The sequence below is a fragment of the Myxocyprinus asiaticus genome, chromosome 30 (genome assembly GCF_019703515.2).
Source record: "Myxocyprinus asiaticus isolate MX2 ecotype Aquarium Trade chromosome 30, UBuf_Myxa_2, whole genome shotgun sequence".
Lineage (NCBI taxonomy): Eukaryota > Metazoa > Chordata > Actinopteri > Cypriniformes > Catostomidae > Myxocyprinus > Myxocyprinus asiaticus.
In genome coordinates this window covers 44,914,806-44,986,894 of record NC_059373.1, presented here as the reverse complement: position 1 = coordinate 44,986,894, position 72,089 = coordinate 44,914,806, and the positions used below count along the sequence as shown (strand labels likewise).

Below are 72,089 nucleotides of genomic sequence, written 5' to 3'. Positions count from 1 at the left end.
CACCCCTGGTGAGACAAAACCACGACTCGTCAGTGAAGAGCACTTTTTTGCCAGTCCTAACGAAGGTGGGTTTGTGCCCATAGGCGACGTTGTTGCCGGTGATGTCTGGTAAGGACCTGCCTTACAACAGGCCTACAAGCCCTCAGTCCAGCCTCTCTCAGCCTATTGCGGACAGTCTGAGCACTGATGGAGGGATTGTGCATTCCTGGTGTAACTCGGGCAGTTGTTGTTGCCATCCTGTACTTGTCCAGCAGGTGTGATACTCGGATGTACCGATCCTGTGCAGGTGTTGTTACACATGGTCTGCCACTGCGAGGAGGACCAGCTGTCCTTCCTGTCTCCCTGTAGTGCTGTCTTAGGCGTCTCACAGTACGGACATTGCAATTTATTGCCCTGGCCACATCTGCAGTCCTCATGCCTCCATGCAGCATGCCTAAGGCACATTCACACAGATGAGCAGAGACCCTGGGCATCTTTCTTTTGGTGTTTTTCAGAGTCAGTAGAAAGGTCTCTTTAGTGTCCTAAGTTTTTATAACTGTGACCTTAATTGCCTACTGTCTGTAAGCTGTTAGTGTCTTAACGACCGTTCCACAGGTGCATGTTCATTAATTGTTTACGGTTCATTGAACAAGCATGGAAAACATTGTTTAAACCCTTTACAATAAAGATCTGTAAAGTTATTTGGATTTTTACAAAATTATCTTTAAAATACAGTGTCCCGAAAAAGGACATTTTGCGCCGTTGCTTCGGCAAAGCATTTCTCACTCCCAGTCAGTCAGCCCCTCCTCCAGAATTTTACTTGCCCGACCGGACAAGTAGCCTGGTTAAAATCTCAATAACGAATGTTAGCTAAATAGTGGATTGCGGGGATTGCGCACAATTTTAATCATTCACGCATGTTTCACTTTCAAAATGCGGGGAATTCCCTCTATCACGTCGCCCTCTCGCCTTCTCTCGTGGTGCAGCATTCAGCAGCTTGTGAGTGCGAGCAGTGGGGAAGCGCATATTTACTGAACTTTTTACATATATAAATGGGTATAAACCTGTTAATTGGACATGCGAATGGTGTTGTACCACGTCTCTATAAGCGAGCAATGCGATAAAACTATTGCTCCTGTTTATAATCAACGAAGTGGTCTTCAACATTGGAGAAATTAATTTTGTTTTGTCAGATCGTGGCGCTCCCTCATAATACAGCAAGAAAGGCAGAAATTGCAAAAATGCTTTGTGTAATAAAAACATCTGTAGAGTGAAGAGAAACGCTTAAAACAGAAGACCCGTTACATCTCTCATCTTTCTAGAGCTCCATCTGATGTATGTATCTGAGGTATTTTCCCTGCAATGTGAATCAGTCAATAAGTATTTAACAATATACATAATAGTAATATTAATAATATAACATTAATAAATGACACACAATTAAAACATTATCTATCTTTAATATGCATATCTGTTTTGAGTATACAAAACTGATTTAGCAGCAAGGTTCTCTCATTATTTTATGTTAACATTTTCAATCAGAGCATGTGAGCGAAGCAGAGCGGTGTGACACTCCGCTCAATAACCCACTCCATGCGTGTGCACTCCACTCAAGCCCAAGCGGACGCTCTGCTCAAGTACTGCTCACACTCACCGATAAAAAAAAAAAGTTTGGTCAAATCTCGCTCCGATATTAAATTTCTCTGTGGTATACTTGGTTCCAAGCACGTACACAGGGGGTAGCTAAAGTGGCCCGAGCAACTTCCCCTTTGCCCACATAGGCTGAGGCGCCCCTCTGGGTGAAATGTAGACTATAGGCCGACATTTATCAAATTATCAAATGATTAGTAATGTACACATCTGAAATTATGTGATTGCACTGTTGTGTTTTTGTATATAAAATCTCGCTGTTTATTTTGGACTGGTTTACAACGGCTGTTAGATAATCGGATCAACCAGACCTTCATTATCATTTGTAATCAGTCAAATATTTCTCTGTTAGCACATATGTCACTGAACATCTTCAAATAATGCCTTAACATTTTTTTTTTTCAAGTCATCAAACATGCTTCTACAAGTGATAAAACGTGTGTATGTTGGCGCGGAACCTCGCATACGCGCAAATTTATGCTTTTCGGTTTAAACTGAACCCAAGTGATACAACTGACCCAGAAAACCACAATCTTTTTAACTTTAAAGTTTGTTTGAGTCGTTTATGGCAATAATGAAAACATGGACTGCTACCAGGAAAATTATTGCAGGCAAAAGTGAAATTCATAATAGATTTGATACATTAATAGGTTTCTGATTTAATGCTATCAGATATTGGGTCTGTAAATTAAAATGAGCAATTTCTCATACTAATTTTGTGTTCAGTTTTAAAGGGTGTATTAATTTATCCAGAAAAGAACAGTGAATGTTTTTGTCTTTTTCAGTGTTGTTGCTTTATTAAAAGTCCCTACAATTTCATATGTATGAATCATATGCAATCTAAAGGACTGTGGTTATTTATATAATAATTATTATATTAGTAGATACCATGTACCCCTTTTGTTTTTCCTTGATATTTTTAAAACAGCATAAATTGAATCTGGACTTTATATGCGTCAAACGATCATGTCTTGTGCATGTGCTCTTTATAAGTACAGCAAGGTTTAACCATGGATTTAACAAATAAAAAATATTTGTCCTGCATAAAGTGAGATTTTGTCCAATATACATTAGATGAAATCATGTTTAATGATTGCAAAACAAATAAAAATTAATTCACAAATTACACTGCCTTCGTTTAAGAAAGGTTTTTTGGGGGGCCTGGGTAGCTCAGTGGTAAAGACGCTGGCTACCACCCTGGAGTTCGCTAGTTCAAATCCCAGGGCATGCTGAGTGACTCCAGCCAGGTCTCCTAAGCAACCAAATTGGCCCGGTTTCTAGGGAGGGCAGAGTCACATGGGGTAACCTCCTCGTGATCGCTATAACGTGGTTCGTTCTCAGTGGGGCGCGTGGTGAGTTGAGCGTGGTGGATGGCGTGAAGCCTCCACACCCACTATGTTTCCGTGGCAACACGCTCAACAAGCTATGTGATAAGATGCACGGGTTGACGATCTCAGATGCGGAAGCAACTGGGATTAGTCCTCCTCCACCCGGACTGAGGCGAATCAGTACGCGACCACAAGGACTTAAAAGCACATTGGAAATTGGGCATTCCAAATTGGGAGAAAAAGGGGAAAAATAAAAAAAGAGAGTTTCTTTTCCTAATGTACAATCATTTATAACTTTTTTCCCTGCACATGAATGCAGCAAGCGATGTCGAAGATGTTATCTGCAACCACTAAACTAGAGTCCATTTTTTTATGTTTCACTTATCGTTAAGGTGTGAATTTGGCTTTGGGAAACTGACCAGCAGTTATGTGCCACTTTATCCCGAAGCAGAAATTCCGCTATGAAATTCTCTATGTGAGAACAGAAATCTTTAATAATCAAATGCTCAAATGTACAATGGTGCCATGAAAGCAGAATGCTCTGCCTGCAAATTAGGACACACTGATCTGCAAGATCATACGTTTATTGGTTTTGATGCAGGGATTTTTTGTGTGTCTTCGCTGGGATTCAAGGAAAAATGCTTTGCCAATATAAAGTATTATTAAGCTTACGTATTCAATAGAGGGTGCTCTAACGTTCACAACCCTACAGAACCGGGCCTGCATCTAGCTGGCAGCTGCACTGACATGATGGCAAAACAACAAAATACCTTACTTATCTATTAATTTATTATCAAATAGTAGTGTAGCCTACTAGCTCACCTTTTGCTGCACTGCCATGTTCGCACAGCATATCCTCGTGCTCTCTGGCAATGTTACACGTACGATTCCAAAAGGAATATTTGCTGAGTTTTGTATGTTTTGTATGTCATATGTTGTACTACGATCAAGAAACCAGCATATTTGCTTAAATGTATCCTGTATACCTGACTTTTAGTATAAAGAGAAGATCGTTGAAATTATTTGAAAGTTACGAAGCAAGGTAGCTTGCAATTCGTCAGCGTTAGCAGGCAAGATAAAGTTAGCTAAAATTACATAGATCAATCCTTATGGCACTATATTTCACATGCTTTGCAGTTATGTAAGTTTACCTGTCCAATAAGAAGAATGCCAATTCAGGGTCGGTTTTGATCCCCAAAACTGAACGAAGGTCCCTCCAGGAATCAAATGCCATGCCGATGTTCACTCTAGTTTTTCGTTCTACCACGTTCCTGCTTAGCCAGATGGGATTCAGTAGATAAATGTTTTTGTTTTTTGGGCTTACTCTGAGTTTGTGTAGGAGTCGGTGTTGTGCTGGGAGCCGGACGTTTGCTGGATTCCATCTCTAAGATAACGTTACCTAGTGTTGCAGTTTGTTGTCGCTGTTGAATAGCGGAAGAGAAGCTATTACTGAGGCAAGGCTCTCGGGAGCGCGTATAAACGTCACATCCTTTGGATTTTCCCAGCAAAACCGACCCGCTCCCTTTGCATGAAAATCAGTCTACAGGCTTTAATAGGCAACCTAGGAAGTCCGGGAAGGGCTCATTTTTTTAAGTTGTGTTACAAGCCGTTCACACTTTGGCAAAAAAGGCGAATATTACACGAAAATTGTTACATACTGCACCTTTAAGGGTCTGAATACTTATATAAATGAGATGTTTCAGTGTTTTCTTTTTCAGATTAACATTTTTATTGCTTGACTCTCAAACATAATACAGAACAAAGAAACACACACATGCAGAGTCAACCATTATCCCCCTTTAACCCTCATTAATTCCCTATCCCCCTCCCAGTCCCCAACCCCCAACAAACATTCCCGTGGTCCATGCCTGTGTATACAAATATAAACACGAAGGGAAAAAAAGAGTTTCTCTCCACATGGCCCTCACCGAGAGCCTTCCAGAAAGGTCATGTATTTGTCCCATTTCTTACCATATGCATCTCATCTGCCAAGCTGTTTATATGACATCCTTTCAAATGCCCCAACCTTCCCAATTCGGTGAACCATACTTGAAATGAATGAGTGCCAATTGACTTCCATCCTCTAGGAATTATTTGTCTGCCAATCATTGCACTAGTTTGGACCCAGCTTTTTGTATATTTGTCACCTACTTTAATAACCGCCCCATCACCCAATATGCATAGTCAAGGGCAGAATGAAATTTGAGTATCTAAAAACTCACAGATAAAATTCTGGACTCTTAACCTGAATTCTTGAATCTTAGTGCAGAACCACAGAGCATGGGCTATGTCTCCATCCTCCAACAGACATCGCCAGCAGGTAAGTGTGTCTTTTAAACCAAGCCTAAACAATCTAGAGGGAGTCCAGTAGAAATGATGCAAAATCATAAACTGAATAAGGTGTACCCTTGCATCCCTAGACATAGTTTTATCTTTTTTTTATTATTATTATTATTCTTTCCCACTCCCTATCCTCCAATACCAAGTTCAAATCTCTTTCCCATAACCTCTTAAGAGCTGTTAAGGCCCTGTCACCAAGACTCTGAATCAACGAGGAATACACTGACGCTTCATGCCCCTTTCCAAAGGCTGTGAGCACCATATAAAGAGTGTCTGCAGCATTAGGGGGCTTTGTACTACCACCAAACATTAGGGGTGTGACGAGATCTCATGGCACGAGATCTCGCAATATTAAAACGTGACGATTTTTCTCGTCGAGGTGAAAAGCTGTCTCATGATAACAGCATGATGGAGTGTGAGGGTGAATTTAGCATAGAAGATGCCCTCGCCACTTTTAAATCATTTGTGTGGCAGCATTTTGGGTACCCGGTGGAAACAATAAATGGTGACAGAGTGACAGACAAGACGCGAACAATATGTTAGCACTGTAAGAAAATAGTGCCGTACACCGCGGCTAACACGAGCACTATGCAAAGACACCTACAGAACCACCACAGCTCTCAACTAAAATCAACCATGCCTGTGAAGAAAACACTGAAAGGCCAGACAATGCTGATAAATGCCTTTGCATCTCAACTTCCACAGTCAAGTGCTAGAGCCACGGCAATACCGAGACACATCAGCGTTTTCATTGCAGCTGATATAAAGCCATTTTCTGTGGTGGAAAATCGGGGATTTCAGAGACGACTCCACACATTGGAACCAAAGTACACCATCCATCCCATTACGCACGCATTTTACTCGCACGGTGGTCCCAAACCTCTACAGAGAGTCCAAGTCCAAGGTTGTACAGACCCCGAAAGAGGCAGAAAGCATCGCCATAACAACCTACGGTTGGACTTCTAGGGGTACACAGAGCTATATCACAATTACAGCCCACACAATCAAGTCTCTGTTTGCACTTTTAGTATTGAGAGAGTACTACTATAAAATAGTATAAAGTAGATGGCGCAACTGTAAATACCAGAAAAATTGAGACCTAAAAATCCCAAAATGCTGTGTTATATTTTCAAATGATCTCAAAGCTCCATTTTCATAAAGGTCACCAAGTGTAGTAACACCCCTCTCCATCCATTCTTTCCAACAAAAGGGGGACTTGTTAATACATAATTTGGGGTTTAGCCATATACTTGAGGAAACATTTAGGTACCAAAATTGAACAGATGGGAAACCTTTGTCCATACTGAATGCAAGTGTGAAATAATGGGATGCATTTTTACTTCTCTAGGCAATTTAAAAGAGAGACTTAGCAATGGTGAAATTGGGGCAAGGACCGCTTGTTCAAGGTTGTACTAGGGAGTGGCTCTCTCAGGTGGAAAAGACCAATGGGCCAAGTGTCTAAGATTAAAAGCATAGTAATAAAACAAAATTTTGGGGGAGGCCTAAACCTCCTTTGTCAATTGGTCTATGTAACTTACTGAAATGTAACCGAGGTTGTTTACCAGTCCAAATAAAAAACATCAAATGTTTTAAAATAAGAAAGAGGAATTTCTAGCGGGAGAGACTGCGTTAAATAATTGAATTTGGGAATACAATTCATTTTTAAAACATTGACCTTTCCCAGTCATAGACAAATGTTGTGAAACCCACTTATCAACATCACATGAGAACTTTTTCATTAATGGGTCAAAATTGGCTGTAACTAAATCTCTCAAATATGCTGGAAATAAAATGCCTAAATACCTAATGCCTTGCTTGGGCCATTGAAAGGTGCATGAAAAACAAAAACATGAAACTTGGAAAGCTGTAGTAGGGCAATATGCTGTCAGAGCAAGAGCTTCTTATTTAGAACAATTCACACTGTATTCCAAAAATTTGGAGAAAGAATTAATAATTCTATGGAGGCTAGACATAGATCTAGGATCGGAGACAAATAATATATCATCTGCGTAGAGTAAAATTTATGCACCACACCTCCTGCTACAAAACCAGGAAAATCATCCTCTTATTGCGGCTTCTAATGGTTCCAGGGCAAGACAGAACAATAAAGGGGAGAGAGGACAGCCTTGCCGGGTTCCCCTACCAAGAGAAAAATAATCTGAAATTAATCCATTAGTTTGCACTGCCACTGATGGATATTTATAGAGTTAACTTAATCCACCCTATAAAAGTGTTCCCAAACCCGTACATTTCCAAAATCTTAAAAAGACAGTCCCATTCCACTCTGTCAAACGCCTTCTCTGCATCAAGTGAGATGGCAGCAATCGGGGTCTGATCATTCGCTACTGACCACATAACATTTGTAAAACATCTAATTTTATCAGAAGAACTACGACCACGAATAAACCCCACTTGATCTATAAGGGATGTAATTACGCTGCTTAATCGATTAACCAGAATTTTAGACAATATTTTTACATCTAAATGGATCAGCGAAATTAGACAATAACTTCTACATTTATTTGGGTTTTCACACCAAAAGCCATGCACTTGGTAAACCCTATTTAAGTACTATGTTTTACAAATAAAACAAACTATTAGTAGTATCAAACACATTGTTGGCCTACTGTTGTGCTGCACTTAGGCAAATGAACAAACAGTTCAAAACATCATAATGTTGAACAAGTGCTGCCACACAATTGGCTGATTAGATAATCGCATGGATGATTGTTGGTGCCAGATGGGCTGGTTTGAGTATTTCTGTAACTGCTGATCTCCTGGGATTTTCACGCACAACAGTCTCTAGAATTTACTCAGAATGGTGCCAAAAACAAAAAACATCCAGTGAGGGGCAGTTCTGTGGACGGAAATGCCTTGTTGATTAGAGGTCAACAGAGAATGGCCAGACTGGTTCGAACTGACAAAGTCTACTGTAACTCAGATCACAGCTCTGCACAATTGTGGTGAGAAGAATAGCATCTCAGAATGGTGCTGTTTTGGCGGCACTAGGGGGAACTACACAATATTATGCAGGTAGTTTTAATGTTGTGGCTGATTAGTGTATATTTTAGCTGAGTCAACTCTCTAAGACCACTGGATGACATTCAGCACTTTTAATACTCTTTTCCAATTCCATGAACTCATGTGCTTTGATCTTTTTAATGAATGAGGCATATTGTATGATCCGCCCCCTAAGAACTGCCTTAAGCGCCTCCCATGCCATGCCCACAGAGGACACGGAGGACCAACTGGCCACCACATAAACATTAACTTCTGTCTTTAACATTTGTTGAAATGCTGGGTCCTTAGGAAAGGATGTATTAAAGCACCATCTATATGATTTTCTTTTCTCTGTGTGCAGCAACATCTCTAAACACACCAAAGCATGATCTGAATCTAAAATGTTCCCAATTGAGCAATCAGTGGCAAATGGAATAAGTGACATATATATATTTAAAAAAAATCGATTCTAGAATAAATCTTATGAACTGATGAAAAAAAAAGGTGTGGTCCCTCCCAGATGGATTCAGAAGTCTCCAAATGTTTGTAAGACCAAGATTTTTACTACCTCTGTAGTGTCAACACTGCTCTAAAGGGTCTACACACTAGTGCCCAACCGATATATCGGTCGGCCGATATTATTATGGTTTAGGGTCTGTTACCTGCTCTGGGAAGCTGACCGAGAGCTCTGTGTGCACGCTTTCCAGATGACAGGCCGCTGTGTCAAACAAATTTGGAATAAGCCCGTCCAGGAACTTGACCATATCTTGACCTTCCTTTCCCTCTGGGATTCCAATGAAACTAACATTATTACGTCTGCTTCGATTTTCCATATCCTCTAATTTATCACACACCTTATCCATATCAATTTTGGTGGCCGGCAGGTTAATCTACAGCACTTTTGCGGCTGCTTCAGTGTCTCTTTTCGCTTTTCAGCCTCATCCATTCTTGTGATCGGGGTGGAAAGTTTCGCCTCCACAGATGTGATAGCTCGACGGATTTCTGCAAGGCCCTCCATGTGGTCGAGATTTCAGTTAGCACTGCATAAATGTTCAAAATATCTTGACCTACATCCTGAGGCGTGATCGTAAATGATTTTTAATGTCCCCGCAGGCTGAAGATTTCTAATTCTTCAACATCCTACACTCCCAGCACAGTTTAACAATCAAAACCAAATCAGTTCTCACGGAGTAATATTGATTGAAAGGATAATTGTAGCAAAGTGTAGCGGAGAACACCACTAGGCTGCTTCCACTCGCATAGTGTCTCATGACTACCCAGTTTTTTCTTTTTATTAAATTTGCAAAGTTATCAAAAGTCTGGTTTTTGCTTTGTCATTATGGGGTATGGACTGTAGACTGATGTGAAAATAAAAATAATTTAAAGCATTTTAGCATAAGGCTGTAACACAACAAAATGTGAAAAAAATGAAGGGGTATGAATGCGTTATGAATGCACTGTATATACACCGATCAGCCACAACATTAAAACCACCTGCCTAATATTGTGTAAGTCTCCCTCGTGCTGCCAAAACAGCACCACCCATATCTCAGAATAGCATTCTGATATGATATTCTTCTCACCACAATTGTAAAGAGCAGTTATCAGAGTTACCATAGACTCTGTCAGTTCTAGAGACTGTTGTGTGTGAAAATCCCAGGAGATCAGCCATTACAGAAATACTCAAACCAGCCCATCTGGCACCAACAATCATCCATGCAATTATCTAATCAGCCAATCATGTGGCAGCAGTGCAGCGCATAAAATCATGCAGATATGGGTCAGGAGGTTCAATTAATGTTCACATCAACCATCAGAATGGGGAAAAAATTTTATCTCAGTGATTTGGACCGTGGCATGATTGTTGGTGCCATATGGGCTGGTTTGAGTATTTCTGTAACTGCTGATCTCCTGGGATTTTTACGCACAACTCTAATTTACTCCGAATGGTGCCAAAAACAAAACATCCTGTGAGCAGCAGTTCTGCGGATGGAAACACCTTGTTGATGTGAGAGGTCAATAGAGAATGGCCAGACTGGTTCGTACTGACAAAATCTACAGTAATTCAGATAACCGCTCTGTACAATTGTGATGAGAAGATCAGCATCTCAGAATGCTATTCTGAGATGCAGGTTGGCGCTGTTTTGGCGGGAGGAGGGGGACCTACACAATATTAGGCAGGTGGTTTAATTTTGTGGCTGATCGGTGTATATACAGTATGTCTATACAGGGCTCGACAATAAGGACTGCCCGATGGCCCGGGGCCAGTGTGAGAGAGATTCTTGCCAGTTGCTAGAACTGTCACTTGCCTGATCGGGCTAGTGCTGCATTTAAAACATTAATGCAAGAAAACAGCAAGTGAGAGAGCACAACAATTACACTGAGAGAACCAAGTATTCTAACTGTCGAGCGAGCGCGATTCTATTTAGCTCACAAAGATGCATGAGCGCATAATATACTGGACGCGCCAAGGCACAGTCACGTGCAGACACCAAGCGCACTTTCCTAGCACTGTCCTCGCTCTTTTCCAATTGTATTAGCAGCAGTTATTACCAATGTGTAGAAAACAGAAGAAAAAAAATCCCACTTAATGAATTTTGTGCAACATTTTAAGTATCCCGCACATTCCGTGTTCACAGTGCGCGAAATCCCCACATTTTTCGTTTTTACATGTTGGTGAAAAGCAGTAATCCACACACTGGAACATAAGAAATCAACAGTTTCATTCTATAGGACTGAAAGTCCATGTCTCTCCGTGCATATGTCTCATCATCATCTCTTTCCATGCAGCGAAGACTGTTTAACATGCATGTGTTCTCGTAAAGGGACAGAGTGCTAGTTTTATTCCCACTGTAAAAAAAAAAAGCACATTTTCTCCCATTAATTTGCCTTTAGAGATGAAGTGCCGAACGAAACGTAATAAACTTTGTTAAACCCCAGTTATACACATGCCTGGAAATCACGAGCTGCTCAGTATCCAAAATGTAAGTATAGATTTAATTAGGCTAGTTTCAAAACGTAAATATTAATTCGACATTATAATGCCGTTTGATATGAAAAGAAGCAAGATCACTATGGCTATAAGGCTATTATTATTATTAGAGCTGTTTAACTGCAGAGTGAAGATGAATATTCAAAACAGTCTACTTCATATCATCCTCATGAATCCCCTGTTATATTTCTCATTTCTGGACCGTACAGGTATTTTTGTTTTTGTGCTTTGTGCATCAGTCTGTGTTGGTCTTTAGGTTGTCTGATTTTATGTTATATACACATTCTTAATTCACAGATTTGGCCTAATATCTCCCTAATGTATATTACATGTCACAACCGTTTTGGTAGCAAGTCTCTTCTCAGGGATTCATATGTTTATTACAATCAGCCAATAATCAAATCTTTAACTCAGTGATTAAATCTTTGATCCTCTGTGTGAATACACTACACGTGGCCAAAAGTTGCATGACAGCATGACTAAACGGGTGACTGAAAACACATCATCTGCACAAAAGAACTCTTCACTTAAAAACTCATGTGTAAATGGCAGGACGGCTGAGGTTAATATGATGTATTTATGAATTTATATCTGTTAAGTGCTTATATGGGGTTACATAAGGCATAAATCATATCTTGCAAATTATAAATGTGATTCAGTTTGGGGGGACATTGTCTTAAAAACATAATACATGTAAAAAATAATTATCTTTGGACACATTTTTAAAGCCATGATGGTAAAACAGCTATTTATCATTTTTGAGTTGGGGTCAGTGAAAATTTTGGCAGGGCCAGTAAAAATCTGAAGCACTGGCCCAACCAGGCCAGTAGAAAAATTCCTTAGTGTTGAGCCCTGGTATATATATGCATACATATACATTTTGCTATATGGAACTGACAAAAAGGTCACTAACACTTCTGTTAGGCTAATTGACCAAGATATCATCAGATGAAGATAATCTCAAAATAGCCAAATATCAGCTGATTAATGGGCCTTTCTGATATTGATATAGATCTAACTAATGCCTAGAATAAGCTGGTATTTTCATTTTTTGCCACATGTCAGACTAGTCCACTGGACGGACAAATTATATATATAAAAAAGTTATGTTTGAGTTATTTCTGACAGTAGCACCCTTAATAATAACTGTCTACTGCACTCCTCAAGTTCAGTTTCATTTTTTCATGCTCAATCCTTTGGCCTAATTTCTATTACAAACCTTCACTCAGGTGCCCAGTGACATCATCAGACAAACAACTGCCAGCATTTATCCCACTATTGTCAAACAAATGTATTACAATGCAAACTGTTACACTACACATACTTTACACTCACAGCAGCCCAAAATAAGCAGCTGGACCGATTACCCTAGAGCATCATAACAGCTCTATTGTTGCTGTCTGGACTATGGCTGATTCAGTATCAATATACGCTTACAAACGAATATTTTTACTACTTGTATATACAGATTATAACAAGATGTCATTCATCTTAACTCGACTGTAAAGTGAATACATCAACAACTCTCACAGTTGAATTTAGTGTGTTTGTAGGCCTCAGTGTACAGGCTGTGATGAAAAGTACTAACTCACATTAGCCTCCCAGTGCAGAAAATTAGTGTTTCTCCTTCAAATTTCTCATGGCTTCAGGTTCACGACTTAACAACCAAGTTACTCGTTGTGGCCTGCCTGAAGTATCCAAACATTTCAACACAGAGTTGTTAAAATGACTAAATAGTGATACAAATTTTAGCGCGGTGGCTAATGCTGCTTCAGCTTTCTTCCTTCACTTCACACTGTTATGATAATACAGATTCAACTATACTGAATGAAAACACTGCTCGGGCTGTCCTGAATGTGTCTGTGTGTAATAAATGAATGTTATGGTGTTGTTTGTATTTTGCGAGTTGTTTTACTCTCGTACCCTTCTGTATCCGCAGTTGGGCCGCGCTCGCTTTCTTTCCGCCGACTCCCGCTCGCGTTCCTCCGGCAGACTCCTCGTCCTTCTTCTGCTGTTTCAGCGAGAAAAGCTTGATCATCTTCACCAAGTTTAGTGACAAAAAATCTAATAAAATCTACCCAGATCCTACGATAAAGTGTGTTTGTACAGGTGAACGAGCGGAGTGCGTGATGTGTTTTACATCAACTGTAAAGGGAGCGCGTGTGTGTGTGTGTGTGTTAGCTGCTAATGTTAGACTCTCATCATAGTGAAACTCCATTCCCAATCTATTCTGGTTCCATTCCACCTCTATTTTTACTTAATTCCAATTTCATTCTGCGATATTCTGCCCGGAGGGCTAGAAACCCTATTGTTTTTCTAAGGATTTTTATTATTATTAGGGGTTTAAGCCAGAAGGGCTAGAAACCCCATTGTTTTTGTATGGATTTGTATTATTCTTGTAAGGAAATTTTTTTAGGGGTTTAAGCCTGAAGGGCTAGAAACCTATACACAACGATAATATGTGCGGATTGACTGTCTCAGAAGCGGAGGCAACTAAGACTTGTCCTCCGCTACCCGGATTGAGGTGAGTAACCGCGCCACCACGAGGACCTACTAAGTAGTGGGAATTGGGCATTCCAAATTGGGAGAAAAGGGGACACATTTTTATTTAATTTTTAATTGAAGAAACCCTATTGTTTTTGTAAGGATTTTTAGGGGTTCAAGCCCTGGGGCGCCTGCAGGATTTAATCTGAGGGTATGCACAGATATTTGTCTAATAAACCGTAAACTATCTAGGGGGGGTCCGGGGGCATGCTCCTCCGGGAGATTATGTGTGTGTGTGTGTGTGTGTGTGTGTGTGTGTGTGTGTGTGTGTGTGTGTGTGTGTGTGTGTGCAAAGAACAACACTAAAGCGTTCAGTTCTTGTGACTTTGAAATAAGCATTTATTAATTTTCTCGAGTATGAGTAGCATTCATGTAACTATTGGCTAAAGCATTTCTTCCAGTAACCGTTCAGACAGACGCGTTTTCGCGCTAAAAAAGCAAAACGCACCACAATGAATAGAGCAGAACACAGGTGTCTCGAGACGCCTTTTTATCAGTTGAAGTTCTTTTTAACTTGACACAGCATCGAAAAATGCAGCGCTCCGTGAGAAATGCTAAAAACACAGTGAAACGTGATGCAGTTTTCAAAAGACATCCATCTAGCGAATGTGTATATGGAAAACGATATAGCGCGAGTGGATGCAAAAACACGTTCAGTTTGAACAGCCCCTTGTTCACATGGCACAGCACTAGCTCAAGTTTCTCAGAGTTACCTCTCAAAAAGACAGACTTTTGTTTCAGTTGATTGTTGGTACATTTCCACTGTATCCAGCGCTGTTTGTTCTCTGTATTCATAAATATCCAGAAACTGTTTTACTGTGAGAGAACCCGCATCAAATGAGTCAGTGAGAAAACGGACCGAACGAATTGTACTGAATCACGAATCGATTCAGACCATTTTGCAAGCCTGTTTGGCCAATTCATTGAAACCGATTCAAAATTATTCATTCGCAAATTGGGCATTGCTAGTTCTTTTAAACAGCCAACAGAAACACAGGACACATTTCATGATAGGTGAAATATAGAGTAAATATTTCTCAGGGCAGTCAGAGCGCTCATGGTACGCACAGTGCGTATGGCCGTACAGCTGCAGGCGCCCCTGTTCAAGCCCGAAGGGCTAAGAAACCTTATTGTTTTTGCTCGGATTTGCTTTTATTAGGGGTTCAAGCACGAAGTGCTAGAAACCGTATTGTTTTTGCTCAGACGTTTTTTAGGGGTTCAAGCACGAAGTGCTGCAACCCTATTGTTTTTGTAGGAATTATTATTATTATTCTGCCCTAAAACTGATCGTGCAGACCAAACCGAAAGTCGTAGAGAACTGAAACTTTGAGGGTAGATAGTACCCCCAGTCTACAACGGCGCAAATTTTAGCCCGATCGGCTAGATGGTGGCGCTATAACAAAGGAAAACGTGTTTTGTGCCATAACTCCTGAACTGTCTGTCGTATTATCTAGTGTTTTATATAATTGGAATACTTGGCTCGAGAATGGCTATCTCCGAATTCATTTCTGTCATGAAAAAGTTTTCGCAATTTGCGATTATTTGAAAAATATTCAAAATGAACTAGTCCTAGGCCATTTGCCCCATCAGAACCAAACCAATGCAGAAAGATTCAGCAGAGACCCCTTATGAAAAGTTATCCCAAAAAAAATTGAAATTTCGATTAATCTTCACAACGGTATGCTAAAACGTACATAGCGTTTTGCTTAAACGGTTATAACTCTTGAACGGAATGAGATATTCTCACCCAATTCTGTACAGTTATGTAGGGTGTCATTCTGAGGCACATGAAAACAATTACGTGGCTCTGCCTCTTGGTGGCACTATAATTATTTAAAATATTAAAACAGCTGTATGGTCAGTTTGACTTATATGGCTATTATGTAACATAATAATGTAACACCATCACAGTTTGAAGGGGCATATATTTATATATCATAAACTTGGCCATCATCAAGCAATACAAAATCAGATGCTATTAGTAGGCTTGTAACAGTATACTGTGATAACGGTTATCCTTGGTTAGAGCGACAATACTTAGACACCCTCATAAATGCATTGTGAAACCAATCTAGAATTATTTGTTTGGAGTCCTTAGATCACTAATTATGTAAAAACATGTTTATTTTTCCAATCAAGGTGGGTACATCCAGCCAGATTGCATGTAGTGGACTGGACAGTTTTACTTAAATGGCTATAACTCCATTAAATGGAGATTTACAATTGGAATTTTGGGGTGATGACCAGATATGTTCACAGGTTCTCCTGTCTTTTGCTATAGCTTATTACTTAAGTATATGGTTATGCTTAGTTAGATCTGCTGGAATGGTGAATAGAGTTATTTCCTGAGGGATGGTGGAATATCTTAAACACAATGATATATTTTCACAAAATGTTACGCTTTGATGTAAGGACTTATTCTGAGGACACACATACAAAGAAATGGTGCTTGGCTACTTAGTGGTGCTATAACAGGAAATAAAATACATGAATTTGGTTCTACCTATCTATGGAACCATTGGTCTGAGTGATCTCTAAATTTGCATACAGTGTCTTCATCTGAAGTGCCATCAATTTCTATGATAACAGTCACATATTCTGAGAAACATGGCTGCCATTGGCAATCAACTTTCTGCAGCTATAAGACAAAGATCAGAACAAAATGTGGTGGACCTGTTTGCCTTTTGGCCCTAGAGGTCTGTAAACATTTAGAATAAAATAAAGTAAAATGACTACTGGGTGGTACTGTTATGTTTTACATGTGCATTAAAGGTTTTACATAATGGAATGTATCACACAAGCACAAGTAATTCATATATTATATATCTTCTCATTCTGAACAACTTTTCAACTTTTCCTCAAGAATCATTGGTGTCAGTAAAATTGTGCGTTAATTATTTCAGTTAAAACAGTACTTTTGCAAACTAGTTCTAGGTTTTAGGAGTAACAAATAAAGTGCAGGAATAGTCGTTGGAGTCTGTAAGCTGAACTTTCAATTTAGCATGGTCATATCATAGTATATGAAATGCGAAATTTGGTGGAGATTAAAGAATAGGTGGTGTTATAAACATCAGATTTTTATCAAATTTAGCACATATATGCTAGGATGTGATGCTGATGTAGCCTGCAATTATGTGGTGGACTATAAAAAAATGGCTATATCTCAAAGGTTCTTTGCTTAATTGCCTTGAAGTTTTTGATGCACTTTCTCTGTTTTAGGTGCCTCTTTTGAAATCCTTTTAAACATTTTTCCTTTTTAACATTTTAAACCCTGACAATAGCTGCTTGCAGGTAAAAATCCCAAACAATTTGTCTGTTGCACGGAGGAATACGCGTAATAGAAAAATCCTGGTTGTATTATAGAAAATATAAGCATAATAACTTATAACCACATGTAAAAAAAAAAAAAAAAAAAATCATCAGAGCTGGTATGGATTTCTCATAATAGCAGGTGAAATATGGAAATAGCTTGTGTTAAAATAGTGTAATGTGTTACTGTAATTAAAAGTTTATTGTTTCCACTATGTTGTATTTGTTAAGAATGCACTTTGAACAGGGCTGTTAAGATGCTAATGCTGTGTATTCATTAAGCAGAGTTTGCAAAGAGCAACAAAACAGAACTAAGCCATCAGACAGAACAAAACCCAACTAAACATCCTGTAACGAATGGAAAATACCTCACAAAGGAAACAGGAAAGGTTTGAAGGTTTAAATAAAGTAACGGCATAACAAAATACACCTAGAAATAATAAAGACAGGAAACTATGAACTAAAACAAGACAGTAGCACAAAACATGTAGTGTTGTACATATGTAGTGAGTAAATACTGCTAGCAATCCCCAAGTAACCATAAAGGGGAATCACTGACCTCACTACAGTATTTATAATTGATTACTTCTGAAAATAACATCATTTCCTCTTTATAATGGCATGTGAAAATGTCAGGGATGGTTTGTACTATATCTCAAGAATTACTAATTATTATATTGTATATGGTATTGGATCAATTTATTAAAAAATATGAAAACACAAAATCCACACAATTAACACATTTTAAGGTGGTAATTTCACAAAAACAAAAAAAAAGTACACAATTACCGAGTCACATGACGCCATGCGAGGAGCGGACGTGTAGGCGATGAGCTCTGCGCACTTTACTAGTTTTTCGTTATTTTTGTGTTTTAATCCGGTGAGATTTGATACACCCTGCTACATATTTGCTCTTTGAAGTCAGTGTCAAAAAATTCAAAATCTTCGGGCTCTGGAGGTATTAAAAGACACTTACGTGCTCAAGCTGAAACCTCTGACGGGCCTGCAGACCGGGGACTCGATTTGAATGGTGCAGCGGGAGAAATCCAGCGTCAACTGTCCAAGATGTTTGTTATGCTGACGAAAGTTGTTGCTGACTTAGAAGATCTCGCTGTAATACGTCAACTGATTATGGTGATGGAAACAAAATTCTCTCAGTTGGTTACAAGATTGGCAGATGTTGAGAAGCGGATTCATTATCTGGAGTCATCGGAGAGGGAATTATCTGATAATCCGCTGGCGACCAAAGTTGATTTGGAACACGTCCTTGAAAAACTTGAAGATCTTGAGGGTGGGGGCCACGGGAATGGCGTCAAAGTTGTTGGAGTTCCTGGACATGAGAAGGGCAGAGGTGTAGTGGGGTTTCTGGATGGGCTCTTCCCAGGAATTGCAGCGTTTTCTTGTTCCCAGACTTTGCGAGTTCGACGGGAGGGGGGCGTGATCGATTCAGGGAGTGCGGGAAGCTTTTGCATCAGCGGAGGATCGCTTTTGCACTGATGTTCCTGGCCAAACTGAGTATAAATACTAAGGATGGCCCCAAGCAAGCACTGTCCTTCATAAAAACATTGGAGTGAGTAAGCCATTTGGTGTTTCTTATGTGAGTGGATTGACTCGCTGTACTTACTCTTGGCTGTCTGAGGAAGCTGGGCGCCATTTTTGTTTCTTTTTGTGTTGGTTCCGCCTAACGGCTTTAGTTTGTTTTGTGGAGTGACACTCCTTCAAGAAACTTTTGCATTGACGGAAGATCGCTTTTACACTGAAGTTCCCGGCCAGTGATAAGGATGACTGCAAAATATCTACATGCCTACAACAAGCGATGTCTTCTATAGAGTTGATGGACTGAGGAAATCATGGTGTATTTCTTATGTGGCCTCTGAGTCAACTCGACTCTTTAAATATATACTTGATCGTCCGAGAACCGGGACGCCTGTTTTGTTTCTTTTTGTGCTGGTTCCGCCTAGCGGCTGGAGTTTATTTTGTGGAGGAAAATACTTTGTGACAGCTGTGGATGAATCTGCTTGTCCTTTGTGCTTATGCCTTCTATTGGCTGGAGTTTGTTTTACAAAGTATTGTCTGTTATGTAATTTTGCCTCACAAAATCGGCAAAGTTGTCATGGGGGTTCTTGTAGGCGTGCATGGACTCTTTGAGTTTAGAGGGATTGACGCCGGTTGGAGCTTTCGTGCGTGGGGTTAATGCGCATGTTTTTCTTTTTTCTGTTTGTTTTGTTCAGGGGGAAGTTCAGGGTTTGATTGTTGCACTAATGTTGAAATGTGGTCTTTATAATTTTGTTTTTGACACACAGTTTATTTTTCTATTATATCAAAATGTCAGATGTTAATATTTAGGATTGTCTCTCTCCACATGGAATGTGAATGGGTTGGGGCACCCCATAAAAAGAAAGAAGGTTATTTCTTTTCTTAAATGTAAGAAATATGATATAGTGTTTCTTCAAAAACTAATCTTTCTCCGCAGGAAGCTGAAAAGTTGGGAAGATATGGGGTGGACGTGTTTTCAGAATCAGAATCAGAATGAGCTTTATTGCCAAGTATGCTTACACATACAAGGAATTTGTCTTGATGACAGGAGCTTCCAGTACACAACAATACAAAAACAGCAACAAGACTTTTAAAAAATAATTAAAATGGAAAAAAAAAAGGATAAATATTGAAAAGAAAAAGTATATATAGAATACACAATAGACAATATATATATATATATATATATATATATATATATATATATATATACATATATATACACACACACACACACACACATATATATATATATATATATATATATATATATATACATACATACATACACACATACATACATATACATACACATACACATACACACACACATACACACATACATATACATACATATACACATATACACATATATGAATATACATACATACATACATACACACACATACACATACGTAGTGCAAATCTAAATACAAATCGGTTATGTACAGTGCAAGGGAATGTAATGGCAGAAGAGGTAGGATGTGTTGGATAATATAAAAGACTAAGCTGTGTATTGCACATTAATTATTGCTCAAAGGGGCAGTTTTAACTGTTCATGAGATGGATAACCTGGGGGAAAAAACTGTTCCTGTGCCTGATGGTTCTGGTGCTCAGAGCTCTGAAGCGTCGGCCAGAAGGCAACAGTTCAAAAAGGTAGTGGGCAGGGTGAGTGGGGTCCAGAGTGATTTTTCCAGCCTTTTTCCTCAATCTGGAAGTGTATAGTTCTTAAAAGGGAGGCAGGGCGCAACCAGTAATCCTCTCAGCAGTCCGAACTGTCCTTTGTAGTCTTCTGATGTCTGATTTCATAGCTGAACCAAACCAGACAGTTACTGAAGTGCAGAGGACAGACTCAATGACCGCTGAGTAGAACTGTATCAGCAGCACTTGTGGCAGGTTGAACTTCCTCAACTGGCGAAGGAAGTACAACCTCTGCTGGGCCTTTTTCTCAATGGAGTCAATGTGGGTCTCCCACTTCAGGTCCTGTGAGATGGTAGTGCCCAGGAACCTGAATGACTCCACTGCTGCCACAGTGCTGTTTAGAATGGTGTGGGGGGTCAGTGTTGGGGTGTTCCTCCTAAAGTCCACTATCATCTCCACTGTTTTGAGCGTGTTCAGCTCCAGGTTGTTTTGACTGCACCAGACAGCCAGCTGTTTAACCTCCCTTCTGTATGCAGACTCATCGTCATCTCGGATGAGGCAGATGACAGTGGTGTCATCTGCAAACTTCAGGAGCTTGACAAGGAGTCCTTGGCGATGCAGTCGTTGGTGTAGAGGGAGAAGAGTAGTGGGGAGAGCACACATCCCTGGGGGGCACCAGTACTGATTGTACAGGTGCTGGAAGTGAATTTCCCCTGTCTCACAAGCTGCTGCCTGTCTGTCAGAAAGCTGGTAATCCACTGACAGATAGACATGAGAACAGAGAGTTGGTGTAATTTAGTCCGGAGAATAGCAGGGATGATGGTGTTGAAAGCCAAACTGAAGTCCGCAAAAAGGATCCTTGCATATGTCCCTGGTCTGTCCAGATGTTGCAGGATATGATGTAATCCCATGTTGACTGCATCATCCACAGACCTGTTTGCTCGATAAGCAAATTGAAGGGGATCTAGAAAGGACCCAGTGATGTCCATCAGGTGGGCCAACACCAGTCTTTCAAATGACTTCATGACCACAGATGTCAGGGCGACAGGTTTGTAGTAATTAAGTCATGTGATTTTTGGTTTCTTTGGGATGGGGATGATAGTGGAACGTTTGAAGCAGCATGGGACTTCACACTGCTCCAGTGATCTATTGAAGATCTGTGTGAAGATGGGGGCCAGCTGGTTAGCACAGGATCGAAGACACGCTGGTGTGACGTCATCAGAACCTGAAGTCTTCCTCGTCTTTTGTTTCCGAAAGACACGGCTCACATCAACTTTTTCCGATTAACATTTTTTTTTATTGATTCATCCATTAAATATATACATTGCAGAACACACATATACAAAATCAATATACAACCCCCACTACTCCCCCCCCCAATCCCCCACCCGACCCCCAACAACACCCCAGTGGTCACACAACCATAGACACACAACAAAAATAAATTAATTAATAAAAAAATAAAAATAAAATAAAATAAATAAAACAATCACGCACATAAAACCCTACACCTCTCTCTCCACTGTCCCTCCCCGAGAGCCCTCCAAAAAAGACAGATATCTGCCCCAATTCTTCGCAAACATGTCCAGACTCCCCAGTCTTCTGGATACCCCCTCCTCAAGAGCTACCGCTCTGGCCATCTCTGAACACCACTCCTGAAAAGGGGGCACTCCAGCCGACTTCCAACTCCTCAAAATGATCTGTCTGGCGATCATAACACTAGATAGGACCCAGTTTTTCACGTGCTTATTCTCCAAATTAATGACTGCCCCATCTCCCAAGATACAGAGTCTGGGGCAAAATAAAATTTGAGAGGCCAAAACCTTGCACATAAAACTATGAATCCTCATCCAAAATTCCTGCATCTTAACACATCCCCAAAAGACATGGGTTGTGTCTCCATCTTCTGATTGACATCGCCAGCAGGTGGGTGTGTCTTTAAAACCAAGCCTATGCAATCTAGAGGGGGTCCAATAGACTCTATGTAAAATCTTAAATTGCATGAGGTGAACCCTTGCGTCTCTAGATGCAGATTTGACGTTTTTTAGAATCCCAGCCCACTGTCCCTCCTCCAATACCAAATTTAGATCTTTCTCCCATAATCTCTTAAGAGAAGTTGAAGTTCCGTCTCCCAGACTCTGAATTAGTAGGGAGTAATACACCGATGCCTCATGACCTTTTCCAAAAGCAGCAATCACCTCTCCCAGAGTGTCTGCCGCTTTAGGAGGGTGTAAACCACTCCCAAAAACAGTACATAGCAGGTGGCGCAGCTGTAAATACTTATAGAACTGAGATCTAGGAATCCCAAAAAGTTTAACCAAATTTTGAAAGGATCTCAACACTCCATTCTCATACAGGTCACCAAGTGTAGTAACCCACCTCCCAATCCACTCTGACCAGCAAAAAGGGGACTTGTTGATGCATAGTTTGGGGTTCAGCCATATGCTCGAGGCAACATTTAAAAAAATGTCAGAATTAAACAGTCTGGACACTTTAGTCCATACCGAGTTCAAGTGCGAGATAAAGGGATGTACTTTAGCTTCTCCGATTAATTTGATAGAAAGGCTCTGCAGTGGTGAAATAGGGGCAAGAACTTCCTATTCTATACAGAACCAGGGAGGGGCTCTCTCAGGTGGAAGCGACCAATGAGCCAAATGTCTGAGACCGAATGCATAATAATAAAATAAAGTCTTGGGTAGGCCTAGCCCACCTTTGTCAATCGGCCTATGTAACTTATTGAAATGTAATTTGGGATGCTTACCATTCCAAATGAAAGACTTTGCTATGTTATCAAATTGCTTGAAATAAGAGAGGGGGACATCTACAGGGAGAGACTGCAGTAAGTAATTGAATTTTGGAATACAATTCATTTTAATAACATTAACCTTCCCAATCATAGATAAATGTCATGAAGCCCACCTGCCCACATCACTCGAAAACCGTTTTATTAAGGGGTCAAAATTAACTCTAACTAAACCACACAAATTTGCTGGAAATAAAATACCCAAATACTTAATGCCTTGTTTGGGCCGCTGGAAAGCACCCGGCTGGAAAGCCGTTTCTGGGCAGTACGCTGTCAGAGCCAAAGCTTCGGATTTAGACCAATTGACTCTATATCATGAAAACTTAGAAAAGGAATGAATAATTCTGTGGAGGCAAGGCATAGATCTACTGGGGTCAGAGACAAATAATAGAATATCATCTGCGTAAAGCAAGAGTTTATGCGCCATACCTCCCGCCACCACCCCTGGAAAATCATCCTCCTTTCTTATCGCGTTTGATAATGGTTCCAGGGCAAGACAGAACAATAATGAGGAAAGAGGGCAACCCTGCTTTATATATCTAGCCAAAAGCTTCCCTGCTTTGTCACCCGACTCAAAGTATGACTGTCTGGCCCTGAATAACCAAAACTCCACTCTCCGTGACAAAATAGTATTATATCTATATTTCAATCGGGTCAATTCTCTGAGGCCATCAGATGACATACGGTGCTTCAGCTCTGCCTCTGCACTTTTAATATTTCCTTCAAACTCCATGAGTTCTCGTGCTTTGGATTTTTTGATGAATGAGGCATACTGTATGATCCGGCCCCTAAGAACCGCCTTAAGTGCCTCCCGAGCCACGCCCACAGAGGATACTGAGGACCAGTTGGTCTCCATATAAACATTGATTTCAGTCTTTAACATTTGTTGGAAATCAGGATTTTGCAAAAGGGATACATTAAAGCGCCATGTATATGATTTCTTTTTCTCCATATGTGGCAACACCTCTAAACTCACCAGGGCATGATCTGAGACTAAAATGTTTCCAACTGGGCAGTCAACAACAGATAAAATGAGGGATTTGGATATATAAAAAAAAATCTATTCTAGAATAAATCTTATGGATTGATGAAAAAAATGTATAGTCCCTACCAGATGGGTTCAAAAGGCTCCAAATATCTGTAAGACCAAGATTTGTACACATCCTGTGAAGTGTCAATGTTGCTCTAGGGGGCTTACACACTTTTGCTTCACTATGATCAAGGACTGAGTCCATCAAAACATTAAAGTCTCCTCCCATTATTATATAATGAGGGGTGCCAGCGGTTTGCAACATCCCTTCAAGATCTATAAAAAAGCCGGTAGGTGCATAAATAGCCAAAATCAGACTTTGCCCCTGAATTTCTGCTAAAACAATAATGACTCTTCCTAATTTATCTTTAATCTGTTTGAGACATTTGAATTGTAAATGTTTATTTACCAATATAATGGCTCCCTTGCTCTTGCTTGAGCCTGCACTAAAGAAAACATGTCCATCCCATACCTTCCCAAATTATTCAGCTTCCTGCGGGGAAAGATGCGTTTCTTGAAGAAACACTATATCATATTTCTTATGTTTAAGAAAAGAAATAACCTTCCTTCTTTTTATGGGGTGCCCCAACCCATTCACATTTCATGTGGAGAGAGATAGTACACTCATATTAACATTTGGCATTTTGATATAATAGAAAAAATAAATTGTGTGCCAAAAACAAAATTATGAAGACCACATTTCAACATTAATGCAACAATAAAACCCCGAACTTCCCCCCGAACAAAACAAACAGAAAAAATAAAAATGTGCGCATTAACCCCGTGCACGAAAGCGCCAACCGGTACGCCATGTACGCCTACGAGAGCCCCTGCGACAACTTTGCCATCAGATTGCTCAATTTTGCCTCACAAATTTGTAAGGCAAAATTACATAACATCAAATATTTTGTAAAACAAATCCCAGCCAATAGGCAGAATAAACACAGAGAACGTGTAGACTCATTCACAGAACTGTCTCGAAGGTGTGTTCCTTCACAAAACAAATTCCAGCCGATATAAAGCCGTTCAGTTTCCTCGGTCAGACAAACGAATCTTCAGTGAGCCAGCTGATGAGTGCAGTAGATGACATAATCATTCCAATGTCCCATGAAAATACTCCACAAAACAAGGAACTGACAGATTCATCCATAACTGGCCTGAAGAAGTGTTATTTAACAAAATAAGCTCCAACCGCTAGGCGGAACCAGCACAAAAGGAAACGAAACACGCATCCCGGTTCTTCGGATGGTCAAGAGTCAATTCACTCGTAGGCCGCATAAAAGTATATCCCATGACTTACACAGTCCGTCAGCTTTATAAAAGACATCCTTTGTGTGGGCATGTAGATATTTTGCGGTCATCCGTAGTGTCTATTCTCAATCTGGCTGGGAACTTCATTGTAAAAGTGATCTTCCGTCAATGCAAAGTATTTTTGCACATTTTTGCACAAAGAACATTGTTTCTATAAAAGACATTGCCTGATTAGGACATGTAAATACTTTGCAGCCATCCTTGGTGTTTATTCTCAGTTTGGCAGGGAACATCAGAGCAAAAGTTATCTTCCGCTGATATAAGAGTTTCTTGCATTCCTTGAACCGATCGTGTTTCACTCTTGTCGAGTTCGCAAAGTCCGGAAACAAGAAAATATTGTGATTCTTCCAAGAAAGCTTTCCTTTGCTCCTCGCCTGGCGCAACACGAGATCTTTATCGGATGATCTAAAAAATCTGGCCAGAATCGATTGGGGCCTTTCTCCCTCAGCGGATCTGTGAGCCGGGACTCTGTGAGCTCGCTCGACCTCCAGTTTATGGCCTGTTATGTCTCTCAACATCTGTCACTCTTGTGACTAACTCAGAGAATTTTTTTTCCAACGCCATAATCGACTGACGTATTACAGCGAGATCCTCCAAGTCCGCAAGTACCTTCGTCAACATCACCGACATGTTGGACAGTTGACGCTGGATTTCTTCTCCTGCTGCGCCATCCAAATCGAGTCCCCGGTCCACAGGCCTGTCTGGGCTTTCATCTTGAACCCGTAAGTGTCTTTTAATGTCTCCAGAGCCCTATGATTTTGACTTCTTTGCCATGTTTACCTCAAACAGCAAATGTGTAACTGGGTGTATCAAATTTCACTGGATTATATCATGAAAATAATTAAAAAAATTAGCAAAGTGCACAGAGCTGTCTCTCACACGTCTACCCTTCGCATGGTGTCACTTGGGACTCCTCTATAACTCTTTTTAACTGTTATTAATTTCCTGATTCTCTTCATGGTAATTTTAACCCATCTCTTTCTTTATTTTTAACAATATTTTCCATTTCACATTATATGTCCATTAAATTCCATTGAAAGCTTGATGGCGAGCATTACAGCAGCTTTAGGAATATTTCCCCTTTGGTCAAGAGCACGAAGAAACCGCAAACCCTAGGGCTCCACATATGCTGATATCAAAAGGGTTAGTTCATACAAAAATGAAAATTCTCTCATCATTTCCTCACCCAAATGTGTATGACTTTCTTTCTTTTGCAGAACACAAATTTGTTTTTTTAGTAGAATATTTCAGCTCTGTAGGTCCTCACAATGCAAGTGATTAGTGGCCAGAACTTAGTATATAAAGATAGTATATAAGTAATCCATAAGACTCCATTGGATAAATCCATATCTTCAAAAGTGATATGATAGGTGTGGGTGTGAAACGGATCAATATTTAAGTCCTTTTTTAACTGTAAATGTTTAATTTCACTTCCACATTCTGGTGTGGAAGTAACCTTCATGTTCATCCACCTGGTGGTTGTGGTTGGTCAAAGGTGGAGACTGATAGGGAAAAGGACTTAAATATTGATCTGTTTCTCACCCACATCTATCATATCACTTCTGAACCACTGGAGTTTTATGGATTACTTTTATGTTTCCTTTATGTCATTTTTTGACCTTCTGAATTCTGGTCACCATTCACTTGCATTATATGGACCTACAGAGCTGAGATATTCCACTAAAAAAACCTAAATTGTGTTCTGCAAAAGAAAGAAAGTCATACACATCTGGGATGGCATGAGGGTGAGTAAATGATGACAGAATTTTCATTTTGGGGTGAAAACCCTTTTATTACACACAATGCACACAGGGGCAAACTGCCAAATTCTGCCTCACATCTGTTTTAAGGTTACCACATTATCTGTAGGTCTATTTTTGTTCTTATCATTATGTAGCAATGTGCTCTTATAATACATTTACCACAGACTCTTTAAATTGTCACTTTAAAGGTCGTTTAAAAGTTGAAAACAAAAACAAAAAGATTAAAAAAACACACTTTTAATTTTTTGTCTTAAAGAAAATGTGCAGTTATTGTTTTATTAGTGACCATTTATCTACAGAGCATCGTCCACTGAGGTGTGAATTAAATAATATCAATCTTTCATCAAATATTAATGTCCTTTTCTAACAATAACGTGATCTCACATATACAGTTGTGCTCAAATGTTTGCATACCCTGGCAGAAATTGTGAAATTTTGGCATTGATTTTGAAAATATGACTGGTCATGCAAAAAAACTGTCTTTTATTTAAGGATAGTGATCATATGAAGCCATTTATTATCACATAGTTGTTTGGCTCCTTTTTAAGTCATAACGATAACAGAAATCACCTAAATGGCCCTGATCAAAAGTTTACATACCCTTGAATGTTTGGCCTTGTTACAGACACACAAGGTGACACACACACAGGTTTAATTGGCAATTAAAGGTTAATTTCCCACACCTTTTAAAATTGCAATAGTGTCTGTGTATAAATAGTCAATGAGTTTGTTAGCTCTCATGTGGATGCACTGAGCAGGCTAGATACTGAGCCATTTGGAGCAGAAAAGAACTGTCAAAAGACCTGCGTAACAAGGTAATGGAACTTTATAAAGATGGAAAAGGATACAAAAAGATATCCAAAGCCTTGAAAATACCAGTCAGTACTGTTTAATCACTTATTAAGAAGTGGAAAATTCGGGGATCTCTTGATACCAAGCCAAGGTCAGGTAGACCAAGAAAGATTTCAGCCACAACTGCCAGAAGAATTGCTCGGGATACAAAGAAAAACCCACAGGTAACCTCAGGAGAAATACAGGCTGCTCTGGAAAAAGACGGTGTGGTTGTTTCAAGGAGCACAATATGACGATACTTGAACAAAAAGGAGCTGCATGGTCGAGTTGCCAGAAAGAAGCATTTATTGTACCAATGCCACAAAAAAGCCTGGTTACAATATGCCTGACAACACCTTGACACGCCTCTGTAACTTCTGGCACACTGTAATTTGGAGTGATGAGACCAAAATAGAGCTTTATGGACACAACCATGAGCGATATGTTTGGAGAGGGGTCAACAAGTCCTATAGTGAAAAGAATACCATCCCCACTGTGAAGCATGGTGGTGGCTCACTGATGTTTTGGGGGTGTGTGAGCTCTAAAGGCACGGGGAATCTTGTGAAAATGTATGGCAAGATGAATGCAGCATGTTATCAGAAAATACTGGCAGACAATTTGCATTCCAGATAGAGCATATTTCTCTGTTTAGTGTTGAACAGAAGCAGAATAAAGGTTAAATATGCATTCAACCAAAACATGCACTGAACAAGCTAATGTGACACATCAAGCTTAATTTTTTATTTTTATTTTTACCAGATATTTACTATCATGGAGCAAAACAAACAAACAATAAACTGCAAGACAGCCCAATACAATGGCATTTTATTTTTTTGACAAAAATGACTGGCTTTTATTATGAAATTTCTTACATATCAGATGGCATATCCATGTAAATGCATCAACCATATACCCTGTGTGGACCTCACAATTTGACATACAAATCACAATAATGGTGACAACCAAAAACAACATATTAAGTATAAGGTGAGCTCTGAATAATCACTTAATGACAAATAACCAAGTTTCAACAAATACAATAACAGTAGTCTAAATTAAATTGGCAAACAGTAAAGCTATGAGCAGTACATAGTAATTTGCATACTTTATTCATACCGCAAAGCATTTCTGGGAGCTGAAGCGCGGCTTGCTGAATAGTGCTCATGCCTGATAAAAATACAGAAAATAAGTCATGAAAAATATTACTTTGTAGCTATTTGAGTCTTTGAGGCTTACTTTGTTTAAAGGGTAGCAGAAACAGTGCTTGTCAAAGCACTGGGCTTTTCACTTTTTCTCAGGAATAATGTAAAGAATTAAAACACTGCAGATTTAAAGACGCAACAAACTCACATAGAGTGAAAATATGAGCAATTAATCTGCAAAATAACTGCAAAGATCTACACTTTAAAAGGTATGATTATTTATTTTTTTACATATATATAGATTCGTATATTTATATATGTACATATTCTGGCCAAATTTGTTTTCACTGATTTTTTAAAATAAACATTTACACATATTTATGTGAGTAATTGACAAGTATTGTCATCAGTGTCCTGCTGTATGACATCTATTTTAAACAACATTTTATGATCATGTATAGCTATATATACATATATAACATATTATTATTATACTTGTTGATTACACAACCTTATATTAACTAAGACAATAGTTTATTTGCACTTTTAGAAAAAAGTTGAAAGGTGATGAAGATCTTTAAAAACTTTGAAGAAATTCAGATTTGTCACAGCACCTAATATACACACTTTCCCTTGTACTTTCATGTACATTTTAACCTATCATCTGTATGTTGGGAAAAAAGTTTCATATTTGTTTTATATGTTATTTGTATGATCTATAAAGTACTTATTTTTTTAGTGCTTTCTCTAAAAAAATCCACGCATCACGTTTCTAGTGGTTTTATATGTTTTAAAGTTATGACAATTTTTGCACTGGTGGGGCCCGTTGTCATGACTAGCAGTCAATAGAAATTTCTTTTTTCAACACAAAAATTTGAAACTGAGCCAGAAAATTCAATTAATGAGCCATTGTGATATGGTGTGGTGTGTTGCGGGCCATGTTTGGTGGGCCGCTCTGGGTCAGAAAGTCCAGGGCCACTTTTTAGTCGCAGCTCACCCCTGGTGAGAAGTACTGTATTAAAGTATCCTCTCTTGAGCACCACCCACTCATTAACATAGAATTTACATGTTGAAATGTGAAAATTAAAATTAAAATCGAAAAATAAAAAGATAAAATAAAAAATAAAATTAGAACTGAACTTTGCCTTTTCATTCAATGAATGCCACAAGATTGCAGTGAAAATGAAATGTCAAATCATCATTTTTTAATTTGACAGGGATAATCCATTGTTAAAGTGAAAATTAAAATTAAAATCTAATTCTTTTATTTTTAATTTTGGCACATATTTTGACAGTTTTTTATAATGCAATGGTTAATCGGGTTTTCATTAAAATTTTTATCCTTTTATTAATTTATTTAAAATTGGCAGAATCTGCCTCCCATAGTAAACAGATATCTTCTGTTGCGTTTCACTTGTAACTTCATGAAACACAAACAGAATAGAAAAACAGCTGAAGCCCCATGATGCCACTTCGATGCTCAAAACGACATTTTTTCTCCCTCAAAGGGCACTGCTATGGGAGGGAACATCTCACAAAAGTGAGAAAATGAATGGGCCTACCACAAGACGGGCACATTCATACAGTAATTCCATGTTCCCTTCAGAGTACCCACTTCAAAGGCTCTGCACCTCAGAGTGAGTAGGGCATAGGGATGATCACTTGCGATTAGAATCCACCCCTGGGGCCTGTTGCACCAGCTGTACATAAGTTAAAATTTAGCCTAGTTGTGGCGTAAATGGGCACTTAGTCACAGTTTACGCACTACTAAATATTTGAGCGTTGCACCATTAAACTTAGGTAGAACGTAACCCTGCGTATAAACTAAATATTTACGGAAGACTCTGACCAGGAGTAACGAATGGAATAAAAAAGCAGACTAATATTTTATCAATGAGCTCATGTTTTGCGTGACAGGAATCAATCATTTCGACATATATGATGATGTTGACATTTACACTCATTTACATATATAAGAGAAAAAACTTTACTTTTAAGCAGCTCTTCAGCATGAAATCTAACGGTGCAGTTTTCAGGATGCGTCGCCCGGTGTCAAATTTCAACACATTCCAAATAAATATATATATATATTAAAGGCACCTATGCTTAATTTTCTTTAATACGCACACGATTCACAAAGAAACCTAATAATAACATCGTGGTAAAGTTAGTTTTTAATTCGACATTCGTTGGATATTCGGTTTCTCTTACCCGCGCTCTCTTCAGTCGACAATCTTACAAAGATGTCATTAGCACACTTGGTTTAAAGGGAGTATAACTATACTATATGGGCATAAAAGGAGTGAGGAGTTTTCCTCGTTTATTCTGGTGAGTGTGTATATCGCACCAAACGCGTGTTTGAACACAGCACTGCAACAGCTGGCTGATCAAATCACAGACACAGAACAACTATACCCGGACTCAGTTATTATTATTCTTGGGGATTTTAACAAAGCATACCTCACACGTGAACTGCCCAAATACAAACAGCACATTACATGCCCAACCAGAGACAGAAATATACTGGATCATTGCTACACAACAATAAAGGATGCATATCGCTTTGTTCCTAGAGCAGCTTTGGGACTATCTGATCACTGTCTGGTTCATCTTCTTCCAACCTACAGACAGAAATTAAAATCTGCTAAGCCAGTATTAAGGACTGTAAAGAGATGGACCAACGAAGCAGAGCTGGAACTACAAGCCTGCTTTGACTGCACTGATTGGAATGTTTTTGAGGCTGCAGACACCAATCTGGACGAGCTCACAGATACTGTTACATCATATATCAGTTTTTGTGAGGATATGTGCATTCCTACTAGGACCATGGTTTACAGCGGTACTCAGGCAGCTTCGTCAGGCCAAAGAGGATGCTTACAGAGTTGGGGATAAAGTCTTGTACAATCAGGCCAGGAACACACTGAATAAGGGAATCAGAATGGCTAAAAAAAGATACTCTGAGAAGTTGAAAAACAAGTTTTCAGCTAACGACCCTGCATCAGTGTGGAGTGGCATGGAACAACTTACGAATTACAGGACTCCTGCCCCCAACCCTGTGGTGGACCAACAACTGGCTGACGACCTGAATGTGTTCTACTGTAGATTTGAAAGGCCCAATCTCACACCCCACACCCACTCTGACCTTCACACAAACACCAACACCTCCTGCAACCCCCCTCCTCCCCCCTCCTGCTACTCAACCTGCACTTAAGATCTGTGAAGATGATGTGAGCCTTGTCTTTCGACTACAAAGGATAAGGAAAGCACAGGGCCCAGATGGCGTTTCACCTGCATATCTTAGATCCTGTGCTAACCAGCTGGCCCTCATCTTCACACAGATCTTCAATAGATCACTGGAGCAGTGTGAAGTCCCATGCTGCTTCAAACGTTCCACTATCATCCCCATCCCAAAGAAACCAAAAATCGCAGGACTTATTGACTACAGACCTGTCACCCTGAAGTCTGTGGTCATGAAATCATTTGAGAGACTGGTGTTGACCCACCTGAAGAACATTACTGGACCCTTTCTAGATCCCCTTCAATTTGCTTATCAAGCAAACAGGTCTGTGGATGATGCAGTCAACATGGGATTGCATCATATCCTGCAACATCTGGACAGACCAGGGACATACGCAAGAATCCTTTTTGTGGACTTCAGTTCAGCTTTCAAAACCATCGTCCCAGCAATACTCCAGAATAAATTACACCAACTCTCTGTTCCCTTGTCTATCTGTCAGTGGATTACCAGCTTTCTGACGGACAGGCAGCAGCTTGTGAGACTGGGGAAACTCACTTCCAGCACCTGTACAATCAGCACTGGTGCCCCCCAGGGATGTGTGCTCTCCCCACTATTCTTCTCCCTCTACACCAATGACTGCATAGCCAAGGACCCCTCTGTCAAGCTCCTGAAGTTTGCAGACGACACCACTGTCATCGGCCTCATCCGAGATGACGATGAGTCTGCATACAGAAGGGAGGTTGAACAGCTGGCTGTCTGGTGCAGTCAAAACAACCTTGAGCTGAACACGCTCAAAACGGTGGAGATGATTGTGGACTTTAGGAGGAACACCCCAACACTGACCCCCCTCCCCATTCTAAACAGCACTGTGACAGCAGTGGAGTCATTCAGGTTCCTGGGCACTACCATCTCACAGGACCTGAAGTGGGAGACACACATTGACTTCCTTCGCCAGTTGAGGAAATTCAACCTGCCACAGGAGCTGCTGATACAGTTCTAATCAGCAGTCACTGAGTCTGTCCTCTGCACTTCAATAACTGTCTGGTTTGGTTCAGCTACGAAATCAGATATCAGAAGACTACAAAGGATAGTTCGGACTGCTGAGAGGATTATTGGTTGCCCCCTGCCCCCCCTTCAAGAACTATACACTTCCAGAGTGAGGAAAAGGCTGGAAAAATCACTCTGGACCCCACTCACCCAGCCCACTACCTTTTTGAACTGTTGCCTTCTGGCCGACGCTTCAGAGCTCTGAGCACCAGAACCGTCAGGCACAGGAACAGTTTTTTCCCACAGGCTATCCATCTCATGATCAGTTAAATTGCCCCATTGAGCAATAACTATGTGCAATACACAGTTTAGTCTTTCTTATATTTATCCATCACATGCACCACCGATCCATTTATGCAACCTCTTCTGCCATTTCATTCCTCTGAAAAAAATAAATAAATAAATAAATAAATAAATAAACAAATAAAACATTTGCACTTTACATAACAGATTTGTATTTACACTGTACATAACAGATTGTATTAGATTTGCACTAACCATGTGTATGTGTGTATGTATGCATGTGTGTCTGTAAGTATGTGTATAATTATTTTTTTATTATTATCTATGTCTTGCTGCTGTTTTTATATTGTTTTTGTATGGTTGTACACTGGAAGATCCTGTCACCAAGACAAATTCCTTGTATGTGTAAGCATACTTGGCAATAAAGCTCATTCTGATTCTGATAAAAATTGGACTCAAAACAGTCTTCAAAATTATGCCTGAAATGCGCCGATGCGCTTTGACTGCCTAGCAGATGTAAGGAACCGTCTGAAAACTCCACCCACTATGCTAAAACATAGGAGATGTCCACTCATTCATTCACTTGACGTGCAAGTTATATTTTATTTAGATTATTACAGTATCATCAATTATATGAGTACAGTATTCAATTATTTGAGAGAAAAAAATGCACTAAAATTCACCAAAATTATATTTTCTCATTCTAAAGGTTGTAGTAACTTCCCAGAGGATAGATGGACTTACTAAAGGTGTGATTATTACAGTATGATCAATTATATGTGTACAGTAATCAATTATTTCAGACAAAAATTAACAAAAATTCACCAAAATGATATTTTCTCATTCTAAAGGCTGTAGTAACTTCCCAGAGGATAGATGGACTTACTAAAGGTGTGATTATTACAGTATGATTAATTATATATGTACAGTATTCAATTATTTTAGAAAAAATATCACTAAAATTCACTAAAATGATATTTTCTCATTCTAAAGTTTGTAGTATCTTCCCAGAGGATAGACAGACTTACTACAGATGAGATTATTACAGTATCATCAATTATATGAGTACAGAATTCAATTATTTGAGAAAAATATTCAATAAAATTCACCAAAATGATATTTTCTCATTCTAAAGGTTGTAGTAACTTCCCAGAGGATAGACGGACTTACTACAGATGAGATTATTACAGTATGATAAATTACATGAGTACAGTAATCAATTGTTTGAGGAAAATATTTACTAAAATTAACCAAAATAATATTTTCTCATTCTAAAGGTTGTAGTAATTTCCCAGAGGATAGACAGACTTACTACAGGTTCGATTATTACAGTATGATTAATAATATTAGTACAGTTATTAATTATTTGAGGAAAATATTCACTAAAATTCACCAAAATTATATTTTCTCATTCTAAAGGTTGTAGTAACTTCCCAGAGGATAGACGGATTTACTACAGATGAGATTATTACAGTATGATAAATTATATGAGTACAGTAATTAACTGAGGAAAATATTTACTATAACCAAAATGACATTTTCTCATTCTAAAGGTTGTAGTAACTTCACAGAGGATAGACTGACTTACTACAGATGAGATTATTACAGTATGATCAATTATATGAGTACAGTAATCAATTATTTGTGAAAAATATTCACTAAAATTCACCAAAATAATATTTTCTCATTCAAAAGGTTGTAGTAACTTCCCAGAGGATAGACAGACTTACTACAGATGAGATTATTACAGTATGATCAATTATATTAGTACAGAAATAAATTATTTTAGAAACAATTCTATAAATTTCTGTTAATACTGTATCTACTTCCTGTAATATAGGCTTAACAGGAGAGATGGCATAATAAAGTCTGATCGCTGATGGCAAGAGAGATCTACACTATCATTTCCTAGAGCACGGTGCTCATAAAATCGCTGTTGTGGAGAGGATGCTTTAACATCTGACTTCAGTAAATGTATATCAAGTCTAGTATAGCTGTCCTTTCTGATCATTTCCTTTACATATTTTTAGTCATCTGCTCTGATGTACTGTTGCGTCCTGTGCCTCAGTGATAGTCAGACTCAGGTGTTCCTTCAAAATCCACCACCAGCTTATTTATGTTTGTGATATTCAGCTGCAGTTGTTTTCTACAATACAAGACAAAGTCATCCACCAGCTTTTTGTAATCGGAGTCTTCTCCATTTTCAATGCAAGTTGAAGTTTCCTTGCAAACTTAATGCAAGGAAACTGTGCTTGTATATTCTCACAACTGGATGTTTCATCAGATATTTCATTTTATATGAAGTGAGATAAGACCTGATATAAAAGTAATATTACTGTGATAATTCCCAGTAACAAATAAGTAGGACATCTGTGGTATTTTATAATGATCCCCATGTTGTTATGTTAATGCTGTTGTAAATTGTTTTCTAAACTTACATAACAAAGTTTCCACCAAAAAAGTTTATTGCAATTATTCTATTTTTTTTTATTCCTTCTGTAAGACTATTTTAAATTAATTTGGGATCTTCTTTTAAGAAAGTGACAGGCAAGTCAATTTGCAGTGTTTTTCGTTTTGTTTCAGTAAATAGCTGAATAAATTGTTGCTAATTAACTGGCTTTGAGTGACATTGGAGATTAGTTACTACAACCTTTAGAATGAGAAAATATCATTTTGGTGAATTTTAGTGAATATTTTCCTCAAATAATTGATTACTATACTCATATAATTGATCATACTGTAATAATCTCATCTGTAGTAAGTCTGTCTATCCTCTGGGAAGATACTACAACCTTTAGAATATGAAAATATAATTTTTGGTGAATTTTAGTTAATTTTTTTCTAAAATAATTAATAACTGTACTTATATAATTGATCATACTGTAATAATGTCATCTGTAGTAAGTCTGTCTATCCTTTGGGAAATTACTACAACCTTTAGAATGTAAAAATATAATTTTTTGGTGAATTTTAGTGAATATTTTTCTCAAATAATTGATTATTGTACTCATATAATTGATGATACTGTAATATTCTCACCTGTAGTATGTCTGTCTATCCTCTGGGAAGTTACTACAACATTCTGAATGTGAAAATGTATTTTACAGTTTTTTTTTTTTTTATGTATAACTTGCACGTCGATTGAATGAATCAGTGGACATCTCCTATGTTTTAGCATAGTGGGTGGAGTTTTCAGACGGTCCCTTACATCTGCAAGGTAGTCAAAGCGCATCGGAGTATTTCAGGCATAATTTTGAAGACTGTTTTGAGTCCAGTTTTTATGCCCATATAGTATAGTTATACTTCCTTTAAACCAAGTGTGCTAACGACATCTTTGTAAGATTGTCGACTGAAGAGAGCGTGGGTAAGAGAAACCGAATATCCAACGAATGTCGAACTTAAAACTTTACCAAGGTCATAAACAACACCTTATTACTGTTATTGTGAGATTATTCAAATATTTTAATATAGTTTTAACCATTTTAATTTAATTATTACAATTTCAATTTCAATTATTTTTTTTTTCAGGACGACCAGAAGGGCACCTTTAGATTTGTGAATGAAAGGAGCAGTTAGGGTTAGGCTTGCGCCCCTGCTGCCCCCGTTCTGTGCATGTCACAGGCTCGCAGGGTGGTAAACATGCGAAACATCTTTAAAAAGTTGTCGCTAAGCAAACGGCACGCACAACAATCACAATGCAATAGTGTTTCAAATGCAGAAGTGCAAAGGATACGCTGTTTGTCGGACCACAGGCAGAAGAAAAAAAAAATAATCCACTTGCTGTTCAGATGAGTGACTGATGAGATTTTGAGAGCACCTGGAGAGCGTGCATGTTTGATTGACACAGCGAGTGAGCATATTTAAGGGAGTGAAGCTGAAATTACTCATGATCGCTCAAACTGTCGCTCCTCAACACAACGTCTGGTTGTCACAACTCACGTTACATCACGTATACTCAGATTTGTATGCATGTTTATTTGTTGTTTAATTTTTTTTTTATAACTGTTTGCAGTCTCTTTATCCAGGGGCGGACTGGGACTAAAAAGTGGCCCTGGACTTTCTGGCCCAGAGTGGCCCACTAAACCCGACCCGCAACTCACCACGCCATAACACACCTCATGGCTCATTGATTTAATTTTCCGGCTCAATTTCACATTTTTGTGTTGAAAAAAAGACATTTCTATTGACTGCTAATCATGACAATGGGCCCCACCAGTGCAAAAATAACTTTAAAACATATAAAACCACTGTAAATGTGATGAGTGGATTTTTGTTAGAGAAAGCACTAAAAATAAGTACTTTATAGATCAAACAAATAACCTCAAAACTTTTTTCCCAACATCCAGATGTTAGGTTAAATGTACATGAAAGTACAAGGGAAAGTGTGTATTTTAGGTGCTGTGACAAGTAAGCATTTCTTCAAAGTTTTTAAAGATCTTAATCACCTTTCAACTTTTTTCTAGAAGTGCAAATAAACTATTGTCTTAGTTAATATAAGGCTGTGGAATCAACAAGTATAATAATAATATATTATATATGTATATATAGCTATACAAGATCATAAAATGTGGTTTTAAATAGTTAGATGTGGCACACAGCTGGATACTGATGACAATACTTAACATTTCATGTCAATTACTCACATAACTATGTGTAAATGTTTATTTTTTAAAAATCTGTGAATACAAATTTGGCCAGAATATGTACATACACTGTGGGTCAAAAGTTTTGAAACACTTGACTGAAATGTTTCTCATGATCTTAAAAACCTTTTGATCTGAAGGTGTATGCTTAAATGTTTGAAATTAGTTTTCTAGACAAAAATATAATGGTGCCACCATATTAATTTATTTCATTATAAAACTAAAATTTAATAAAAAAATTTAAAAAAAAAAGGTTTTTGAAATTGATGACTTTCACCAAATAATAACCAATAAGTGCCCAACATAGATGGGAACTCCTTCAATACTGTTTAAAAAGCATCCCAGGGTGATACCTCAAGAAGTTGGTTGAGAAAATGTCAAGAGTACATTTCTGCAAATTCTAGACAAAGGGTGACTACTTTGAAGATGCTAAAATATAACACAGTTTTGATTTATTTTGGATTTTGTTTAGTCACAACATAATTCCCATAGTTCCATTTATGTTATTCCATACTTTTGATGACTTTACTATTATTCTTAAATGTGAAGAAAATTAATTATAATAAAGAATGAGTGTTTCAAAACTTTTGACATGAAAATGGGTAAGTGTCCGGTGTACCGGAATACTCGCCGTTCGCCGGGGGATTGGTCGTTTTCTGCTTTAATTACCGCTAAAACAATCGAAAGACAGTCTGATGGCGAAATTAGGGAACACTTATGACTTATTTGAGCTGTCCTAGCTAACATGATTTTCATATGGGTCTTACCTTTAAATGCTTCTTTAAATTGTGTATCCGTCCTTGGAAAAACACTGCATCTTCACAGCTGGAAGCAAGGTATAAATTGCACTGAACTGCAATAATTTTGTTTCCATTTTCTCCATTAAAGTGACAAGAATGTTGGAATTTCCACAAAAATTATATTTATCCAATGGCCATTGTGATGAAACAGCACATTTAATAGTGTTGGGTTCGAGTCCACCTTAGTCGAGTTCGAGTCTTTAAACAGTCGAGTCCCAAAAGGGCCGAGTTGGACTAAAGACCGAGTTCATAACAGGCCGAGTCCAAGTCGGTCCGAATGAATCTGTTCATGAATCTGAATTAAAATTGTAACCGTAAGCTCAGCATCGATATTTTAAGCTGATTTTAAACTTCACAACTAAGAAAAACAGTTTGTCAATATAATGTAACAAAACACCTCTGTTTTATTTCATATATATTTTATGATTAGTGTCCTGCTGAACAGACTTCAAAGTGGTTGCAGAATGAAAGCATTAACATTTATGAAGACAAAACTGTCCTTCAACACACTTCTTATTGCGTTGTGTTGACATTTAAATTATTTGTTGCATTTTCCCCTCCACTCAAACATACACCAAATAAAGTGAAAGCTGCGTTAGTCATTACAACCAGTTATTATTTTGAATTTTAATTTAGTTTTTATTTCTACTTCATTTTCAATTTGTCAATTCAACTTAATTTTGTTTGATTTAAAATTATCCCTATCTAAAGAAATAATAGTCTATTTTTCTCTATCTGCCGACTGATTTGGGAAAATACATACTGTACAAATGAGTAGAAATAGAATCAGTAAATTAGCACTCACTGAAAAGTTATGTCTCATGATTTGACTGCAAATGCTACATCCAAAAACACTGGAAAAGCCCACTGATAGATTAACTAATAGATTAATCACTTTCAGGAAAAATACCATGGTATTACCATTTTTGGACATGTAGATTACCCATTCAAAACCATGGTGACGAGGTCAGAATGGAAGCATCAGATATAAAATGATAGTGAGAGTGCAGAGATGAGAAAGGTGAAAAGAGTGATGAGACAAGAAAAAGATTAGAGCCCTATAACAAAAATAAAATACACTGTCGTTACCAGGGTAATTCCATGGTACTGAATGATTATATTCATATTTCATGATACCGTCATAGTACTCCAAGATACTTAAAAATATACTACTAATACAATAGTCTACCACTTATTTCAAGACAACTCTTAAGTGTGCAGCCTTAAAGGAATAGTTCACCCAAAAATGGAAATTCTCTCATTATTTACTCACCTTAATGCCATCCCAGATGTGCATGATTTTTTCTTCTGCAGAACTCAAAATAAGATTTTTTTTAGAGTGAATATTTCAGCTCTGGTGATCCTCACAATGCAAGTGAATGGGTGCCAAAATGTTTGAACCTCTAAAAATCACAAAGGCAGTATAAAAGTAAACCATATGATTCCAGTGGTTAAATACATATTTTCTGAAGCAATATGAAAGGTGTGGGTGAGAAACAGATCAACATTTAAAGGTGGAGTAAGTGATTCTTGAGAAAGACTTGATATTTGAACTCAGCAGTCAAACAAACACACCCGTCCCTCCAGTGCTCCTTCAGAAGCTCCGCCCCCCCAAATTCATGCACGCTGGAATAGCGTTGTGTGGATTGGTCTGATCCACTTTGTTTATTTTCCCATTTACAGAGCCAGGGCTGTGTACAATCACCAGATTTTTTTCAGTGCACACACAGAACAGACAGCTAGCGGACCGTGAAGAGATATTCATGGAATTTGACAAAGTTAATTGGATTAAAATTACTTACTTCAATTTTAAGTCAATTTTTGATAGAAATTCTTCTTCCTACCCAGTAGGGGGCATATGCATGAAGAATGTGAATCACCAAAAACACAAGAAGAATGTGAAAGTTAAAGTGGAGGCTGACTGAGCAGGGAGGATACTTTATAGTAAATAGTATGGGGGGGGGGGGGGGGGGTATTTCTGCACAAATACCCATGTCTTATTCACTAACCACTCGCAATCTATTTTAGCAGGCGCAATAAGTGCTGAAATTGAGCAGCGTCTTCAAATTAAATCATTGACATTCTGTAACAGGTTCGTTGGATGGAAAGGAGGACACAGGAAACGTGGGACTTTTAATTAAACTAAAGGTAGCTTTTCAGCATAACACTCATCAGGTCACAGTTTAACAGTCTCTTTCTGACTGGTAGCTCGCGCGCGCGCTCTCTCTCTCTCTCTGCTCGTCTCTGGCGTGGTCCCTTTTTATTGCTCTCCCCAGTGCTTACTGCAATCAGGAAACATTATAGTGCTCAGGTGTGTGCACCCTTACCGCATTCTCTCTCTCTCCCCGGACGAATGCTCGGCCACGCCCCTGCTGCCACACATTCCTTTGGTGCAAACACGCCTCCGTTCTATGTACATTTGGCTCATTGTAAATTGCGCTTCATTCGCAAAAATTACCCTGTGCAATTTACATCTCTAATACTGCCAAATGAAACAAGGCGGTAAACCAAATTTAGTTTAAAAGAGATGTTGTGTACATTTGTTATCAATTATTTCAGCAGTAATTCATCAAATAATGATAAAATGATGGAGATGAGCGTTATAACCTGTCATGTATTCAGATGTGCGGGTACAGTTGAGCACACTTTCGGTATTTTAAAGAGATGATACGTGTGTCTGTATCACAAAAGTGGATTAATGCTGTTCAGTCCCGGCAGAGTGTCATATCAAGGTGGTCAGCTGCGTCCTCCACTGTATAGTGCTCAGAATCGGCCTTCAAGATAGTCAAGTAAAAGTGAAAATCTGTCTGTAAACAATTTTTGGAAAAATTACTTATGTCATGCAGTTTTAATTCAAGCCAAGCATTTAGCATGGAGATTTATTTGCACTGAAAAGAACTAAGACACTCTAGAAACAAATAATAGGCTTTTGATTTATTCAAACAAGTTCTTCAGACAAGAACAGACCAACCAACCAAACAAGTCCAAAAAATAAAATAAAAACTGGTCCAGCAAGTTGTGCATAGATGCCATGTTTGAGTCTGTTGAGTTCATTCATAGATCCAGTCTTGTGCACAGCTCTTGTAAGCCACCAGCTCCTCAGGCTTGAACCACAACTCGATCTCTTTGTTGGCACTGTCCACAGAGTCGCTACCATGAATGATGTTCCTAAAACACAATAAGTGATGTGGCTGCTGCCTTCAGAATTATTAAAACAAATGGTTACATAAACCAATTTTTCACATACATGTCACCAAGTTGCCAAAACAAATCCAACCCAGTTTAAATGGCATCACAACACTCAATATTCAGCTTCTGTCAACTCAAATGCTTGATCCAGAGTTTGATTAGTTCACAAGCACAAGAATAAGTGTTGTCTGCAGCAAACAGCCAATTGCATGAAACACAGGAAAAGTCTGTGATTTACTTCTCTGGAGAAAGACCATTATGAAAATAAGTTTAAACATCTACATACAAGAGATCAACAAAATTTATTTATTCTCCACAATTTGGAATGCCCAATTCCCAAAGGTCCTCGTGGTGGCGTAGTGACTCCCCTCAAATCGGGTGGCAGAGGACGAATCTCAGTTGCCTCCGCGTCCGAGACAGTTAATCCACGCATCTTATCACATGGCTCATTGTGCATGACACCGTAGAGACTCCCAACATGTGGAGGCTCACGCTACTGTCCGCAAGACACGCACAACTCGCCACGCGCCCCACCGAGAGCGAGAACCACATTAGTGACCACGAGGAGGTTACCTTATGTGACTCTACCCTCCCTAGCACCCGGGCCAATTTTGTTGCTTAGGAGACCTGGCTGGAGTCACTCAGCATGCCCTGGATTCGAACTTGCGACTCTAGGGGTGGTAGTCAGTGTCTTTACTCGCTGAGCTACCCAGGCCCCTGATCAACAAAATTCTTAAAGAAATTAAAAGACACGGAGGACTGCCGGAATAAAAGAAAAAAAAATGGTGCAAGATGATGCATGAAATTCATGAGGTTTTATTGAATTTAAATGAAATGGTTACTTAAATTAGAAACAAAATCACATTTATCCATTACCCAGAACAAACCCGCTCCAGTGCAGAGGCTAGATGTGAAGTGCAAGTTACTATGGTGAACTTGAACACCAGTATAAAACAACCCACCTTCATGTACAAAATATTTTTAGGATTGGCTTGAATTCTAAAACTTGGAGGTGGTAAACAAATTTTTCAAACTTCTAACAACAATCTCATCTAAATCTCCCAGAAGACTACTTGCCTTTAATCATTTGCCGACTCACATTTATTTTGTTGTTCTTGGCAAATAACAAATACTTTTACAGATAGTTTATATATTAATTTACTGATTCGAAAAGCAGGATTACACAAACATAATACACACAGAATCAATTTATAAAATTACATGTCCCTCCCCCCCGAACCCCCCCCCACAAACATCCAGTGGTCAGACACAAAATGAAAGTAACCACACATTTAAAAAAAAAAAAAAAAAAAACCACATGCACACACAGAGAGAGAAAACATCCTCTCACTTTCAACTGCTTTTATTTTCAGCAAACTTAACATGTGTAAATATTTGTATGAACAAAGATTCAACTAAGACATAAACTGAACAAGTTTCAGACATGTGACTAACAGAAATGGAATAATATGTCCCTGAACAAAGGGGGGAAAATCAAAAGTAACAGTCAATATCTGGCGTGGCCACCAGCTGCATTAATTACTGCAGTGCATCTCCTCCTCATGGACTGCACCAGATTTGCCAGTTCTTGCTGTGAGACGTCACCCCACTCTTCCACCAAGGCACTTGCAAGTTTCCGGACATTGCTGGGTGGAATGGCCCTAGCCCTCACCCTCCAATTCAACAGGTCCTAGATGTCCTCAATGGGATTGAGATCCGGGCTCTTCGCTGGCCCTGGCAGAACACTGACATTCCTGTCTTGCAGGAAATCACGCACAGAACGAGCAGTATGGCTAGTGGCATTGTCATGCTGGAGGGTCATGTCAGGATGAGTTTGCAGGAAGGGTACCACATGAGGGAGGATGTCTTCCCTGTAATGCACAGCGTTGAGATTGCCTGCAATGACAACAAGCTCAGTCCGATGATGCTGTGACACACCGCCCCAGACCATGACGGACCCTCCACCTCCAAATCGATCCCACTCCAGAGTACAGGCCTCGGTGTAACGTTCATTCCTTCAACGATAAACATGAGTCCGACCATCACCCCATGCGAGACAAAACCGCGACTCGTCAGTGAAGAGCACTTTTTGCCAGTCCTGTCTGGTCCAGCGAAGGTGGGTTTGTGCCCATAGGCGACGTTGTTGCCGGTGATGTCTGGTAAGGACTTGCCTTACAACAAGCCTACAAGCCCTCAGTCCAGCCTCTCTCAGACTATTGCTGACAGTCTGAGCACTGATAGAGGGATTGTGCGTTCCTGGTGCAACTCAGGCAGTTGTTGTTGCCATCCTGTACCTGTCCCACAGGTGTGATTTTCGGATGTACCGATCCTGTGCAGGTGTTGTTACACGTGGTCTGCTTCTGCGAGGATGATCATGTGTCCTTCCTGTCTCCATGTAGTGCTGTCTTAGGCGTCTCACAGTACGGAAATTGCAATTTATTGCCCTGGCCACATCTGCAGTCCTCATGCCTCCATGCAGCATGCCTAAGGCATGTTCACGCAGATGAGCAGGGACCCCGAGCAGCTTTCTTTTGGCGTTTTTCCAGAGTCCGTAGAAAGGTCTCTTTAGGTGTCTTACGTTTTTATAACTGTGACCTTAACTGCCTACCTGCCTGTAAGCTATTAAGTGTCTTAATGACCGTTCCACAGGTGGATGCTCATTAACTGTTTATGGTTCATTGAACAAGTATGGAAAACATTGTTTAAACCCTTTACAATAAAAATTTGTAAACTTATTTGGATTTTTACAAAATTATCTTTAAAATAGTGTCCTGAAAAAGAGTATGTGTGTGTGTGTGTGTGTACACACACACACACACAAATAAAAATCTAATTCAACATTTATATATATACCCAAACAAAAAATGGTCGCTCTCCACCGCCCGCCACAGAGCACCCTCCAAAAAGGCCAAAAACCTGCCCCATTTCCGGTCATATGCAACTGAACTGCTAAGCAGTCTATTCGACATCTCTTCAAATGACGCTACCTTGCCCAATTCGGTGCACCATTCATAAAAAGAGGGAGTGCCCATTGATCTCCATCCCTTCAGAATTATGTCTCCCGATCATCACGCTGGTGAGGACCCACCTTTTTACATACCTATCGGTTATATCAATAACCGCCCCATCACCCAACACACAAAATCTGGGACAGAACAGAATTTGAGCGCCCAGGACCTCGCAAACAAAACTCCTGAATACTAGGACAAGAAGAGAAAGCATGGGTTACATCTCCATCCTCCAACAGGCATCGCCAGCAGGTGGGGGTGTATTTTAGACCAAGTCTATACAATCTAGAGGTGGTCCAATAGAATCGATGTAAAATCTTTAATTGCATCAGACACACCCTTGCATCTCTAGATGTAGACCTTTTTTTTTTTTTAATCCTAGCCCACACTCCCTCCTCCAATACTAAGTTTAAATTATTCTCCCATACTCTCTTGATAGAAGTTGAAGCTCCGTCCCCCAGACTCTGAATTAGCAGGGAGTAATACACCGATAACTCATGACCATTTCCAAAAGCAGTAATCACCTTTCCCCAGAGTATCTGCCACTATAGGGGGGTGTATGCTACTCCCAAAAATAGTACAGAGCAGGTGGCGCAGCTGTAAATACCTAAAGAACGGAGATCTGGGAATCCTAAAATGTTGAACAATATTTTCAAAAGATCAACACCCCACTCTCATACAGGTCACCGAGTGTAGTAACACCACCCCTCACAATCCAGCAGAAAGGGTACTTAAAACATAATTTAGGGTTCAGCCATATGCTTGAGGAAACATTTAAATAAATGTCCGGATTAAACACTCGACACTTTTGTCCATACCGAGTGCAAATGCGAGATAACGGGGTGGGACATGACTTCTCCGGTTAGTTTGATAGAAAGGCTTTGTAATGGCGAAATAGGGGCAAGAACTTCCTGTTCAATACAGAACCAGGGAAGGGCTCTCTCAGGTGGAAGCAACCAGTGAGCCAAATGTCTGAGACTGAATGCATAATAAAACAAAATCTTGGGTAGGCCTAAGCCACCTTTGTCATTCAGTCTCTGTAACTTATTCAAATGTAATCTGGGATGTTTACCATTCCAAATGAAGGACTGCTATCAAACTGCTTTAAATGAGAGGGGGACATCTACAGGGAGAGATGTAACAGGTAGTTGAATTTTGGAATACAATTAATTTTAATAACATTAACCTTCACAATCATAGATCCACTCAAACTTAAGGGGTCAAAATGAACTAAAATCAGACAAATTTGCTGGGAATAAAATACCCAAATACATAATACCCTGTCTAGGCCACTGGAAGGAAAAAGCGGTTACTGGGTAGTACGCTGTCAGAGCCAATGCTTCGTATTTAGACCAATTGACTCCGTATCCTGAGAACTTAGAAAAGGAATAATTCTATGGAGGCAAGGCATAGATCTGAAGTAATAAAAGGCTGAATAATAAAATATCATCTGCGTTTAAAAAAAAAAAAAAAAATATGTTTATGCACCACACCTCCCACCACCACCCCTGGAAAATCCACTTCCCTTCTTATCGTGGCTGCTAATGGTTCCAGGGCAAGACAGAACAATAATGGGGAAAGAGGGCAACCCTGCCAGGTGCCCCTCTCCTGAGTAAAATAATCGGAAATTAATCCATTTGTTTGTACCACCGCTACAGGGTGTCTATAAAGTAACTTTAATCCGATCGGATATAAGTTTTCCCGAACCCGTTTATTTCCAAAATCTTAAAAAGATAATCCCATTCTACCATATCAAATGCGTTTTCTGCGTCAAGTGAGATGGCAGCGACCGGAGTCTGATCATTACCACTGACCACATGATATTGATGAAACGCCTAATGTTATCAGAAGAGCTGCAGCCCCGAATAAACCCCACCTGATCTATAAGAGATGTCATAACTTAATCAATTAGCCAGAATTTTTGACAATTTTTTTACTTCTAGCTGGATCAGGGAAATTGGACAATAATTCTTGCACTCGCTTGGATCTTTGTCCTTTTTAAGAATCAGAGTAATACGGGCTTGTGTCCTGGTTGGCAGAAGCTTTCCATTCTTTAAATGATTCCGTATAAATTTCTAGCAAAAGTGAAGCCAGTTTTGTAGCATAAGATCTAAAAAATTCAGTGGCAAAACCATCTGGCCCCGGAGCCTTGCCTGTAGGCAAGGCCTTAATTACCTTGCCGAGCTCCTCCAAGGTTATCTCGGAATAAGAATTTTGTTTTGCTCAGTCGTCAGTTTAGTAAATTCTAATGGTTCCACAAAGTTTCTATTATTCTCATCAGTAAACAAAGACATGGAACTACAGAGATCAAGATAGAATTCTTTAAAAGCATCATTAATATCAATGGCCAAGGTAAATTTCACCACCAGCAGATTTCATGGAGGAAAAAGACTCTCTCCATTTTGTAAATCTAGCCAAAAGCTTCCCTGCCTTGTCCCCCGACTCGAAGTAAGACTGTCTTGCCCTGAATAGCTGAAACTCCACCTTCCACGACAAAATAGTATTTTATCTGTATTTCAATCGGGTCAATTCCCCTAGGCCATTCGATGACATTCGGCGCTTCAGCTCTGCCTCGGCACTTTTAATATTCCCTTCCAACTCCACGAGTTCTCGTGCTTTGGATTTTTTTGATGAATGAGGCATACTGTATGATCCGACCCCTAAGAACCACCTTAAGTGCCTCCCAAACCATGCCCACAGAGGATACTGAAGACCAGTTGGTCTCCATATAAACATTGATTTCAGCCTTTAGCATTTGTTGGAATTCAGGATTTTGCAAAAAGTATACGTTAAAACACCAACAATATGATTTCTTTTTCTCCATATGTGGCAACACCTCTAAACTCACCAGGGCCTGATCAGAGACTAAAATGTTTCCAATTGAGCAATCCACAAGATGAAATCTATTTATACATACATGTCAAAATGTCAGATGTTAATGAGTAGATTGTCTCTCTCCATGTGGAATGTGAATGGGTTTGGGCATCCCATAAAGAGGAGGAAGGTTATTTCTCAAGTGTAAGAAATACAATAGTGTTTCTTCAAGGAAACGTTTCTTTCTCTGCAGGAAGCTGAAAAATTTGGGAGGATATGGGGTGGACATGTTTTCTTTAGTGCTGGCTCGAGTAAAAGCAGGGGAGTCATTACACTGATAAGTAAACATCTACAATTTAAATGTCTCAAACAGATTAAAGAAATTAGGAAGAGTCATTATTGTTTTAGCTGAAATTCAGGGGCAAAGTCTTATTTTGGCTAATATTTATGCACCTAACATTGATGATCAGGGCTTTTTTTTTTTTTTTTTAGATCTTGAAGGGATGTTGCAAGCCGCTGGCACCCCCTCATGGTATAATTTTGGGTGGAGACTTTAATCTTTTGATGGACTCTGTCCTTGATCATAGTCAAGCAAAAGTGTGCAAGTCCCCTACAGCGACATTGATGCTTTACAGGATGTGTGAAAATCTTGGTCTTACAGATATTTGGAGACTTTTGAATCCATCTGGTAGGGACTATAATTTTTTTTCCCCATCGGTCCTTAAGATTAACTCTAGAAGAGGTTTTTATTTTAGATATCCAAGTCCCTCATTTCATCAGTTGCCGATCGCTCAATTGGAAACATTTTAGTCTCGGATCATAGCCTGGTGAGTTCAGAGGTGTTGCCACATATGGAGAAAAATAAATCATAGTTGGCGCTTTAATGTATCCCTTTTGCAAAATCCTGAATTCCAACAAATGCTAAAGACTAAAATCAATCAAGAAACCAACTGGTCGTCAGTATCCTCTGTGGGCATGGCTTGGGAGGCACTTAAGGCAGTTCTTAGGGGGTCGGATCATACAGTATGCCTCATTCATCAAAAAAATCGAAAGCACTAGAACTCATGGAATTGGAAGGGAATATTAAAAAGTGCCGAGGCAGAGCTGAAGCTCTGAATGTTGTCGAATGGCCTCAGGGAATTGACCCGATTGAAATACAGGTAAAATACTATTTTGTCGCAGAAGGTGGAGTTTCAGCTATTCAGGGCAGGGGACAAAGCAGGGAAGCTTTTGTCTAGATATATAAAGCAGAGAGAGTCTCTTTCTACCATTCCCTCAATGAAATCTGCTGGTGGTGAAATATTTACCTCAGCCATTAATATTAATAAATGCTTCTAAAGAATTCTATCTTGATCTTTATAGTTCCATGTCTTCGTTTACTGAAGAGGATATTAGAAACTTTGTGGAACCATTAGAACTTCCTAAACTGACGACTGAGCAAAACAATTCTCTTGACTGAGAATCTTGGAAGAGCTTGTTGAGGTATTTAAGGCTTTGCCTACAGGCAAGGCTCCAGGGCCAGATGGCTTTGCCACAGAGTTATTTACATCTTATGCTACAGAACTGGCTCCACTTTTGCTAGAAGTTTATATGGAATCATTAAAGAATGGAAAGCCTCCGCCAACCATGACACGAGCCCGGATCAGTCTGATCCTTAAAAAGGACAAAGATCCAAGTGAGTGTAACAGTTACATTATGCGTTCATAATGTAACTGTTATTCGTCTCAGACATCTGGCTCATTGGTCGCTTCCACCTGAGAGCCCCTTCCTGCTTTTGTACTGAACAAGAAGTTCTTGCCCCTATTCCGCCATTGCAAAGCCTATCAAACTAATCGGAGAAGTTACCCAGTTATCTCGCATTTACACTCGGTATGGACAAGTGTCCAGAGTGTTTAATTTATTTAAATGTTACCTCGAGCTTATGGCTTAACCCCAAATTATGTATTAAATCCCCTTTCTGCTGGTCAGAGTGGATTGTGAGGGGGGTTACTACACTGTGACCTATTAGGAGTGGAGTGTTCAGGGCCTTTGAAAATTCGTTCAACATTTTGGGATTCCCAGATCTCAGTTCTTTAGATATTTACAGCTGCGACACCTGCTCTGTACTATTTTTTGGGAGTAGCACACAACCCCCTAAAGCAGCAGATATTCTGGGAGTGGTGATTACTGCTTGTGGAAAATGTCATGAGGCATCAGTGTATTACTCCCTGCTAATTCAGAGTCTGGGGGACAGAGCTTCAACTTCGAGATTATGGGAGAAAGATTTAAAATTGGTATTGGAGGGAGAGTGGACTAGGATTAAAAAAAAAATATATATCACCAAGTCTGCATCTAGGAGATGCAAGGGTGCGCCTTATGCAATTCAACATTTTACATTGATTGTATTGGACCCCCTCTAGATTGTATTGGCTTGGTCTTTTTTTTTTTTTTTTACCATTAACATTTTTTTATCGATTCCTATACTAACAAATAAAAGCAAGAACATATACAAACAGAATCAATACTTAACCCCTCTATTACTACACCCCCCCCCAATCCTACCCATAAGAACATCCCAGAGGTCCCACATAATTATAGACACAAAAACAAATATTAAATAATAAGATTAATAAAATATATCACACACATAACCTCTACATCTCTCTCTCCACTGTTCCTCCCCGAGAGCCCTCCAAAAAATGCCAAATATTTGCCCCACTTTCCCATAAACAAGACCAAAATACCCAAATACTTAATGCTCTGTTTGAGCCACTGAAGGGCACCCGGCTGAAAGGCCGTTACTGGGCAGTACGCAGTCAGAGCTAAAGCTTCAGATTTAGACCAGTTGACTTTGCATCCAGAGAACTTGGAAAAAGGACTTAATTCTGTGGAGGCAAGGCACAGATCTAGTGGGGTCGGAGACTAATAATAAAATATCATCTGCGTAAAGCAGAAGCTTATGCGCCACACCTACCACCACCACCCCTGGAAAATCATCCTCCTCTCTTATCGTGGCTGCTAATGGTTCCAGGGCAAGACAGAACAATAACGGGGAAAGAGGGCAACCCTGCCGAGTGCCCCTATCCAGAGTAAAATAATCTGAAATTAATCCATTTGTTTGTACCGCTGCTACAGGGTGTCTATAAAGTAACTTAATCCATCCAATGAATGTACTCCCGAACCCATACATTTCTAAAATCTTAAAAAGATAATCCCATTCTACCATATCAAACGCCTTTTCGGCGTCAAGTGAAATGGCAGCGACGGGAAACTGATCATTCGCTACTGACCACATGATATTAATGAAATGCCTAATGTTATCAGAAGAGCTGCAGCCCCGAATAAACCCCATCTAATCAATATGATTAAGAGATGTCATAACTTAAACGATTAGCCAAAATTTTGGACAAAATGTTTACATCTAGCTGGATCAGGGAAATTGGACGGTAACTTTTACACACACTTGGATCTTTGTCCTTTTTAAGAATCAGACTGATCCGGGCTCGTGTCATAGTTTGAGGAAGCTTTCCATTCTTTAATGATTCCGTATAAACTTCTAGCAAAAGTGGAGCCAGTTTTGTAGCATAAGATCTAAAAAAAAAATTCAGCAGCAAAACCATCTGGCCCCGAAGCTTTGCCTGTAGGCAAGGCCTTAATTACGCCGGTTTAGGAAGTTCTAATGGTTCCACAAATTTTCTAATATTTTCATCAGTAGACAAAGACGTAGAACTATAGAGATCAAGATAGAATCCTTTAAAAGCATTATTAATATCAGTGGCCGAGGTAAAAATTTCACCACCAGCAGATTTCACTGAGGTAATGGTAGAAAAAGACTCTCTCTGCTTTATATATCTAGCCAAAAGCTTCCCTGCTTTGTCTCCCAACTCAAAATAGGACTGTCTTCCCTGAATAACCAAAACTCCACTTTCCATGACAAAATGCATTCTGTATTTCAATCAAGTCAATTCCGAGGACATCAGACGATATTCTATGCTTCAGCTCTGCACTTTTAATATTCCCTTCCAACTCCACAAGTTCTCATGCTTTGGATTTTTTGGTGAATGAGGCATACTGTATGATCCGACCCCTAAGAACTGCCTTAAGTGCCTCCTAAGCCACGCCCACAGTGGATACCAAGGACCAGTTGGTCTCCATATAAACATTGATTTCGGTCTTACATTTGTTGGAAATCAGGATTTTGCAAAAGGGATACATTAAAGCGCCAACTATGATTTATTTTTCTCCGTATGTGGCAACACCTCCAAACTCACCAGGGAGTGATGTTTCCAATTGAGCAATCAACAACAGTTGGAATGAGGCACTTAGATATATACATTTTAAAAAAATCCATTCTAAAATAAATTTCATGGACTGATGAATAAAGAAAATGTATAGTCTCTACCAGATGGGTTCAAAAGTCTCCAAATATCTGTAAGACCAAGATTTTTACACATCCTGAAGAGTCAATGTTGCTCTAGGGAGCTTACACACTTTTGCTTCACTATGATCAAGGACTGAGTCAATCAAAAGATTAAATTCTCTTCCCAATATCATATCATGAGCCAGCGGCTTGCAGCATCCCTTCAAGATCTATATTAAAAAAAAAAAAAAAACAAAAACAAAAAAAAAGAGCCCTGATAATCGTTAGGTGCATAAATATTAGCCAAAATCAACCTTTGCCCCTGAATTTCTGCTAAAACAATGACTCTTCCTAATTTATCTTTAATCTGTTTGAGAAATTTGAATTGTAAAGGTTTACTTATTAATGACATGACTACCCTGCTCTTACTTGAGCCAGCACTGAAGAAAACATGTCCACCCCATATCTTACCAAATTTTTCAGCTTCCTGCGGGGAAAGATCATATTTCTTACGTTTAAGAAAATAAATAACCTTCCTTTTTATAGGGTGCCCCAACCCATTCACATTCCATGTGGAGAGAGACAACTTATTCATATTAACATTTGACATTGATATAAAAAAAACTCAAAAATAAGATTACACAGACCACATTCCCCATTAATGCAACAATCAAACCCTGAACATCCCCCCGAACAAAACAGAAGAAAAACGTGCGCATTAACCCCGCGCATGACAGTGCCAACCGCCGTCAATCTCTCCAAACTCAATGAGTCCATGTACGCCTATGAGAGCCCCTGCGACAACTTTGCCATTGGATTGCTCAAATCTGCTTCTATACAAATTTTGTGAGGCAAAATTACATAACAGAAAAAACATGTAGACTCATTCACAGAACCGTCTCGAAGGTGTGATCCTCCGCAAAACAAACTCCAGCTGATATAAAGCGGTTCAGTTTCCTCGGACACACAAACAATTGTTCAGTGAGCCGGCTGTTATGAGTTCAGCAGATGACGTAATCATTCTACTGTCCCTTAAAAATACTCCACAAAAACAAACTCCAGCCAACAGGAGGCATAAGCACAAAGAACAAACAGATTTATCCACAGCTGTTCCAAAAGGAGTGTTATTCAACAAAACAAGCTCCAGCCACTAGGCGGAGCAAGCACGAAAAACAAAACTGGCATTCCGGTTCCTCGGATGATCAAGAGCCAAACTAACTCGGAGGCCGCACAAAAAACACCCCACACCATAACTTACTCAGCCAGTCAACTTTATAAAAAGACATCCTTTATGTGAGCATGTAGATATTTTGCGGTCATCCATAGTGTCCATTCTTGATCTGGACGGGAACATCAGTGTAAAAAAAACTGATCCGTCAATGCAGAAGTTTCTTGGAGTCATGCCACAAACTCCAGCCGCTAGGCAGAGCCAGCGCAAAAAGACACAAAAATGGCACCCAGCTTTCTTAGATAGAGTCCCTGAACCGCGAGTCAGTCCACTAATATAAGAAACATCAAATGGCTTACTCCAATGTATTAATGAAGGAGAGTGCCTGTTTTAGACACGTAAATACTTTGCGACCATTCTTCATTTCTATTCTCAGTTTGGCCGGGAACATCAGTGCAAAAGTGATCTTCTGCTGGTGTAAGAGATTCTTACATTCCTTGAACCGATCGCGTTTCTCTCGAATTTGCAAAGCCCGGGAACAAGAAAACATTGCGATTCCTCCAAGAAAGCTTTCCTTTGCTCCTCGCCTGGCGCAACGAGATCTTTATCGGATGATTTCAGAAATTTGGCCAGAATCGATTGGGGCCAGTCTCCCTCGGCAGTTCTGCGAGCCAGGACTCTGTGAGCTCGCTCGATTTCCAGTTTATGACCTGTTATGTCGAGCAGACTCGAGAAGAGCTCGTCCAGGAATTTCACCATATCTCTGCCCTCTTTATGCTCAGGAATTCCAACAATTCGTATGTTATTCCTTCGGCTCATATTTTCAAAATATTCCAGTTTTTCCTAAATGACAATGCCATGTTTACCTCAAAGAGCAAGTACGTAACTGGGTGTATCGAATCTCACCGGATAACATGAAAATAATAAAAAAAAACGTGCAAAGTTCGCAGAGCTTGTGTCTCGCACGTCTGCTTCTCGCATGGCGTCCGTGGACTCTACGTATTGGCTTGGTCTTAGACACACCCACCTGCTGGCATTGCCATTCAGAGGATGGAGACATATCCCATGTCTTTTGGGGGTGTGTTAAGATCCAGGAGTTTTAGTTGAAGGTTCAGAGTCTTGTGTGTGATGTATTGGGCACTCGGCTTTCATTTTGCTCCAGACTCTGCATTTTGGGCGATGGGGCAGTCAGTCATCGACGTTGAGAACAGACACAAAGATTTGGGTCCTAACCAGCGTCATGATCGCCAGACAGATTCTTTTAAGGGGTTGGAGGTTGGCTGGAGTGCCCTCATTTCATGAGTTGTGCTCTGAGATGGGGAGGGTGGCGGTCTTTGAAGAAGGGTCTTTTAGAAGACTAGGTAAATTGAATTAGTTTATGGAGAAATGGGGCGGATACTTGACATTGCTGGACGTGTATTTTTATTTTAATTTTATTTTTTGTATCTTTTTATTTTTGTATGTGTCTATAATCATGCGTATATACTCTGTGACCATAGGGATGTTTGTTGGGGGTCAGGGTGGGGTTTAAATGTTGATTCCATATTATGTGTTTTGTAGGAATCAAATTTATTACAAAAATCACCCAGGAAGACGCCAAACAGGACTTTAGCTAAATGGCCATTCCGCCTCACTTCCCACATCTTCTGCAACGTCTCCTCCAGGGAAGGACACAAGGTAACCGGCGTAGGCATTATGAAAGTGCAGCCAGAGCGGGGCGGGGGGGGATTTTGGTTCAATAGTCCTCCCGGCACACGATTAAACAGCTCGTCAACATTATTTTTAAATAAGGAGAGTTATGTTTTTTGGGGGTGTGTTAAGATCAAAGAAGGTTCAGAGTTTCATGTGTGCCGTTTCGGGCCCCAGACTCTGTATTCTGTGCGACGGGATGGTCATAAATTTGGGAGACAAACGCACACAAAAAAAATTGGGTCCTGACTAGTATTATGATTGGCAGGCAGATTATTTTAAGGGGATGGAAGTCAGATGGGGCTCCCTCATTTCCGGTGTGGTGTGCAGAGATGAGGGTAGCGGCTTTTGAAGAGATGTCGAGCAGAGATTTGTTTGATATGAAGTGGGGTAGGTATTTAGTGTTTTTGGGGGGACTCTCGTTGAGGGGCTGTGGAGAGAGGTTTAGTTTTAATTATATATGATTTTTATATTTTCTTTTTTTTTGGGGGTGTGTATTCTATTGGTGACCACGGGGTGTTCGTTGGGGGTCGGGGTGGGGTAATAGTGGGGGTTCAATGTGGACTCGGTGTGTGTGTATATTTATAAATGTTGTGCTTTTTTCTTTGTTATATGTTTGAGTTAATAATAAAAAATAAAAAAAAAGCATTTGGGAGGTCATAAACCAACAGAGCAGATATATTTTAAATGAAAAGAGATGTGAAAAGAACAAACAGACCAGGTAGCAGACGGCTTACCACACACACCGGCGCCATCTTGCCATAGTTAGTCTAGTCTAGAAGTGCTTGCAAGAATATGAGAGTCAGAGTACTGAAAGGGATAGTTCACCCAAAAATGAAAATTCTTATTTACCTTCATGCCATCACAGATGTGTATGACTTTCTTCAGTAGAAGATGTTTGAAGAAAAATCTCAGCTCAGTGGGTCCTTAAAATGCAAGTGGATGGTGATCAGACTTTTGAAGCTCCAACAACCACAGACTTACCATAAACGTCATCCATACGAAAAAAATAAAAGTACTTCCTAACTATAACAAATAGCTTCCGGTCAGCAGCATGTGTGTGACGTAATCGTATTGGCAGTTTCACGCCAGAACAGACATGCGTTCGCACATGGAAGACCAGCGCGGTTTACAAATGAGGAATGCTGTACAGAAGCTTAATTGGTTTTGATTTGTATCTTTGTTTTTCACAATAGTGCATTTGTGTGCTTATCCTGGATGTCTCAACCAAGAGAAAAACCTGAGATTATGTCCATAACATGCCAATGCGAATATGTCACACGAGAGACCACATGAACTCGGCGCTCTCATGAACGCACATACTGCTGCTGACTGGAAGTGATGCTTTATGGTTAAAAAGTACTTAAATATTGATCTTTTTCACACCAAAAGTGACTTTCACTTTAGAAGACATTAATTTAACAGCTTGAGTCGTATGGATTTTTATGCTGACTGTCTGTGATTTTTGGAGCTTCAAAAAAAGGTCTGATCACCATCCACCTGCATTTAAAAGGGACCTACTGAGCAGAGATATTTCTGTTTTGCTTCAAATGTGTTCTGCTGAAGAAAGTCATACACGCCTGGGATATCATGAGTGTGAGTAAATGAGAAAATGTTCATTTTTGGATGAACCATCCCTTTTAAGATGTCTTGGTTAGGTTCACTGATCACTTTAGGGTGTCACAGGACGGGCAATTTAAAGAGTGAAACAAAGAGCTGAATTTGTGAAGTAGAAAATGTCATGTCTGTCTGTTGGTTGTAGTAAGCAACACTGTTTCTAATTTCTCCGGTCTTATATTCTTAGGTGGGAACGAGCATTGCAATGTTCCTTGACAGAGTTGGATCAACACAGTTCTTCCTCCTTTGTGTTGGGGAAAATAGTATCAAAGTTTTACATTGTCTTGGACCAGAAGGCCATACCCTGCATGGCGCAGACAGCTGTTGCAGCCTTTGACAAACTCTTTAAGGTGCACTGTGTTTTCTGTATCCTACAATGAGGCCTTGTGCAACTTCTACACTTTCATCGAAACAAGTGTGTATGGAATTGAAGTGGGCACAGATAAGGAGAATACAAGTGTCAAGGACACCGGTGGGAATTCATAAAACTGAGGTATGTTTCAGCATCTGAAATTTCTTCATGGTTTGTTGCCAGGGCGTTCATTGCGTTTGAAATGTGGCAGACCTGGATGGTTGTTTTATACATTATATACTCGAGGAACTCAAAGTGCATGGAGATTGTGCAGCCTCAGGTACTCTTTAATTTGGGCAGTGGTGACATTGTTCTCGTTTATGACTCACTGCAAAGTGTGGATTCTCCGGTCAGTTTCCTGGCCTCTGCTCTATCATCATTTAGGTAAAGCATCTGGAGTCTCCGAAAGTACCGTTCAGTTTTTAGTTGGTACGATGGAGGAACTTGTAAGTAATGTGGAATATTTTTATCAAGTTGAATATAAATTACTCAAGTATAATCAATGTAAACATAGCCATTTTATTCTACAAATATTTCTTATGGTCAAGCATGTATCTTACTGAGTGTGTCTGTGCAGAGGCCTGTGTGGGAATGGTTAACCGCTCACATATGGTTAACCAAGTTTCCTGTTTTTGACATTAGAGAAAATATATGGTGAGGCCCCTCCACAATGTTTCCTGTCAACTTAAAAAAAAAAAAAACTGACTGGAGTCACAGAACAAAATGGTAGATAATAAGTGACATGTAAGGAAAGTAAGCAGGCAGAAACACAGTTGCTGGAGTTCCTCTGCAGATGACTCGGCTTTTCTATCTCTGATAATAAAGTCTATCTTCTGGCATCAAAACCCCAAGACTCAGAGTGATTCTTCAACAAACTTTGAATGTGTCAGCTGTCTCCATTGCATCCTGGGTAAAAAGCTGTTGAACTGAATACCAAGTTGGTATGTATGTTTGCTCTGCTGTTGAAAATTAAATGCCTGTTTTCAATAAGATATTATTGTGAAGGATGAACCAACATTCTTTTTGTACGTGTTCTGAAGAGCATATGAATGCATTCTGTATCGAGGAGGTTATTTTTTTAAACTGTCATTTGTGTGACTGATTTGATATTTTATAGACCTCACGACAGGCATTTTTCACATAAAAATAACACATTGTGCCTTACTGTAGTTTTGTTTCAGACTGCAATTAACGAAGTCTAAAACATTTTAAATGTTCAAGTTTGTCTGAAATGTTGATCGTTAAATGTGGTGTACCTGAATGGTGGAGAGAAAGGTGGAGGTATAAATGTGTGATTATAATATATAATTTATATTATATATTTTTTTGGTTTGCTTTTTTTGTGTATATACTGTATGTGACCACAGGGATGTTTGTTGGGGGTCAGGGCGGGGTTTAAATGTTGATTCTATGTATATGTTTTGCTTTAATTTAGGAATCAATAAAAAAAATAAAATGTTAATTACAAACACTGTATAGTGTGGACACAGACACTTTGCCAGTGTTAAATTCAACACTGTGGGTGTTACTTTAACTCTGGCAATTTTGCTGTGTAGCCGTGTTTGTTCTTGTGGTGTAAATGTTTGAATTTATCATAATTAATCTCTTGCTGTGGAAATGTGTTCCTATAAATATTTTTGATCATTAGGAAATCTTTAGTCCTGTGAAAATGGGTTTATTTAACAGATCTTTTTAAATGACCTCTTTCGCTGTATAACTGTTTAAATCTTTAAATTTACATAAAAGATCTTTAGTGGAGAAATCATGCAGACACTGAATCGTGCAGTCTCGAATTTTGAATATTCGGCAGATTTAAAAAAATAATATATATATATACACATACATATTACACACACACATACACACACACACACACACACACACACAGTGGTGTGAAAAAGTGTTTGCCCCCTTCCTGATTTCTTATTTTTTTGCATGTTTGTCACACTTAAATGTTTCAGATTATCAAACAAGTTTAAATATTAGTCAAGGATAACAAGTAAACACAAAATGCAGTTTTTAAATGAAAGTTGTTATTATTAAGGGAAAACAAAATCCAAACTTGCATGGCCCTGTGTGAGTGTTTGCCCCACCTGTTAAAACCACAGTTATGTTTATCACACCTGAGTTCAATTTCTCTAGCCACACCCAGGCCTGATTACTGCCACACCTGTTCTCAATCAAGAAATCACTTAAATAGGACCTGCCTGACAAAGTGAAGTAGACCAAAAGATCTTCAAAAGCTAGACATCATGCCGAGATGCAAAGAAATTCAGGAACAAATGAGAAAGAAAGTAATTGAGATCTATCAGTCTGGAAAAGGTTATAAAGCCATTTCTAAAGCTTTGGGACTCCAGAGAACCACAGTGAGAGCCATTATCCACAAATGGCGAAAACATGGAACAGTGGTGAACCTTCCCAGGAGTGGCCGGCCGGCCAAAATTACTCCAAGAGCACAGCGACGACTCATCCAAGAGGTCACAAAAGACCCCACAACAACATCCAAAGAACTGCAGGCCTCACTTGCCTCAGTTAAGGTCAGTGTTCATGACTCCACCATAAGAAAGAGACTGGGCAAAAATGGCCTGCATGGCAGAGTTCCAAGATGAAAACCACTGCTAAGCAAAAAGAACATTAAGGCTCGTCTCATTTTTGCCAGAAAACATCTTGATGATCCCCAAGACTTTTGGGAAAATACTCTGTGGACTGACGAGACAAAAGTTTAACTTTTTGGAAGGTGTGTGTCCCATTACATCTGGCGTAAAAGTAACACCGCATTTCAGAAAAAGAACATCATACCAACAGTAAAATATCGTGGTGGTAGTGTGATGGTCTGGGGCTGTTTTGCTGCTTCAGGACCTGGAAGACTTGCGGTGATAAATGGAACCATGAATTCTGCTGTCTACCAAAAAATCCTGAAGGAGAATGTCCGGCCATCTGTTCGTGACCTCAAGCTGAAGCGAACTTGGGTTCTGCAGCAGGACAATGATCCAAAACACACCAGCAAGTCCACCTCTGAATGGCTGAAGAAAAACAAAATGTAGACTTTGGAGTGGCCTAGTCAAAGTCCTGACCTGAATCCTATTGAGATGCTGTGGCATGACCTTAAAAAGACAGTTCATGCTCGAAAACCCTCCAGTGTGGCTGAATTACAACAATTCTGCAAAGATGAGTGGGCCAAAATTCCTCCACAGCGCTGTAAAAGACTCACTGCAAGTTATCGCAAACGCTTGATTGCAGTTGTTGCTGCTAAGGGTGGCCCAACCAGTTATTAGGTTTAGGGGGCAAACACTTTCACACAGGGCCATGTAGGTTTGGATTTTGTTTTCCCTTAATAATAACAACCTTCATTTAAAAAGTGCACTTTGTGTTTACTTGTTAACTTTGACTAATATTTAAACTTGTTTGATAATCTGAAACATTTAAGTGTGACAAACATGCAAAAAAATAAGAAATCAGGAAGGGGGCAAACACTTTTTCACACCACTGTATATATAATTTCGAACGCTAAAACAGTGTATTCGAATTTTGGATGTGTGCCAAGCACGGACGATGACTTCAGATCGATCGCATTCTTGTGCTAAAAGGCTTTACACAGTGCAACAAATACAGTTTAACGAAGCACGTGCCTCAATATGCTTTTAAAAGTTATTTTTAACTAGAAACAGCACAAAAAAAAAAAAAAAAAGATCCTGCACGAGATGCTGAATAAACTAAACGAAACCAAGACGTTCGTCTAGCGCGCATTTACATCGAAAAACAAATGGATGGTTGCAAAAGCGTTCGGTGTGAACAGCCCTTTACAGTTGGTGGAGGTACTTGGCCGTTGCATCTTGCTCTCTTAGAAGCATTTTTTAGATTAAGCAAGGAGTTGTTTAAATGCTTTGTCAGGATTTTTATTTGTATAGGGCCTTTCACAACACACATTGTTTCAAAGCAGCTTAACAGAAGATCAGGCATTAACAGAAGATAAAATTGTAATATCTATAATGTCTTGGTCATCATTGTGTAGTTTGATAAAATACGATTGTGTATTGCTTAAAAATAAGTAATTAAATAATAATTGTATTTATAACCAGAGTGGGCAAGCCGAAGGAGACTGTGGCAAGGAACACAACTCCATGTTGGTTCAACTTGCATCTTGAGATCCTCATGCTCTGTTCCATCCATTTATCTGAGCCACTTCACCACTGAGTTCAGCCGAATACCACTGCTATCTGTGAATATTGCTACTCTACATACAACTGTACTGAATAAAAAAAAAAAAAAAAAAAGTGGTATTTCGCTGTTATTATGAAGTTAAATTCGGGGGTAGTATACTGTGGTATTAGTGCCTGTGTAACACCATGTGAACTGTCTAATGAAGCATTTCCCCCCCCATTTTTCTTTTGATTAACATTTGAAAATATTTTTTTTTAACAGCCAGGATAGAAGTGTTCTATGCTATATAAAGGTGCTTTATGGTTTATGTATTTAATGCGCTCTCGTGGACCAAGGAAACAATGTCAATTTAATATTCTTTTTTTTTTTTTTTTAAATCATCTGACTTTAAAATTAGAATATTATTAGAATTTTTAAAATATTTATGGTAAAAATTCAAACTTAGTTTCTCTGCCCAGTTGACAGCCAGCCCTACTGCACGCCATTGGCTGTTTGCTTCATTTATGTGAACACACTTGTGAACTCCTAATACAATTCAGGATCAAACTCTGAGTTGATAAGAGAAAGTTGATGGAATGCCTTGACACCATTTAACCCTAATGAAGTACTGCCCTCTTAAGACAGAAAACCATCTAAACTGGCCCCTGTTCTAATAATAGTATATTAAATTATATAAAAATGACTAGACAAATAAATGCTTTCCCAAAACATTAAAAACAAAACAAAAAGCCATGAAGCCACTTACCTGCCCACTTCAATACAGAAATCACCCCTGATTGTGCCGGGTTTGGAGTCAGCAGGATTGGTCTCTCCAAGCATCACCCTTCCAGTCTTAACAACATTAAGACCCTCCCAAACCTAACAAATCAGAGAGCATATAAAAAGGGCTCAACAGATTTATAAACTGACAATAATTTGGAAGTACTTTGTTTACAAGTAGTTCATGAACAGCACTTACCATTGCAAGAACTGGTCCAGAGTTCATGTACTTGACAAGTCCTGGGTAAAAAGGCCGGTCTTTAAGGTCAATGTAATGCTGTTTCAACAAGTCCTCTGATGCCTGTGATGTCACAACAGCAGGTTTATATTTTCATAACCAAAGGTCCATTTACACTCCAATGAATCAAAACAATCAACTGTGCAGATGAACAAGTTACACATTTGTATTGGAATTACAGCAGTGTCAGCACTGTTCCATTGACACGTGAGCCACACAGATTTTCAGGTCCCTTAGAAGTGGTTAAAAACGTCAATGTAAATGATAAAAGGCTTGGAAAGTTTTCACTAAATACGCACAACAATTTAGATGAATTTTTATATGAAATATGAATGATCTGGTATTCCCCTCCACTCCTGTGAAGTCTTTAGATGTCGACCAACCTGCAGAAACTTCATAGCCACCAGTCTGAAGCCCTTCTGTTCAAAACGCTTAATGGTCTCGCCCATGAGCCCTCTCTGGACACCATCAGGTTTAATAGCAATGAAAGTGCGCTCGGTTTTTGCAGCCATAGCTCTGGAGAGGAAACGAGAAAAAAAAAGAAAAAAAAAAAAAAAAGAAAAAATACGAATTAGGGCACAGAAGACTCAACATTGAAAATGTATTGTAAAAAGCATTATACAAATTAAACGGACTTGACCTTGAGTAACGTCCTGTAATCAAATAAGACAACATCAAAAGTAACAATCGTCATTGTCCATGTGCGAGTTTTTTTTTTTCCTGGACGTTTTACCTTGATTTGCACTATTAACTAGTGTTGCACTAAGTAGTGTTTGCATAAAAACAGACAACAATTCACACTGGATACAAAATTCAAGTTCACTGTCTGAAGCCAACTAATACTAAGCCAACTAGCAGCGGAGAGTGCGTTACTGAGAGAAACTGATGGTGGCAGCCATATTAGTGCCACATGCTCGTTCATGCTTTTTCTCCCCTGAAAGAACACGGCTTATGTCGCGATCTCATTTATACTTGATCACAGTGTATATTGCAGCCATTCAATAGCGATTTTCTCGAGAGTCGTGCGTGTTCGCTCATTGTTCGATTACGATGGAAGCCTGAGGTGTGAATGATACAGCCAGTGTATAAGGAGACATAGTAAACGACACTAAGGGAACAAAGACTGACTTTCCATAAAAAAAAAATAAAATAAAAAAAATAGAGGTTGTACGCTCATAAATGCATATACATATCAGAATATCACACGACCACTTCAAATGAGGAAGTAGTCAAATATTTATGGTAAAGTTAATCATGCACATAGCTGAACAAAATCTAAATACATTTAGATACACACATGAAACAGACCACTTTCTTACACGCCTTACAAATGAGATGTGTAGATTTTGTCACTCTGAATCTCGCGGACGATGAAAGGAAGAAAAGTCAGATGATCGTGGGTAGAGGGCTTATAAAGGTTGGGCTGGTGGGAGGAGCTGACAGTAGGCCTATTTGTTACTATATGTATTTTTAGGAACAGTTAAAAATGTAACAAGGATCTCATGAGATACATTTCTTCCAAAAGTTCCAAAAGACAGTAAATAATAATCAAAGTGCAGCTCGAAAAGTATTTTATATTCATTCAATAGAAACAAATAAAAAAAATATTTGTCACAATTAGGCGTAAAACGACAATTAATAAATGAATAAAACTTTTATAATTTAAACTTTAAGGTATTCACTGTCCTTTACATTAAGTTAGAATTTGAGGATTTATCCAGATTTTATTGTTGTTTTGGTGTTGAATTGGTATGGAGGACTAAGTCTGCCAATATTAAAAATAAAATAAATAAATTTAGTAAATATATATTTAAAGCTAGGGTGTGCAATCTTTTCCAGAAACATTTTTTGTTATACTGGTTGAAACTCTCTTCACATCCTGATAGCAATCAGTAATTTAAGTGGTCTAAATGTAAAAATATACAGTATATCTTCTGTGGAAGGGACAGGACTAAAAAATGATCGACCAATCATTGCATTCGGTCCGAATGTAATGATAGGATGTCCTTCCTGTCTGTCAATCTATATTTGCATACCGCCGTGCAACTTGTTCGCGCAGACAATCACACGTCATCAGCACGGGTTCCTTGACGCTGTGCAGAGCGAGCGTGAGAATGGAAGGCCAACCGCAGCTACCTTATGTTCCTCCTGAACCACCAGTAAAAGGAAACAACTGTTGCGATCGATTCCACCAACACGTCTCTCCTCCTGGTGCTTAGACTCTGCTCTCTCTCTCTCTCTCTCTCTCTCTCTCTCTCGTGTGTGTGTGTGTGTGTGTGTGTTTGTGTTTGTGTGTGTGTGTGTGTGTGTGAGATAGAAGCAGGCGTGGCTTTGGAGACATCTCTGAAGCGAGGGCGGGCTCTATGCTTTCAAAACTGGCTTGCTAATTACTAGCCTCTCTGGATAACACACCCTAGCTTTAAGTAAATATATAAAACAATGAAAAAAAGTGTACATAGACATAAATAAATAAAAAATCAAATGAGAAATAAATGAGTATTTGTACTTTAATTCCTTATGTATTTATAAATGTATTTATCCACATGGATTTATTTCCTAATTTATGTATTTATTAGGCATGTAACGATACACACATTTTACAATATGATGCAAAGCCTCACAATACCATACAATAAAAAAAAACAAAAAAAAAACACAGCCCTCAAATGTATAGCTTAAACTCATTCAAGGATTCAACATGTGTCTTTTAAATCATAAATGTCTGACATTGGCAACAAAAATCATATAATAAAGTAACTATAATAAATTAACTTAAACAATAGCACTGCATTTATTTTGTTTGATTGTAATGAGAAAAACTCATATGAACTCACAATTTTCATGTTTTTCTTGTGAAAAATTGGTTTGTCTACACTCAAGTCATTTGTATTTGTATAGTACTTTTCACAATACACATTGTTTCAAAGCAGCTTTATAGAAAATCATGTCTTAATGTATTAAAGCTCCCAGTGATCAAACTAAAGAAACTGTAGCAAGGAAAAAATGTCTTTCAGTGTTATTTAGTGGTGAAAAAAAACTTGAGAGGAACCTGACCTCTGGTTTTATGATATATATACATAATCCAGTATTATTTAGCAGATTGAGCAAAAACCGATCGGCACTCATAATTTTTTTTTTGGCCTCTTCCCCCGTTTCACTTTGCATGTAAACATTACCGGCGTTATTACCGGCATATAACATGTGCAAAGTGTTGTGCTCATACTCATTTACATTTCAGCATCAAAAGCAGAGAATAATAAGTGTCATGTAATCGCGGGTTTCTTACATTGTCAGATTTTTGAATAAGCTTGTTTTTGATACTTAAGAGCATCTTGCTCAGTGTCATGCTCCATGTCATCTTGGAGAGGCTGGATGTTAAATGCAACTTTGCTGATGCTGTTTCTGCCTCGCAAATCCACCGATTTGTGCGGTGATGTCAGCGTAAATAAAACGACATGTTTGATGAACTGTAGCGCCGTGACATGACGCCGTTGTTTGGCAAATTCGTCAAGCTGTAATGTTACAATCTACCTGCCATTTGCCGTTGATCTTCTCACCTATGTACTGTAAGTGTGTTGCTCTGTTTTTCCTGTGAGCGCTCAGCAGACCCTCACCACAGAGGAGATTGTTTCACAGCTCTCAGTGTTGCACTGCTTGGTTTTAAAGGAATAGTTATCCCAAAAATGAAAAATTGCTGATAATTTACTCACCCTCAGGCCATCCAAATGTATCTGAGTTTCTTTCTTCATCAAAACAGAACTGAAGACTTTTAGGATTTCATTTCAGGCCTCATCCTCTAAACAATGCAAGTGAATGTACTCCATTTTTTGATGGTCCAAAATGCATATTTAGGGTGCATCAATATAATCAATCGAAACGCTTCCTGACTCCTCCTCCACATGACGCGTGACCTTACCAATGAGCTTACGTCATCCCTCTCATGAGCGCACGTCACAGAGATGTACGGAAGTGAACATTTGTGGTTAAAAAGTATATAAGTATTGTTTTGTTTCTAAAAATAATCAATCCTTTGGGTTCAGAAGAACTTTATTTGTCGACTGGAGTCATGTGGATTATTTTGATGCACCCTAAATATGCATTTTGGACCGTCAAAACATGGAGTACATTCACTTGCATTGTTTAAAAGAGGAGGCCCGAAATGAAATCCTAAAAATCTTAAATTCTGTTTTGATGAAGAAAGAAACTCAGATACATCTTGGATGGCCTAAGGGTGAGTAAATTATCAGCAAATTTTAATTTTTGGGTGAACTATTCCTTTAATTACACTATAATGTGTTTGTTTATGTACAGTATCATACAATACATATGGTATTGAATTGTGAGCATGGATCGTACGATACAATAAGATATATTTTTTTACACTCCTAGTATTTATACATTTAATTATTTTCACATGTATTTTTCCACATTTATTTATTTATATTATCTGCTTCCTATTATATATTCCATTCCCTATCAAGCAACATCAATATAAATGAAAACTGTGGAGGATGAAACCTGCAAAAATAATAAATAAATACACAAATAAGTAAGTAAATAAATAAACAAATACACTTATTTGTGCATAAATAAATATATAAATAATTAAATGTGCGAGGAGATATACAAACAATTTTATAAATACATGAATAAATATATAATCCCATCAGTGCACAAATAATACAATATTCACCAAATAAATGGTTTCGTAAATGCAAAAATCTTAAAGGAAATGCAAAATTGAAAGTTGTTTTTAATTCTACATTTCTTTAATCATGTCTTTTTTTTTCTGTATGTAGTTCCATATTTAGTTTTCCTTCACACAGCATGCTAATGAGAGGGTGTCAACAGCCGTTCAGGAATCACAATAAAACTATCAAGTGATCATATGTCAAATGTAGCTGCTAACTGTCCTAAATAATCTATTCCTGCTTCCGCTCTGAAGAATTTAATCAGCAGATAACGTAGTTATTTTGTTAACAGTGTCGGTGAGTGTCAGGGGTCTCTGGGTATTGCTAGTCTGACCTCATTCATATCTTCTCTCTCTACATTTTAGGATCTTAATGTGCAGGCAAACATAGTCAAGCGCAACATTTTTACAATGATCAGCCACGTGTCATAAATTCCACCTACTAATGTTTGATCATAGGCACTGGAATTTTTTTTTTTTCAAAGGGTGCTGCAGTTTAGGCAGACGATATTGAATGCGCAAGGAGGGCATCAGAGAACCACGTGTCTCACTGGGGATCATATCTATCACTGTACACACACACAAAATGCAATGCAACGTTTTCACCAACAAGTAAGTCATTCAATAAGCCAGCAAATACATTACATTCTACCGCATTCAAAACTGCTTGTGTCAGTGTGACTGAGAAATAACCATAAAAACCATAAAAATTATAAATATAATTGTTCAGACAAAATATCTATTAAAATGAACCCAAATGCTAAAATATTGAGCTATTAAGAAACATCCTACCTGTTACCTGAAGACCCCAAATGTGGCCTTGCACTCAGGGGAGTTGCTAATAAATGTATTCATGAGATTTTCAATATCCAAGGTGTCAATGATCGCGACGAAACACGAGAACACTAAACCTCTAACTAGTTCTGTTCTGTTTTGTTTTTTTGTGTAAATTATTATAATTTCAAAGGATGAGCTTACACATTAGCAAAGCACAATATTTTTCTGGAGAAAAAAAACAACAAGATTGAGGTTTGATTAATTTGTTTTTATTCATATAAATGCTAATATTACACTATAATATTTATTATTAAACAACAGCATTAGTCGCGTGGCGCCATGCAAGGAGCGGACATGTGAACAGCGAGCTCTGCGCACTTTGCTAGTTTTATTACTATTTGTGTCATAAACTGGTGAGATTCAATACACCCTGATTCTTAACTCTTCTAGGAAGACAATATGTCAAAGAATTCAAAATCCTCGGGCTCTGGAGATATTAAAAGGCACTTACGTGCTCAAGCTGAAGCCCCTGAACAACAAGCTGAAAGCCCGGGACTCAATTTGGCCAGTGTGGTGGAATAGATCCAGCATCAACTGTTGAACATGACGGCGATGCTGAAGGTTGAAGGTTGTTGCAGACTTGGAGGATCTTGCTGTAATACGTCGATTGATCTCTACTATGGAGATTTAATTCACTGAAACGGATCGATTATCTGGAGTCATTGGAGAGGGAATTAGCTGCTAATCCACTAGTGACCAAGGTGGATTTGCAACATGTCTGGGAAAATTTTGGAGAATTGTAATTGACGAAACAATGTCCGAATTGTTGGAATTCCTGAGCATGAGGAAGGACGAGATATGGTAAAATTTCTAGACGGGCTCCTTTCCAGTCTGCTCAACATAACAGGCCATAAGCTGGAAATCCGCTGAGGGAGACAGGCCCCAATCAATTCTGGCAAAATCTCTGAGATCATCCGATAAAGATCTTGTGTTACAGGAGCAAAGGAAATCTTTCTTGGAAGAACCACAGCATTTTCTTCTTCCCAGACTTTGCGAATTTGACAAGAGAGATTCAAGGAATGCAAGAATCTCTTACATCAACGGAAGGTCGCTTTTGCTCTGATGTTTGCGGCCAAACTGAGAACAGATACTAAGGATGGCCGTAGAGAATTTAAATGCCCACAGCAAGCATTGTCCTTCATAAAGACAATGGAGTGAGTAAGCCATTTGGTGATTTTCATGTTGCAGCCAAGTAGGCCTGACTCAATGAACATAGACTTGACTGTCCGAGGAAGTTGGGTGCCTTTTTAGTTTCTTTTTGTGCTGGTTCCACCTAGTGGTTGGAGATTGTTTCGTGTGATATCATTTCTTCGGGACAGTTTATGTTTGAATCTGCACGTTTTTGGTGCTTATGCTTCCTGTGGCCTAGAGTTTTTGGTGCTTATGCTTCCTGTGGCCTAGAGTTTGTTTTGTGGAATATTTCTTGCAGGACATTGCACGTTTTTGGTGCTTATGCTTCCTGTGGCCTAGAGTTTGTTTTGTGGAATATTTCTTGCAGGACATTGCAGTGAATTTTTTATTTTTATTATTTATTTATTTATTTATTTTTGTGCTGGTTCCGCTAGCGGCTAGAGTTGTTTTTTGTGTAGGAACACATGTTCGGGACAGTTATGTTGATGCCTCTACATGTTTTTTGTGTTTATTCCGCTTTTTGGCTGGAGTTTGTTTCATAGATAATTTTTTGCTGTGTAATTCTGACTCACAAAATTTGTATAGAAGCGCCGGACTTGAGCAATCTGATGGCAAAGTTGTCGCAGGGGCTCTCGTAGGTGTACATGTACTGTTTGAGTTTAAAGGGATGGACGCCGGTTGGCGCTGTCATGCGCTTTTTTCTTTATTCTGTTTGTTTGGTTCCCTATCTGTCACTCACTCGACGTTGTGTCGATGTTGTGACACTAGGGGTCACTCTTGGGAGCCCCAAACACCTATGCTTTTTTGAAAAAAGGCCAATGAGAATTGGCGAGTGGAATTGCATGCCACTCCCCCGGACATACGGGTATAAAAGGAGCTGGTATGCAACCACTCATTCGGAGCCGAGCAGTTCTATTCATTGAGATGAATTCATCCGCCGAGTTCATTCACCTCTCTCTGCTGGATCTTACTGCGCATTTCAGCGGCTTCTCCCCCTCTGCATCTGTGGTTTGCAGAGAATGCCCCTGGGCTCTTCGGCAGAACATTTAAAAGAGTATATTCTAAAAGAGTATATTTTCTTTCTGAAAGAGCGGCACACAAAATACGCATCTTTTTAAAGATGACTTTCCGTTTGTGTGTTATTCCTGGTTGCGGTCGTTATCTCTCCACTTCCGACGGCCACAATCGCTGTCTTATGTGTCTGGGCACTGCCCATGCGGAGACATCGTTCGTGGATGAGCCATGTCCTCATTGCCAGAACATGACCATGGCAACGTTGCGGGGAGCCACCCCAGCGGCTCCCCGCACTGGTCCTTCTACCTATGGGTTTGAGGCCACGTCGGTTAGCACTGGGGGTGATTTGGGGACATCAATGGGACCACCTCCGCCGGGTATCCCCCCACAGACCTCCCATTCCCCAGCACGCTCGCTTGCCCTGATCGAGTTCGACTTCTCATTCGGAACTCCGGAAGACAGTGAGTTAACGAGCGCAGCATTGGAGAACGGGCTCGTCCAGTCTGAAGCAGAGGCTTCGGCTCAGCTTCCTCCTTCGGGAACGGTCGCCCAGCCTCATGCTGATGTGGAAATGACGGACGTGCTTTCCCGGGCGGCCGCGAGTGTCGGGCTAGAGTGGAACCCTCCACTCTCCCCTGAACCCTCGCGGCTCGACGATCGGTTCCTGGGCACGGGGCACCGCCCACGGCCCAGCCCCGCCCCCATTCCTTTATTCAAGGAAGTGCATGAGGAGCTGACAAGATCGTGGGAGGCACCTTTTACTGCCCGGTCCCGGTTTTTCAGCTCCCCCGCTCTCGATACCCTCGATGACGGAGCGGCCAGGGGATATTCAGTAATCCCCCAGGTTGACAAGGCGCTCGTGGTGCACTTGTGTCCCGTCCAGGGCCTGTAGGTTTACGTCATCCCTGACGGCTGGAGCCTACGGTGCCACTGGACAGCCGCCTCCGCCCTGCACGCCATGGCTCTCCTGAAAGTACACCAAGCCAAGGTGCTAAAACAACTGCACGAGGGTAGTTCTGACCCAGGATTGATGCAGGAACTGCGCTTGGCGACCGACCTCGCTCTCCGGGTGATGAAGGTCACGAAGCAGTCTCTCGGGCAGGCGATGTCCACCCTGGTGGTCCAGGGTTGACATCCTTTGGCTCAACTTGGTTGAGATGGGAGAAGCGGAAAAGGCACATTTCCTATTTCCCATGTTGGTCTGTTTGGCGATGCTGTCGAGGACATTTCCCAGCAGTTCTCGACAGTGAAGAAGCAGACGGAGGTTTTACAACATATCCTGCCCCGGCAAGACCCTGCACCCTGTCTACTCATCGCCAAGGGCGTCCTCCTGCAGCAACAACACAGGCTCCGCTGCAGCCCGCCCCCGTGGCGGACTCCGGTGTGGAGCCCTCCGCAGGAAGCAGACGCCACCTGTTTCACGACTGGCCGCTAAGAACCAGAGGAAGGCTTTGAAGCGCCCCCGAGATGGGTGACCCAGGGGCGAGGAGATCCACTTCTCTGGGGCTGGTCGACAGACCACTCCATCCCCCAGTGGAGGGCCAGGAGGAGAATCTTTTGTCGCCGCATGCCCAGGAGGCTTCGGAACCCAAAGGCCTGACAAAAGAATGGTTCCCTTGTCTCCTGGGTCACATATCCGGTGCGCACGGCCGTCGTCATGACCACCATCCATAATCCCCTTTTGTCAGGTATGGCGCTCCAGTGGTGGACCCCCCGCCCCTGTGCGCCCAGCTGTGGCACAAACATGCCCACTAAGGGAAGTGGGAGTCTGCATCCTCAACTATCTCGATGACTGGCTAATCCTAGCTCACTCTCGAGAGTTTCTGTGCGCACACAGGGACCTCGTGCTCTGGCACCTCAGCTGACTGGGGCTTCGGGTCAACTGGGAAAAGACCAAGCTTTCCCCGGTTCAG

At 39.5% G+C, this 72,089-nt stretch overlaps 2 protein-coding genes across 4 annotated transcripts in view; both read right to left on the bottom strand.

The window, feature by feature from the left end:
- LOC127421071 (NEDD8-conjugating enzyme Ubc12) overlaps positions 1-13,708 on the bottom strand; it is a 162,884-nt gene extending 149,176 nt beyond the window's left edge. The window contains exon 1 of the mRNA XM_051663809.1: positions 13,213-13,708. Coding sequence (XP_051519769.1) covers positions 13,213-13,327 — 115 coding nt within the window. The 5' untranslated portion in view covers positions 13,328-13,708. The remainder of the gene's footprint in view (positions 1-13,212) is intronic.
- Positions 13,709-42,089: 28,381 nt separating this feature from the next.
- LOC127421072 (nucleoside diphosphate kinase A2) lies at positions 42,090-63,957 on the bottom strand. 3 transcript variants are annotated; one of them, XM_051663810.1, is made up of 5 exons: positions 63,833-63,957; positions 62,888-63,020; positions 62,466-62,567; positions 62,253-62,365; positions 42,090-42,338 (listed from the first exon to the last, which is right to left on the bottom strand). In XM_051663810.1, the coding sequence occupies exons 2-5, from the start codon at positions 63,014-63,016 to the stop codon at positions 42,221-42,223; spliced, it is 462 nt and encodes a 153-aa protein (XP_051519770.1). In that variant the 5' UTR covers positions 63,017-63,020; positions 63,833-63,957; the 3' UTR covers positions 42,090-42,220. The 3 variants fall into 3 exon arrangements, with proteins under 3 accessions (XP_051519770.1, XP_051519771.1, XP_051519772.1); XM_051663811.1 differs by having other exon boundaries at positions 63,802-63,931; XM_051663812.1 differs by having other exon boundaries at positions 63,824-63,929.
- Positions 63,958-72,089: the final 8,132 nt, after the last annotated feature.

Coding starts and splice junctions, on each gene's coding strand:
- LOC127421072 (XM_051663810.1), bottom strand. CDS start 63,016: ATGGCTGCAAAAACCGAGCGCACTTTCATTGCTATTAAACCTGATGGT. Junction 62,568..62,887: donor TGGCTATGAAGTTTCTGCAG/GTTGGTCGACAT, acceptor GTGACATCACAG/GCATCAGAGGACTTGTTGAA. Junction 62,366..62,465: donor CTGGACCAGTTCTTGCAATG/GTAAGTGCTGTT, acceptor CTGATTTGTTAG/GTTTGGGAGGGTCTTAATGT.